This window comes from Camellia sinensis, chromosome 2 (genome assembly GCF_055761805.1).
Source record: "Camellia sinensis isolate YWXY chromosome 2, ASM5576180v1, whole genome shotgun sequence".
Classification (NCBI taxonomy): Eukaryota; Viridiplantae; Streptophyta; class Magnoliopsida; order Ericales; family Theaceae; genus Camellia; species Camellia sinensis.
The window spans coordinates 221,526,976-221,599,064 of record NC_138962.1 but is presented as its reverse complement, the minus strand read 5'-3'; the positions used below and the strand labels follow the sequence as shown (position 1 = coordinate 221,599,064).

The following is a 72,089-nucleotide window of genomic DNA, read 5'->3' as shown; positions in this document are numbered from 1 at the left end:
GTCTCAGCCAATATGATATATAATTCTTTCCCCAAGTTTGGTATGTTTTTGTAAGCAATCTCTATTGGCACTTCCATTTTAGTCTTCACATTTGCTTTCAATGACTTTGGGGGTATGGTACCAGTTGCAATCACCCTTGTTAGGAGTAAACACATCAAATTAGGAAAGAAATCAATAAGAAATTTAAATCTATACGTATATTTTATTTTTTTAAATACTAATTATTTTTTTTATAATTCCAAAAGGTTTGAGAGAGGGGTCACAACCGAGAGAGATGGGGAAATTGTTTAGTGGTATAGGGGATTGAGGATCTAGGGTTTTGAAAAGAGATCGCAAGAGGTTGGAGTGTAGTGAAAGAGGGGTTGAGGGTGTTGTGGTGGTGAGCGAATGGGTAGGGAAGGGGTTGCAAGTGGGCAATTGAGGTGTTGGGAGTGGTGGGGGATGGTGTGAGTAGTATTTTGCTAAATTCAAGGATGGATTCCTTCCCTTTCTAAATTTTTTTTCTTTTTTTTTATCTCTATCGTAATAAAAATTGATTCTCCCCATATCTGTAACTTATTTACCCCAAATCCCATTTTTTTCGTAATTTTCTCAATAAATAAATAATTAGTGAGATATATATATATATATGTATATATGTATATAGAAACCTTTCATTGATTTTGAAGGTGTAAGATATGGTGCTAGTGGGAATGTCCCGAGTGAAGGGGTTTTCAACCAAGAGTTTGGCCTTGAAGATGAAGCCCTCGCGAGTAATGCCTTCAAGATCAACATCAGTTATCTCATATTTCAATTTGTCCAATGCATTTGCCACCTTGTACTGTACCTTTGCCATTGCATTGCTGCTTGAACACACATTGTGGAAGGAAAAGGGCCAATAATTTAGATGGCCAAGTCAACTATAGCTTATGCTTAGTAAAATCGAAAATAAAATCATACTAGCTACACATTTTGATATTTTGAAAATAAATTAGACAAATGGCCTGATGTGATTGTTGGCAAGCGGCAGTAGTCATAGGTGTTTGTTGATAACAAAAGATGGTGGTCAGCAGTTAAAAGTTGGTGGTTATTAGCCGCCAAAGGTAGTGGCCAAAGGTGATTTTTGGCAAGAATTAATTGCCACCAGCAGGAGGTGGATGGTGGTGGTTGGAGGTAGTTGCTAGTCATAATAACTGGTGGTCAGTGTTAGTTGCCGGTGAAGGTGGTTGTAGGTAGGGGTGGCTGGATGGGTGATAGTTGGACGAGGTGGGAGACGGAGAAATAAATAAAAACTTATTTTCCAAACTAGTAAAATCATTTTTTTTGGTTACAAAATTTAATAAATTTTATAAATTGTTTATAATTTTTATATGAAAATAGGCACCAAACAAATTTTTTTATGATTTTTGACTTTATAAATAAATATAAATAAAAATTTATGAAAATAAAAACTATAAATTTAATTTTAGACAATTTTCTAAATAATGGGAGGCTTCGATCATGAAATTATTTTCAACAAATAATTTCACGAAAAATTTGGAATTCACAAATAAATCCTTATGAATTCACATAATATTGCATTCGAAAAAGATAAATGACTTTTTTTGTTTAATTTGGATAAAAATTGGAGAGTTTAGTCCAGTACGAACTCTCAATTGTGCCAAAAATGCTAAAGTGTGACACAATTTGAGAGCTTGGACTAAACTCTTCCGTCTTTACCCAGACTAGAGTGAAGTATGCTTCATACAACCATTCATTATCATTTCCAAATTTGCATTCCTGTTACTACAAAAGCGAAAGTAAATTTGAAGAAAAGTCATATGAGACTTACCACACTATCTCCTGCATACTCATTGAGTACTTGTTCTTTTGGTTGTTTTGTTTGAATTTTGAATGGAAGCATGTCTATAAATAGAGCAGCTTAGTTCACACAGTACACACAGTGAATCTCATTCCTTAAAAAATGACATTGTACTCATCCAAAGCAAGAAAAAGCATCAACCACACAAATACTTAGACTGTGTTTGGATCATAAATTTAAGTAGAGATTTGAAATTCCATCTTTATCCAAATCTATTATCCAAACGCGACTTTAGAATCTTATTCAGTTAACAAGACATACCCATTCAAAACAATACTTGGTCATGAAAAAGCATCAATCATGAAAATATTCTTACAAATTGAAGCAGAATATTTCATTGTCGAATAAACAAAGTTAAAATGTGAGACCACATTGTTAGAGCACGCGTGAATGAGGATAGTTTCAAATTGAAATAAAAAGTAACATGAGTGCTCTTCGAGTAATATTAATCTTACTAATAATTTTTTACTAACTAAAAGAAATAAAAAAATTACAATATTTATTTTAACTAATCACTTTATCTAAGTACTAACACTACTCTTTATCTAGCTTTTTATCCAAATTAATTTATGATTGATAGGGTTTTACAGCATACTACATCTACGCCTGCGTTAGAGATTGAAAGGAAAGAAGATGAAGTGTTTCTTGAAGTTTGAAGAATCTTCAATGACTCTAAACGTAATGTGCAAAAAAAAGATCTAGCTGAATAAAATTAGCATTTAAAGAGTCTATTAGAGCTGTAAAATAATTAAAATAGCTAGTTATTTTACTTAACAAGCGTCTTTCAATTTAAATGGTCCATTCCATTTAAATGACTACTATGTCCTTGATTTTTATCTAAATCGTTAACAGATATTATTAATTAGATTAAGAACAATGTTGCATCTACTTAAACTCTTATTAACAATCTTACTAAAAGCATACATGTCTAAACATCACTGGGTGTTTAAATATTATCACTTTTTTGGCAATCAATCACATTAGGCCTCTGGTATTTTTAGTGATTGTTAGTATGTATTGAATTATTCTTAAATTAAATTGACACGATGTAAAAAAATAAAAGGCAAATTTAATACAATTGAAATTATATTAATTAAATTGATATAAGAAACAAATTATATGTATCACGGGTATAATTTTCTCAATTTCTTTTTAATAATTTTTTTTACTTGTTTCAAAAAAGTAGTTATTGAAAAAGCTGTTGCATTTAACACATGTTAAATAAAATCGTTTTTTCTTTTTTTTTTGGCATGAAATGTTTTTTTCTTCTTCTTTTATCAACAAAAGCAATCAGCTATTGACCATTGTGATTTTTTAACATGAAATAGTAAAAAAATAATTATTATTTAAGCCATTGTTAAACAATTCGTTACCCAGAAATTGACATTATGTAAACAGTTTTCAATATCAGCCAAGAAAAATTAAAATGAATTTCCCTCCAAATTAAAATGTCAAAATTGTGTTTATGCTCTTCTAGATTCTCTTTCTATTTTTTTTTTAATAAATTACAAATATATTCTTTGAGATTTGCTTAAAATATAAATTATCCTATATAGTTTTGGAAATTACATCGTGCCCCTTCAACTTTATAATCGCATAACAAATGACATATTTTATTAATAAATTGTCAAGTTAATTAATAGTTTTAATAATGTTAGAATTATACTTCAATTAACAATTCAGGTAATTTTATTGTTGTATAGGAGAGTAGTTAGATATTTCATTTTTTTGGGGTTAATTCTGTTAAATAAAAAATTTCGACAATAAAGTATTTATGATTTTTCAAACCATGTGGAGGCATTTCATATTTTAAGTAAATCTGATAAGATGTATTTGTAATTTATCTTCTCTTTTTTCATCTATACTTTTCATCACCATTTTGATGTTTTAAATTCATTGGAAAGTAATCTTCAACCCCAAAAAATGAAAAAATTAACATAACACATTTTGAAATGTATAGAACACTATTGAAATTGAATATAACCATAGTAGGAAAAAACAAAAATATTCGATTTAAATTTATAAGCACAAAACAAAGTGCTTTACAACGAGAGACTTTGAGAAAAATAATTCATGTACTTGCCAGTGCATTTTTAAGCTTCCAATTTCATGTACCGCAATTGACACCTCCACCACGGTCCTTGTGTTAGATTTCAGCAGCTTTGGGGGTATTTTTCCAGTTGCGATCTCGCTGGTCTGCTAGTAGAAGTAAACACAAAATCAAATCACTAAAATGAAATTGCTCAAAAAAAAAATTGCAATTCCTTCAATGACAGATTAACTATGTTAATTTTCTCACAAATTGTGTTGTGCTAATTTATGAACAAATAAATAAATAAAATTATGAGAAAATTCAGGGTATGACATGTAATTTTTGCACACAAAAAAAAAAAACAAAACAAAACAAAAATATTGGAATTGCCTAACTGCATAATAAGTTGTTATGAGAAAAGAATGAAAGTATTTTATGTAACAGATATTTCACGTGACCAAGATGATGTAATGTATCTTTTTACTCATTAATTAACATGTGGCAACTGAAATTTGATGTGACTGAACACTCAATACTTCATGCTGAGCACAAAGTAACTCCTCAAGTCTCACTTTTTGCCACATATTAATTAAAGACAGAGGGTGGTTGTAAGGGTACAACAACCCTGCTAGGGCTTATGGGAGTTTGTCCCGAGTTTATTCTTAATTATTCAAATTATTCATATTGTAAAATTTATCAACTATATCATTCATGCAAAATTTAAATTAATTGAACATTTATAGCCCATGATGAAGTCTTAATTGTTTTTTTAAAAAATATATTAAAACCATGGTAATCATTTATTTTATAAAAACAAATGAATTCTTGGTATAGAGTTACAAATATTCAATTAATCTAATTTTTTTCGTAGATGATTTACTTGATAAATCCTACAATATGAATAGTTAGAATAATTGAAATAAGCTTGAAACAAACCCTCATAGGACGACACAACAACAACATGAAAAATCATGCAATAGTCTCGGAGTAACCACATGATTATATTTCCTTATCAATCACTATTTATAATACTCCTCATGTTTCTCAATTAATGAATAAAAAGTTACACCACGTTATTTTGATCACGTGACATATATGTTACATAAAATACTTTGATGATGAGGGTAATGAATCCAAACCTTCCGTTGGCTATGAGGGTGTAATGGGTAGTGAACTTGGGAATGGTACAAGTGTAAGGGTTGTGAACAGAGACAGTGGCTTTGAAGATAAGGCCCAGTTTTGGTAACGCCCTCAAGATTAACTCAGATGAGCTTTGGCCCTGTTTGGTATAGTTGTTAAAACAGTTTATAGATTATAACTTAACAGACTATAGATTATGACTTTAATCAGAAGTTGTTAATCTGTTTGGTGTAACTGTTGGATTATAGATTTAAGTTGCTGAGTAGTGTTTGTTAAATAAGTTGTGAAATAGCTTTTTTAATTAATTTTTATTTTTTGTTTGTCTACATTTCTCATAAAAAATAATAATAATAATTTATAGTCCATTTGAGTCTTTTTCTATTTTTAAAAAATAAAAAATAAAAAAATTTAAGAGTATAACTATAAATTAACATGTCCACAGCAGAAGCTGATAATCAGAAGCAAGGGGTGAGCAGCTTCTCAGAATCAGCTTTTTTGAGTTAAAATAAGCTGCTAGAATGAGAAGTTGTTTGAAATAAGTTTAATCAAACAGTCTAAAATAACTTTTTCAAAGTTAAAAGTCATAAGATAGCTCTGAAAAGCTGAAACAAACACCCATTTTGCCGTGGACTTCTTCATGTTGCTTGCACAATTCTTCATCTTTTCAGATTTGTGTTTGAGGCTTAAAACACATGAATTAATCCTCGCCATATCATGTAAGAGTCTCAAAGTATGTAAATCTTGATGTATAATTAAAATACTGTGAGTCATTTGAAACAAAGGTATAAAAAAAATTTGAAATAGAGGATTCTCAGACCCCTCTCCAGTTGGAGAGATATTTGGTTTCTCTTCTATTCGGACTATGGAGCCTATCATGGGGTTACACTTCGATGTTTGAGTGTTGGTTTGAGATTTTATTTTTTTATTAAAATATGAGATGAAAAGAATTTTAACAAGTGCAAAAAATAGGTAGAATGAAATAAATTTTTGACTTTTTAAATTTTTTTTGACTTTTTAACTCAAATCCAATCTTCCCAAATAAGCCCGTCATTTATCTTGTGTGTTCCTCATTCATAAAATAAAAATAAAAATAAAAATTGAATGATTTTATCTGATTTCACATGATTTTATTTTATTTATTTTCAACAAAATTGACTACAAGAATAATTACAAAATCAAGAATTTTTTTTTTTTTCCCTCATTGCTCTCTTTCACCCACTGTCCCTCGCTATAGAACCCCACACCCTCCCACACCATCGCCAGACCACCTCTGCCCCTACTCTCCCATTCCTCCAGCCCTTGTACCCACCACCCAAGTGTGGAGATTCATTCTAGTTCTGAGTGCAATTCCCACTGCAAGAAAATGAATCTAATTATAAATTTAGTCTTTAGGATTGGATTTTCTCAAGTTGCTATTCGACTTGAGAGAGAGAGTTTAGATTTGGTAGGCTCATCTTGGGGCTGACCTCAGTAACTCGAATCATTCACTTTTTAAAGCTTGTTAAGTATAATATTTATACAAAAAATTAAGATAATCATGCATTAGTTATTATATATTTGAATCACGTTTATTTTGAAAAAATAGGTGATAATTATTGTGTGAGTAATTTTCTGACCACACTGCCAACTTAGTACTCAACTGGAGAGTACTAGCAGAATAGATAACACTGACCTGCAACAAAAAGAGAAGATTCCGGTGATGATTCGTCCACATTACAAAAGTGAAAGTAAATTTGAAGAAAAGTCATATGAGACTTACCACACTATCTCCTGCATACTTATTGAGTACTTGTTCTTTTGGTTGTTTTGTTTGAATTTTGAATGGAAACATTTCTATAAATAGAGCAGCTTAGTTCACACAGTGAATCTCATTCCTTAAAAAATGACATTGTACTCATCCAAGGCAAGAAAAAGCATCAACCACACAAATACTTAGACTGTGTTTGAATCATAAATTTAAGTAGAGATTTGAAATTCCATCTTTATCCAAATCTATTATCCAAACGTGACTTTAGAATCTTATTCAGTCAACAAGACATACCCATTCAAAACAATACTTGGTCATGAAAAAGCATCAATCATGAAAATATTCTTACAAATTGAAGCAGAATATTTCATTGTCGAATAAACAAAGTTAAAATGTGAGACCACATTGTTAGAGCACGCGTGAATGAGGATAATTTCAAATTGAAATAAAAAGTAACATGAGTGCTCTTCGAGTAATTTTAATCTTACTAATAATTTTTTACTAGCTAAAAGAAATAAAAAAAAATTACAATATTTATTTTAACTAATCACTTTATCTAAGTACTAACACTACTCTTTATCTAGTTTTTTATCCAAATTAATTTATGATTGATAGGGTTTTACAGCATACTACGTCTACGCCTGCGTTAGAGATTGAAGGGAAAGAAGATGAAGTGTTTCTTGAAGTTTGAAGAATCTTCAATGACTCTCTAAACGTAATGAGCAAAAAAAAGATCTAGCATAATAAAATTAGCTTTTAAAGAGTCTATTAGAGCTGTAAAATAATTAAAATAACTAGTTATTTTACTTAACAAGCGTCTTCCAATTCAAATGTTCCATTCCATTTAAATGACTACTATGTCCTTGATTTTTATCTAAATCGTTAACAGATATTATTAATTAGATTAAGAACAATGTTACATCTACTTAAACTCTTACTAACAATCTTACTAAAAGCATACATGTCTAAATATCACCGGGTGTTTAAATATTATTACTTTTTTGACAATCAATCACATTAGGCCTCTGGTATTTTTAGTGATTGTTAGTATGTATTGAATTATTCTTAAATTAAATTGACACAATGTAAAAAAATAAAAGGCAAATTTAATACAATTGAAATTATATTAATTAAATTGATATAAGAAACTGAGAGGGTAATTTATGTATAAATTGGGCCGAGCTGAGTAATGGGCCATTCTGTGGACCACAGTAAGAAGGGCTGAGGAAAAGGGCCTAGAAGTTAGCTCGGTCCAAGAAAGCTATGCAGTTAGCTCGGTCACCACACTCAGAACGGTAACAGTTAGCTCGGTCATACCATATTGAGCCGAAGTATATTGAGCTTTCCTCAGAACCTTGCTATTGGTTAGCTCGGTTCAAGCTCGATGTGATTAGTGCGGTCTCAGACAACCCAGTTAGAATATGTCAAACCGAGGTACATGCAATGAAAGGAAAAACCGGGCTAGTGGGAGCTCGGTCTAGTCTGCGGTTTTAGTATGGCCATGTTATCTCGGTCGTATTGACATCCAACCATGGTAGAACCATCTCACTTGGTTTAAGTAGTGAGGAAGGTGTTGAAAGATAAGCATTATCTTTCAGGAAGGTGATTCCTAGGAGGACTCTACATGGAGGAGTAAGAGTCCTACTTGGATTGTGCCACGCGGAACCTATAAAAGCTCACAACATCACCTATGGAGAGGTAACACAACTTTGATTCCCGAATACACAGAGCTTTTGTCTACTTGTCTATTTTGCTGACTTAGGCATTGGAGAGGTATCCGGCACACACCCCCCGGCTAGCTCACGTTTGTGTTTTCAGGGAGTAAAGCAACGACGTTTGGAGGAGCGCGGACTTGATCAACAGGATTATACGAGAAGATTATTTCTTGCTTGTACAATTGGCGCCGTCTGTGGGAATCACAGAAAGAACAAAACCTCTTGATCAAAGTTTTCCTCGCTAGATTAGACGCAATGGCGCACAATGAAGATTTGTTGCAGTCCGCCATTGACGGACAAACCCCAGAGGGAGGTGAAAGGCATGAAGATTTGCCTTCCATCCCTCCCATGGCTGATTTAGAGCCCCAGCGACAGAACCCCCGGAGGGATGCAAGAGGGAGGCGAGGTAACAGCCCCCGTCGCTCATCAAGTCCCGATAGGCAGAGGTGAAGGATCGATCCTCAAGTTTTGGAGGATCGGGTGAAGGAACAGGACGAGTTAATCAGGAAGATGGCGGTGGACATGGAATTGATGAAGCGCCAGATAAAAGGGAAATGGGTGGTGATAGGAGAGGGACGCATAAGCAATACGCCTCATCGCCATTCTGAAGATCGTAGTAGGCATACCACGCCAACGCAAGTAGAGAGTAAGAGCCTTAGAACAGGCGATACTCAATCAAGGACTTCCAGAACTCGTTACTCCAGGTCTGAGAGAATGAGATCATTGAGGTCTTATACTGAGGGAAGCACCTATCGGCCCTCACATTCGCACTAGACATAGAGAGTAAGAGCCTCAGAACAGGCGATACTCAATCAAGGACTTCCAGAACTCGTTACTCTAGGTCTGAGAGAATGAGATCATTGAGGTCTTATACTGAGGGAAGCACCTATCGGCCCTCACATTCACACCAGGCATCATCCAGGCAAACGGAGTTGCCTAGATCGTCCGACTTACAAACTGTGCTTGAAGAAAGGGCACGACAGAAGGAGGATGCCAGGGCACGCGACCCGCACAGAGTTTCAGCCCTTCAGCGGTTGGCTCCTCGGACGCATGGAAGCGTCGAGGTTGGAATGCCAATACCGCACCTTGCCTACGAACCAACAGATAAAGCATTGGCAAGGCTACATAGCTCGCTGTTCGTTCTGGCGATTGAGAATGCACCATTGCCTTCAGGCTTCATCCAGCCTAAGTCTACAACGTACGAGGGGAAGACAGACCCTTACATGTATCTAAGCCACTTTCGCCAAGTCATGGCAGTATACCGGCGGAACGAGGCTTTGATGTGCATCCTATTCCTATCCAGCCTTGGCGACCTAGGTTTTACCTGGTTCGAAAGGCTACCAGAAGGCATCATAGCCTCCTAGGCGCAATTAGCGAAGGCGTTCGTGACAAGGTTCAAAACGAACACCAAGACGCCAATAGAGATCGATCAGCTACTCTCCATTGACATGGGCGACAAGGAGACATTGAGATCCTACAGCAGTCGCTATTGGGAGACCTTCAACTAGATAAGAGATTGCCCCACAAATCTCGCCATTGCGCAATACAAAAGAGGTCTTCCAGTCGGAAACAGGCTGAGGGACTCAATTACCATGATGCCCCCCTCACAATGGAAGCCTTAATGGAAGGGGTACACCAGCACATTCAGGTAGAGGAGGATGGCGCCCATGCTAAAACAAAGTCTGGTATAGCCGTAATACCAGATAAAAAGACTTCGGCAAAAGTCAACGCGATAGAACGTCCTAAAAGAAATGGGCGAGGTAGGCGGGACAACGGAAAGGACCAAGATAAGAGGTGGTTAAAAGTCCGCACTGCCATTACCACAGTTTTCAAAAAACCAATCTATCAGATTCTCAGTGAGACACGCGATGAACCTTTCGTCAGATGGCCAGCTAAATTGGGAGAGGCACAGAAGGACTACGACGAAAGATCTCGGTGCACCTTCTATAAGGAAAAAGGGCACCGCATTGAGAATTGCACGCCATTGAGACAGCATCTAGAAGAATTAGTGGGAGCTAGTCATCTGGATCAGTACATTGAGGGAGGGACACAGCCAGCCCCCCAAAACCACGATCACCCAGACGGAACACCAATTGACGGCCCACCTCAAGGCGTGATAAGCGTAATACATGGGGTATTCGAGCCTAAGCGAGTATGTGAGCTCAGGGGAATGATAAAGAAGGCTGAGCACTTAAGGGAGGTATTAAGTGCGCAGCCCACCATTAAAAATGGGAGAACAGAGGCCACGAATGTCATGTCTTTTTCAAACAGAAACTTGGCAAGGATATATTGCCCTCACAATGATGCACTGGTCGTCACTCTCCGCGTCAAGGATTACGACGTCAAGCGAATTTTGATTGACCAAGGGAGCTCATGTGAGATAATATACTACGAAACTTTCAAACAGTTGAAACTGGAGGACAAAGACTTGGCACCTACCGTATCTCCCCTAATCGGATTCATCTCAATGCCAGAGTGGCCGGTTGGCAAGATTATCCTTCCAATCAGAGCAGGAAGCATGATGAAACAAGTGGAATTCTGGGTATTGAAAGTCCCTTCCACTTACAACATAATTTTGGGGAGGACATGGATGCACGCCATGCGATCGGTAGCATCAACCTACCATCAAGTAATGTAGTTCTCCAACGAAGCCGAAGTAATTGAAGAGGTCTATGGAGACCAAATTATATCCAAGCAATGCTTCGTCACAGTAAATGGCAGCCGAGCTGCCAAAGGATTTGTTCGGATGGTAAAAGAACCTGAGAACAATGAATTGTTTGCGGATGTTGGCAAAGCCACTGAACAGAAGGCAGTGGAAGACTCGGTACAAGTAAGAATAGATGAAAAGGACCTGGAAAAGTTCTTTTTGCTTGGCTCATCTATGTCCAACACCGAGAGAATAGAGGTCATGGAATTCTTGACCTCTAACATCGAAGTGTTTGCCTGGACACTGTATGACATGCCTGGTATTGACCCAAACTTTATCTGTCACCAATTGAATGTCCACCCAACTGCAAGACCAATCATACAACGCACACGCAGATCAGCACTCCACCACGCTGAGATAGTGGTGGAAGAAGTGGGAAACCTTCTAAAGGCAAGAGCTATCAGAGAGGTGCACTATCCCAAGTGGATATCCAACAAAGCAGTGGTGTCAAAGAAAAATAGAAAATGGCGTATCTGTGTGGACTACAAAACAATCAATAAGGCATGCCCAAAGGACAGCTTTCTTTTACCACGGATAGACCAACTGGTAGATCTGACGGCAGGACACAACCGTCTTAGCTTTCTTGATGCGTACAGAGGTTACCATCAGATTGCTATGTATGAGCCAGACCAGGAGGTCACATCTTTTACGACGCCAAGAGGACTGTATTGTTACAAGGTCATGTCCTTCAGCCTAAAAAACGCAGGGGCAACATTCCAGTGGATGATCACCAAGATGTTCGAACTATTGTTAGGTAGAACAATGGAAGCTTACATCGATGATATGATAGTCAAAAGCAAGGATAAGAATAACCATCCCAGGGACCTAGGTGAGATGTTTCAGATCCTAAAGAAGCACAAGTTGCGCCTTAATGCATTTAAGTGTGCGTGTGGCGTCAGATCAGACAAATTCCTAGGGTGCTTGGTGACCAACCGAGGTATAGAAGCAGACCCTTCTCAGATCAAAGCAATCCAAGATCTAGAGAGGCCCAACTCAGTGAAATAAGTACAACATCTCATCGGTATGGCAGCCACGCTAAACCGGTTCATAAGTCGATTGTCAGACAGATGTCGACTATTTTTTCAAGCATTTAAGGCCAAATTCGAGTAGGATGAAGAATGCAACCGCGCCCTAAAAAGTTTGAAAGAATACATGTCTTCTCCACCGCTGCTAGTGACCCCAATACCTAGAGAATAACTATCTTTGTACCTGGCAGTCTCACAGCACGCAATTAGCGCAGTGTTGGTCCAAGCGGAAGGAATCCAACATCTGCCCATCTTTTATGTCAGTAAGACATTGCTGGGCGCAGAAACCAGGTACTTACCACTGGAAAAACTGGCCTTAGCCTTGATGATGGCCTCAAGGAAGTTGTTGCACTACTTTCACGCCCACACCATAATCGTCCTCACAGCTTTTCCATTAAAAGCTTTGTTTGAGAGGGAGAACTTTTCTGGGCGAATCTTGAAGTGGGCAGTAGAGTTGGGACAGTTTGACATCAAGTTTCAACCCAGAACCACGATAAAAGCTCAAGCTTTGGTAGACTTTGTCGTAGAATTCACACCAGGAAGTCATCACGTCTACCCAGTTGACTTAACGGGTACAACCGAAATAGGGATAGAAAGTGGCGCCGGAATAGCGCAACCCCTAATACAGGATACCCAGCTACCTCCCAAGACAGACCAGAGAGAACAAAGAAAAGGAGAAACAAACCATGCTGCACCAAGCAAAGACCCATCAACAAATAAAAACTTGGTACAATCAGATAGCGAGGGGCAAACAGTAAGTATGGACTTTGAAGAAAACACCAGCAACACTCAGGACCCCAAGGCATCATCCAATTCCTCTGCCTGCTAGAAGCTATTCGTTGGAGAGATGTGGAAGCTCTTTGTGGATGGAGCATCCAACAGGCACGGAGCAGGACTCGGTATAGTCATCATCTCACCAGATGGCCTAGTGGTGGAACAGGCAGTCAACCTTGGCTTCCCAGCATCAAACAACGAAGCGGAGTATGAAGCGCTTTTGGCAGGACTAAAATCAGCACTCTACATGAAGGCCACCGAGCCAATGGTTTACAGTGACTCACAGCTGGTGGTAAACCAAATTTCAGGCAACTACGAAGCAAAGGATAAAAGGATGGCTAAGTACTAAGAGTTAGTCAGAAAAGAGATCATAAAGCTCGAAGTAGTGCGGATAAAGCAGATTGGCAGAGAAAAAAATAGCAGAGCCGATGAACTAGCAGGCTTTGCTTCAATGGAAGATACATCCATCCCACATCCACTACTGATCGACTTCTTACCCAGACCAAGCATTGAAAAACCCGAAGTAGAAGAAGTATGTTGCTCTGAACTAGGCCCTTCATGGATGGATCCCATTATAACGTTCCTAAAAGATGACACTTTGCTCGAAGAGAAGAAGGAGGCCAACAAGATTAGAGCAAAGTCACAACGATTTTGGCTCTCCCCATCAATGGCCTTGTACAAGAAATCCTTCACAGGACCTTACTTGAAGTGCGTCCATCCCAGCAAGGTCGAAGCATTCCTGTTCGAGATTCACGAAAGCGTATGCGGAAGCCACCAAGGGGGGAGATCATTGGCTTACAAAGCAATTTTGCAGGAATATTGGTGGCCTTACATGCAAGCAGATTCGGAAAAGTATGTCAAGAAGTGCGAGAAATGTCAGAAGTTCGCACGCCAAATTCATCACCCAGCCAGAGAGCTTCTACTTTTAATTAGCCCATAGCCCTTCGCAATGTGGGGCTTGGACATAGTAGAATCACTTCCAACAGCACCCGGCAACAGAAATTTCTTCCTTGCAGCAACAGACTACTTCACAAAGTAGGTGGAAACAGAAGCACTAGCATCAATAAAGGAGAAAGATGTGAAAAAGTTCGTCTGGCAGAACATCATCACATGGTTCGGCATACCCAAGGCGCTGATATCAGACAACGGCTCCCAGTTCGACGATAAAATTTTTAGAGGCTTTTGTGAGGAGTACAAGATAGAATTCTACAACTCTACACCGGCATACCCCCAAGTAAATGGCCAGGCAGAAGCATCAAACAAGGTTGTCTTGGACGGATTGAAGAAAAGGTTAGAGAAAGCAAAAGAAAAGTGGGCTGAGGAGCTTCCTCATGTTTTATGGGCTTACCGTACCACACCTCGACGATCAACTGGAGAAATGCCATTCTCCTTAGCCTACTGCATGGAGGCAGTAATCCCACTGGAAATTGGCCTCCCCACCATCATATGCAAAAATTTTGATCCAGACTTAAATAGAGAAGCCATCGCATTAGAGCTCAACCTTGCAGAAGAAAGAAGAGAAAGAGCACTGGTTCATCTCACCTCATACCAACAGGAGTTATCCAGGAAATATAACAAGACCGTACATCCAAGGCAATTCAAGATCAGAGATTGGGTACTGCGCAAAGTAATGGGGAACACTCTGGTACCCGGAGATGGCAAGTTAGGGTCCAATTAGGAAGGACCTTACAAAGTGGTTAGATTAGCTGGCAAAGAGGCATACCACTTGGAAGACGAGGACGGCAAAGCCATTCCCCGGCCATGGAACACTGCCAATCTTAAACTATTTTATTTCTAGCTTTTCTTTTAAGTATTTGTAACTTTTTCTTTGTCAATAAAACAAGTAGTTCCTTTTCAGTATAGTTGTTTCCTTCTATAAAAGATTGTTTTAGTGAGTTAGGCGCGTTGAAAACACTTTACTCTAGGTTGGCATGAATAACCAACTTAGAGGTTGGCTAGAAAAACCAACACCCCTCCTAAGCCTAGGATAAGAATTCAGGCTGCAGGACGTTTGGTCGGAATAACCAAACACTTTACTTTAGGTTGGCAGGAATAACCAACTTAGAGGTTGGCTGGAAAAACCAACACCCTTCCTAAGCCCAGGATAAAGATCCAGGCTGCAAGACGTTTGGTCGGAATAACTAAACACTTTACTCTAGGTTAGTAGGAATAACCAACTTAGAGGTTGGCTGAAAAAACCAACACCCCTCCTAAGCCCAGGATAAGGATCTAGGCTGCAGGACGTTTTGGTCGGAATAACCAAACACTTTACTTTAGGTTGGTAGGAATAACCAACTTAGAGGTTGGCTAAAAAAATCAACACTTACTGTTCTTCAGCCGAGATAAGGATCTAGGCTGAAGAGGTTAGCTAGAAAAATCAACACTTATTGTTCTTCAGCCGAGATAAGAATCTAGGCTGAAGAGGTTGGCTGGAAAAACCAACACTTATTGTTCTTTAGCCGAGATAAGGATCTAGGCTGAAGAGGTTGGCTAGAAAAACTAACACTTATTGTTCTTCAGCCGAGATAAGAATCTAGACTGAAGAGGTTGGCTGGAAAAGGCAACACTTATTGTTCTTCAGCCGAGATAAGGATCTAAGCTAAAGAGGTTGACAGGTATGGTCAGTCAGATTGCAATGTTAAGACCGGGATAAATATCTCGGCCAGAGAATTTACTTCATTCAGATTATACTAGGAGAGTAAATACAAGCATAGAAGTAAACCGAACAGACAGTTGAAGACAACAAATGATGATTTCATTGATAATGCAAAGCCAAAGTACAAGAGATGGGGCCATAGCTCAGTTACAAAAACTTCTAAAGTTAGCACCTAAAAGAAAAGAAAAGTGCATAAATCAAGCAAAGAGGTCGTCTAGGTCGGCATCCAGAACAACCCGGTCTTCACCCAGAGGTAGCTCGTTTGTTGCAAGCACCTCTTAGTTCAGCTCGGTTGAAGGCACTGCGTCAGACACAGCAGGCAAAGGTGCGAGGGAGACCACTGGAGTTGGGGTGATAGACTGGCGACCGGGCTGAGTGTTGTCTTCTGGAACAGCATCTTCGTCCTCCTCTTCTAGAAATTTTTACTGAATGGCGGCAGCGTACTCCGCCATAGAGCTCGGTATGAAATACGGAGGAAGGTTGAAAACCTCGGTCTCTGGGTCATGACTGAGCTGCGCCACAGCCGCCGTCCAGCCACACTTGAAAAAGAGATCTTTTGCAGCTTCGCATTGCTTAATGTACGTGGCCTCCCCCTCCTTGAAACCGTAGTCTTCTGCGTCCTCAACCTTCTTCTCTAGCTCAGCTATCTCTACATTCTTCTTGCCTTCAAGCTTGGCCAGCTCGCGCAGATATTTGTCTTTTACCACGGCCGCAGCCTTTTTCTTATCTGCCTCAGCTAAATTGACCAGACCAGCAAGCCGAGCTACTTCGGCCTGTAGCTCGGCCATCTTCTGCTGGGACTCTTTTAGCTCGGCCGTTTTAGCATTGGCCTCTGCCATGGCCTCCCTCGTGGTCTTTCAAAGCTCCAACACACGCTTGTGTGCAACGTGGTTCTTCTGCAAGGCCTGCAAAAGGAGAGAAACAAATTTTGAGATAAACCGAGCAAAAAGATGTTGAAATTTGGAGAAGGAAAAGGAGAACTTACCAACACCATTGATTTGGAAGCCGAGCGAATGGCCTTCAGCTCGGTAAGATGATCGTGGTGATCCATATCGGCTGGAAGACAGACGCTCTTAGCTAGATTAAAGGCCAGCATATGGTCCTTTTCCACGACCACTGAGTCGGAGTCAGTGATAGCACGGTTCTTGTTGGTAACCTTTGGCACCCACTTGGAGAAGCTAGCTCGGTCTAAGCGCTCCGGTTGTGGGCTTGGTGGACTAGAATATGGGAGAACGGTGTCTTCTTCATCAAGGAGGCGCGACTCGGTCGTGGAAGTCCGGGCGCGCTTGTTTGACCGAGATGAAGAAGGCTGAGTGGCTGGTAAGGTTACCATGGTCTCTTGAGGTTGGCTTGCCGGTGGTACCTCGGCCTGGTTTGTTTTGGTTAGAAGGGCCCTCACTGCTTTTTTCTTGGCCATTTCTTGTTCGGCAGTTAGTGGGATGAGATTGATTTGAGGCAATGATGGATCTGGCTTTGGCGAAGGTTCAAGGAGGAAATCGGTCACTCTAGTCTTCCTGCGGCTACTATATCAGTAGGTCGGTTCAAAATTCAGTAGCTCGGCCCAGCCTTTGTTTGGATATCGGAGTGCGGCACGAAGTACGTTTAAATTTGGGTAGCTGTACTGAGACTTATGGAAATTCAAATCTGCTTAAAGAAAGGAGACTACAGTTAGTACGGTTCAAGATAAGAAAACCGAAGTAAAGAAAAACATGGAATTGAGCCGAGGTAATCCTACCGGCTTCACCATTGTTCCAATTTATTCTGTCGCCCGGGATCTGGGCTTGTTGGTCCTTAAAGTTCCCAGATACCTAGAAGAAATCATCATCATTCACATCTTTATCCGGGGTATTTTTTATTATCTTTTCACGACGGCGTCTTACTCTTAGATAGTAAACCCAGCCATCTTCAGCCGATCCTATGGAGTATTAGTGGAAGAGCTCGGCTTGACCGAGATTAAGGCCAGCCTGACGGTTTAGCTCAGCAATGCCGTTTATTATGCGGTAAGAATTGATGGAAAGTTGGGTAGGGCAAAGGTTTGTTTGTTTGAGGAATTCACAAAGAAGGGGTTGTACGGGGAATCTTAGGCCGATTTCTACAATAGAAAGGAGGGTGAAAGGAACGAAGTCAGGGTTTCCCCAGGGTATGGTATCTAGGTCGGCCAAGATAAGATGGACATCATCAGGGATATGGTAGTCCCTTCGGAACTCAGCCATGGCCCCTGGTGAGTTTACCGAAAACCTATATTTACCCATTTGCTATTAAAGTACGAATAAATTAGCCTAAGTGTTAGCTCGGCGCTGAGAAGATGTTGGATATCTCGGTCGAACGTTCAAAAGGAGTGCCTGGGCAACTTAGTCAGAGTCTGCAAAGTAAAAAATAAAGGTATTAAGCACAGATCGTGGGATCGTGCTACAAGAAATATAAGCAAGATAAATGAAGCCCTAGCTCAGTTACATGGGATGCTATCCAGTCTTAGCTTGGTTTAAGCAAGGGGCTTTAGCCCAGTCGAGCTTTTGGGGCAGCATTCTTAGTTCGGTTTGAACTAAGGGAGCTGGTTTAGCCCCAAGATTTAGCTCGGTCGGTGGTTGTGGTTTTCTAGCGTGGTATTACCCAAACCTAGTACGGTGCGATAGCTCGGTTAAAAGAAACAAAAGATCCCTAACTTATGGAAACCGCAAGTATGACATAAGTTTTAGTGCGGTTGTTGGTTGTGGCTAGGCTTGCATCTAATACAAACAGTATCCTAGTTCGGTTGATGTGTGATTTTGGATCAAATACATCGTTCTTCAGATTATTCGTGAGTACAAGTGGTTCTATTACATGGTTTTTCACAGAAAAATGGAAGCAAACATGGCATATGTTTTTGAAAAACATACAACTAAGCATGCTATATAAACAAGAACGAAATCAATAGAAAGGAAATAGATTCGAGTTACATACCAGTTCGAGGTGAAGCGACTGAGGATAGAAGCAATCTCAGCAAGAACACGAGTTTTTTCAGGCTCAGTATTTTGGAGAAATGAAGGTTCAAGCAAAAGAGAGAGGGAAGATGAACAAGGGTATTGTGATATGAAGAAATGGGACTTTTCGTACAAACCTTGGTTTTTGGCGGGACTATTCAAAAGTCGCGAGGTACGAGGGCGGCGTGACAGCTACATTGGGCCAATAAGGGTCTACCACGTGTGTAAGGAATGGAAATCGATTCAGTTATCAAGACTGAAGAGACGTTTTGACCGGACAGATTGGTAGCACGATGTGAATTTAGCTCGGTTGGAAGGCTAAAGTTTTTTTAGCTCGGCTGGTAACAGGTAATCCCTATCATGCTGCGCAGATGGAATTAAGGGGCAATTGAGAGGGTAATTTATGTATAAATTGAGCCGAGCTGGGAAATGGGCCATTCTGTGGGCCATAATAAGAAGGGCTGAGGAAAAGGGCCTAGAAGTTAGCCCAGTCCAAGAAAGCTATGTAGTTAGCTCGGTCACCACACTCAGAATGGTAACAGCTAGCTCAGTCATACCATATTGAGCCGAAGTATGTTGAGCTTTCCTCAGAACCTTGCTATTGGTTAGCTCGGTCCAAGCTCGATGTGATTAGTGCGGTCTTAGACAACCCAGTTAGAATATGTCAAACCGAGGTACACGCAATAAAAGGAAGAACCGGGCTAGTGGGAGCTCGGTCTAGTCTGCGGTTTTAGCATGGCCATGTTATCTCGGTCGTATTGACATCCAACCATGGTAGAACCATCTCACTTGGTTTAAGTAGTGAGGAGGGTATTGAAGGATAAGCATTATCTTTCAGGAAGGTGATTCCTAGAAGGACTCTACATGGAAGAGTAAGAGTCCTACTTGGATTGTGCCACGCGGAACCTATAAAAACTCACAACATCACCTATGGAGAGGTAACACAACTTTGATTTCCGAATACACAGAGCTTTTGTCTACTTGTCTATTTTGCTGACTTAGGCATCGGAGAGGTATCCGACACATACCCGCTGGCTAGCTCACGTTGGTGTTTTCAGGGAGTAAAGCGACGACGTTTGGAGGAGCGCGGACTTGATCAACAGGATTATACGAGAAGATTATTTCTTACTCGTACAGAAACAAATTATACGTATCACGGGTATAATTTTCTCAATTTCTTTTTAATAATTTTTTTTACTTGTTTCAAAAAAGTAGTTATTGAAAAAACTGTTGCATTTAACACTTGTTAAATAAAATCATTTTTTCTTTTTTTTCTTTTTTTTTGCATGAAATGTTTTTCCTTCTTTTATCAACAAACGCAATCAGCTATTGACCATTGAGATTTTTTTACATGAAATAGTAAAAAAATAATTATTATTTAAGCCATTGTTAAACAATTCGTTACCCAGAAATTGACATTATGTAAACAGTTTTCAATATCAGCCAAGATAAATTAAAATGAATTTCCCTCCAAATTAAAATGTCAAAATTGTGTTTATTCTCTTCTAGATTCTCTTTCTATTTTTTTTTAATAAATTACAAATATATTCTTTGAGATTTGCTTAAAATATAAATTATCCTGTGTAGTTTTGGAAATTACATTGTGCCCCTTCAACTTTATAATCGCATAACAAATGACATATTTTATTAATAAATTGTCAAGTTAATTAATAGTTTTAATAATGTTAGAATTATACTTCAATTAACAATTCAGGTAATTTTATTGTTGTATAGGAGAGTAGTTAGATATTTCATTTTTTTGGAGTTAATTCTATTAAATAAAAAATTTCGATAATGAAGTATTTATGATTTTTCAAACCATGTGGAGGCATTTCATATTTTAAGTAAACCTGATAAGGTGTATTTGTAATTTATCTTCTCTTTTTTCATCTATACTTTTCATCACCATTTTGATGTTTTAATTTCATTGGAAAGTAATCTTCAACCCAAAAAAAATGAAAAAATTAACATAACACATTTTGAAATGTATAGAACACTATTGAAATTGAATCTAACCATAGTAGGAAAAAAACAAAATATTCGATTTAAATTTATAAGCACGAAACAAAGTGCTTTACAATGAGAGACTTTGAGAAAAATAATTCATGTACTTGCCAGAGCATTTTTAAGCTTCCAATTTCATGTACCGCAATTGACACCTCCACCATGGTCCTTGTGTTAGATTTCAGCAGCTTTGGGGGTATTTTTCCAGTTGCGATCTCGCTGGTTTGCTAGTAGAAGTAAACACAAAATCAAATCACTAAAATGAAATTGCTCAAAAAAAAAAATAAAAAAAAATTTCGCAATTCATTCAATGACAGATTAACTATGTTAATTTTCTCACAAATTTTGTTGTGCTAATTTATGAACAAATAAATAAATAAGTAAGATAAAATTATGAGAAAATTCAGGGTATGACATGTATTTTTTGCACAAAAAAAAAAAACAAAACAAAACAAAAATATCGGAATTGCCTAACTGCATAATAAGTTGTTATGAGAAAAGAATGAAAGTATTTTATGTAGCAGGTATTTCACGTGACCAAGATGATGTAATGTATTTTTTTACTCATTAATTAACACGTGACAACTGAAATTTGATGTGACTGAACACTCATTACTTCATGCTGAGCACAAAGTAACTCCTCAAGTCTCACTTTTTGCCACATATTAATTAAAGACAGAGGGTGGTTGTAAGGGTACAACAACCCTACTATTAGGGCTTATGGGAGTTTGTCCCGAGTTTATTCTTGATTATTCAAATTATTCATATTGTAAAATTTATCAACTATATCATTCATGCAAAATTTAAATTAATTGAACATTTATAACCCCATGATGAAGTCTTAATTGTTTTTTAAAAAAATATATTAAAACCATGTTAATCATTTATTTTATAAAAACAAATGAATTCTTGTTATAGAGTTACAAATATTCAATTAATCTAATTTTTTTCGTAGATGATTTACTTGATAAACCCTACAATATGAATTGTTGGAATAATTGAAATAAGCTTGAAACAAACCCTCATGGGACAGCACAACAACAATGTGAAAAATCATACAATAGTCTCAGAGTACCACATGATCATATTTCCTTATCAATCACTATTTATAATACCCCTCATGTTCCTCAATTAATGAGTAAAAAGTTACACCACGTTATTTTGATCACGTGACATATATGTTACATAAAATACTTTGATAATGAGGGTAATGAATCCAAACCTTCCGTTGGCTATGAGGGTGTAATGGGTAGTGAACTTGGGAATGGTACAAGTGTAAGGGTTGTGAACAGAGACAGTGGCTTTGAAGATAAGGCCCAGTTTTGGTAATGCCCTCAAGATTAACCCAGATGAGCTTTGCCGTGGGCTTCTTCATGTTGCTTGCACAATTCTTCATCTTTTCAGATTTGTGTTTGAGGCTTAAAACACATGAATTAATCCTCGTCATATCATGTAAGAGTCTTAAAGTATGTAAATCTTGATGTATAATTAAAATACTGTAAGTCATTTGAAACAAAGGTATAAAAAAAATTTGAAACAGAGGATTCTCGGACCCCTCTCCAGTTGGAGAGATATTTGGTTTCTCTTCTATTCGGACTATGGAGCCTATCATGGGGTTACACTCCGATGTTTGAGTGTTGGTTTGAGATTTTATTTATTTTTATTAAAATATGAGATGAAAACTCCGCCGGGGTTGTTAACAACTCCGCCGGTCCCAAGCCCGGGTTAAGGAGGAGGGTTGTGTGTTAGGTAGCCCACAGCCAACACGTAAAAAAACCACTCGGATCCCTTATGAAAATGAATCCTACTTTGAATCGTTTAAATGCTAGGTCGTTCCCCTTAAGTGACGCGTTGCGCCTGCCTCCGGGTGTTTCGAAAAGTGAGCAAGGGGCGCCGCATCGACGCCTGGGTGCGGTGAAAAATGGGCAAAGGTTTCCTCGTTTTTCTGGACGAGCGCGGGTAAAGAAGCTAGTTCAAGACTATAGGTTTAGGATAGCCACTTAGAACATAGGAACCTTAACTGGTAGGACGATGGAATTGGTAGATGTTATGATTAGGAGGAGAGTTAGTATAGCTTGCATACAAGAAACTAAGTGGACGGGAGAGAAAGCTAGGGAAATTAAGGATACTGGTTTTAAACTTTCTTATAGTGGTGAGGATAGACGCAGGAATGGGGTAGGAATCATAATTGCCAAGGGTCTTGTGGAAAGTGTGGTGGCGGTCACTAGAAAAGGAAATAGGATTATGCTAGTTAAACTAGTTGTTAGAGGGAATGTAGTGAACATTATTAGTGCTTACGCCCCTCAAGTAGGGTTAGATGATCAGACTAAGAGGGATTTTTGGGAGCAAATGGATGAGATCTTACAGGAGATACCCGTAGGAGAGAACCTTGTTATAGATGGAGATTTTAATGGCCATGTGGGCATAGATAAACTAGGTTATGAAAAGGTGTATGGTGGATACGGTTTTGGTGACAGAAATGAGGCTGGAGAGAGAATCTTAGATTTTGCGCTGGCTTCTGACCTGGTGGTGGCCAATACTATGTATAAGAAGAGGGAGGAGCATTTGATAACCTTTAAGAGTGGATTAGTTAAGAGTCAAATAGATTACTTCTTAGTGAGAAAAGTGGACTGCCTAAAATGCAATGATTGTAAGGTGATTCCTGGAGAGAATCTGGTCTCTCAACATAGGATTTTGGTACTAGATTTATGTTTTAGAGGGCAATACCAAGCTAGGAAGGATGGTGGGCGTCGTAGGACGAGATGGTGGGACCTAAAAGGGGATAAACTATAAATATTTAAGAATCGAATGGATAAGGAAGGTACTTGAGACTTAGAAGGAGATGCTAACACTATGTGGAATTCGATGGCCAATTGTATGAGGAGAATCTCGAGGGAAGTGCTTGGAGAGTCGAAAGGAACGGGACCCAGCTCTAAGGAAACTTGGTGGTGAAGGGAAGAGGTTCAAGCGGTAGTTAAGGCAAAAAAAGAGTGCTTTAAAAAGTGGCAGAAGGATAGAACTGAGAAAAGCCTTAAAAGCTATAGATTGGCTAATAAGGAGGTCATGAAAGTAGTGAGAGAGACTAAGTTGAAAGATTATGATGACCTATACACTAGACTAGATAGGAAGGAGAGAGAGAAGAGGGTATACAAACTTGCTAAGATACGGGAGAGGAAAACAAGAGATTTTAATCAAGTAAAGTGCATCAAGAGTAAGGATTCTAAGGTATTAGTGAAGGATGATGAGATTAAGGAAAGATGGAAGAATTATTTTGAGAAACTGTTAAATGAGGAACATGGAAGTACGACAATAGGGGAAGAAATAGCCAGTAATACGATAAACTAAGACTATAGGTTCTATCGCAGGATTAGGAACTTTGAAGTGGAGATTGCACTTAAGAAGATGAAATCAAATAAGGCTTTAGGATCCGATGATATCCCTATTGAAGCTTAGAAGTGTTTGGGTAAAAAGGGAGTTGCTTGGTTGACTAGGTTGTTTAGCAAAATTTTGTTGACTAGGAACATGTCAGATGAGTGGAGGAAGAGTATTTTAGTGCCAATCTATAAGAATAAAGGTGATGTCCAGAATTGTAACAACTATAGAGGAATCAAGCTAATGTGTCATATAATGAAAGTGTGGGAGAGGGTGATGGAACGCCGATTGCGAGACATAATAGATGTGTCAGTGAATCAATTTGGGTTTATGCCTGGTAGGTCAACAATGGAAGCGATCTATCTTTTGAGGAGAGTAACAAAAAAGTATAAAGGAAAGAAAAGAGACATTCATATGGTGTTTATCGACGTTGAGAAAGCATATGACAGAGTGCCCGAGATATAATATGGTGGGTGTTAGAGAAGAAAGGGGTGACAAAAGGCTACATTGACGTGATTAGAGACATGTATAAAGGGGTGGTGACCACTATTAGATCACCAGTTGGAGAGACAAATAAATTTCCTATCATTGTAGGGTTACACCAAGGATCTACCTTAAGTCCTTATCTTTTTGCTTTAGTTATGGACGAGTTGACGATAAATATTCAGGATGACATGCCATGGTGTATGCTTTTTGCAAACGATATTGTGTTAGTGGATGAGACTAGAGAAGGAGTTAACACAAAGTTGGAGATTTGGAGAAAAGCTCTTAAATCTAAAGGATTCCGGATAAGCAGAATTAAGACAGAGTACATGGAGTGTAAATTTAGTAATAGTAACAATGAAAGTAGAGGAGAAGTGAAGATTGAGAACCAAGAACTGCCTAAGAGTGAACATTTTCGTTATTTAGGGTCGATTATCACAACAACGGGAGAGATTGATGCAGATGTGGCCCATAGGATTAAGGCGGGATGGTGTAAATGGAGAAGTGCGTCTAGGGTATTGTGCGATAAACGAATACCCACTAGACTAAAAGTTAAGTTTTATAGAACGCCTATTGGACCAGCAAAGTTGTAAGGGACGGAGTGTTGGGCAGCCAAGAAACAACATGTAGATAAGATGAGTGTGGCTGAGATGAGGATGCTAAGGTGGATGTATGGTAAGACTAGACAAGACAGGATTAGGAATGAGTGTATTCAGGAATGGGTAGGAGTAGCACCGATAGAAGATAAGTTGAGAGAGAATCGTTTGAGATGGTTTGGTCATATTCAACGGAGACCAATAGCGGCAGTAGTGAAGAGATGCGATGCTGTAACAGTAGATGGAAGTGCTAGGGGACGGGGTAGGCCTAGATTAACGTTGACTAGCGTTATAAATAGAGATATGAATCTACTCAATTTGACTAATGAAATGGCCTTTGATAGGGCCTCATGGAGAAGAAGGATTCATGTAGCCGACCCCATTTGATGGGACTTAAGGCTTAGTTTGGTTTGGTTTGATTTAATTATTAAAATATGAGATGAAAAGAATTTAAAAAAGTGCAAAAAATAGGTAAAAAGAAATAAATTTTTGACTTTTTAAATTTTTTTTGACTTTTTAACTCAAATCCAATCTTCCCAAATAAGCCGGTCATTTATCTTGTGTGTTCCTCATTCATAAAATAAAAATAAAAATTGAATGATTTTATCTGATTTCACATGTTTTTATTTTATTTATTTCAACGAAATTGACTACAACGATAATTACAAAATCAAGAATTTTTTTTTCCCCTTCATTACTCCCTTTCACCCACTATCCCTTGCCATTGAACCCCACACCCTCCCACACTATCGCCAGACCACCTCCACCCCCACTCTCCCATTCCTCCAGTCCTTGTACCCACCACCCAAGTGTGGAGATTCATTCTAGTTTTGAGTGCAATTCTCACTGCAAGAAAATGAATCAAAATTATAAATTTAGTCTTTAGGATTGGATTTTCTCAAGTTACTATTCGACTTGAGAGAGAGTTTAGATTTGGTAGACTCATCTTGGGGCTGACCTCAGTAACTCGAATCATTCACTTTTTAAAGCTTGTTAAGTATAATATTTATACAAAAAATTAAGATAATCATGCATTAGTTATTATATATTTGAATCACGTTTATTTTGAAAAAATAGGTGATAATTATTGTGTGAGTGATTTTCTAACCACACTACCAACTTAGTATTCAGCTGGAGAGTACTGGCAGAATGGATGACACCTGGCTGACCTGCAACGGAAAGAGAAGATTCCGGCAGTGGTTCGTCCACCCGGGGGCACTCCGACGATCAAGTCAGTATAATATCTCTCAAAGATAATCAATTTCTAAACCCACTGTTCTGAGTATAAATTGCGAACCTTAGAACCATGGGGGTGCCTCCTTTTTATAGCCAACACAATCCTAGCCCCCATAGAAGCCTAGCTTCAATGGTCTTCTGCTCAGTGCTTATCTTGGACTTTCCAAGAGATAAAGATAAACTCCCTAAAAGTTTTACCCTTATCCAGGCTAAGTCCCTCCTCATTCTAGGACTCTTGTCCCTTATCCGCTTATCTCGGATTCCGATATCTTCGGAGATAACCTCGGCTTAGCCGAGATCACCTCAGCGTTACGATCAGGACATGTGGCACCTCGGTTGACACGTCGGCGTCACCTTGGCCACGTGTTGGTATTCTGAAAATGTATCCCCACAACTGCCCCCTAGGTTCTATTACCTCGGCATTCTGAGGTGATGGAACCTATATCATTCTTTCCAGTATGTCGGCTTAAATTATTTTAGCCGAGATCATTATTAAGGCTGACATATCTTTTTGAGAGTAAGACCTTCACGAACTTCTTTACGCGTACGAGTTGTTATGCACAACAACTCAACCGTTCATTGGACCGTACTCGATACGCGCCTGTAAGTCATCTCGCGCCTGTGTGCGCCATCTAACGCATACGCTTTTTTAGGTACATTAATGACCTCTTTGTCGCTGTTTTTGCGTTTTAACAAAAAAAATTCGTCTTTTCACTTTTTCACCTTTGTTCAAGCCCCCAGTTTTTCCTCTCTCTAGTTCTTTTCTTCAAAATCTGCCATTGCTCTATATTCTTCAAGCTCTGTTACCGCTGTTCACCTTTTTCGACGAGGCTCTTGTTGATATTCCTCGTTCGCCGCCGTCGCCTAATCTCGGCGAACTCGGCACCGGCTTCTTTCTGCTGGTAAGTCACCGTTCTTTCTTGATTTTCAGTTTTTTTTGTTTTGCTTTGTTGAACTTTACTGTTCTGCCTTTGCAATCTTGTTCATATCTTTGATGTTTCATCTTGTATCTTGTTTTCCACCACATGTTTGTTCTGTGATTCTGTTTTTGCCTCATTCATTCTCGAATACATACTGTTCGCACATTTGTTGACTGTTGCCACTATTCTTGGCCTGTTACACCTATCTTGTGTTTCTTGGTGATCCTTCACTGTTCTTGACTCTGAATCGCATTACCTCTTTCTGTTTTCTTGTGACTTTTCCAGATTCGTGCCTTTGATCTTCGTTTTCATAGATCTAGGTTTGGGGATTTGTTTGTAGAACCCACGATTTTTAGGAGAAACTGAAACTATTTCCCCAAATTCTTATCCAGCACATACTTAGGTTTTTGCCAAAGTCCTAATAACCCTTTCTTAAAGCTCCTTTTTTCTGAAGTTCAGCTCTTCTAATTCAGGTCGTCGTTATAGGTATGTAGAAGCATAGGGTAGATACCCCGAGCAAATTAGAGCATTTTAGACAGGAGTTTGACATCCCGGCCGACGTTCATTTGAGGTTGGCTGGAGAGGATGACTCTATCATGCCCACAGCTGATTCCATGCCCCTTCCTGTTGTAGTTTTTATCGAATGCGGACTTCGGCTCCCACTCAATATCCTTTTTCGTGAGATCATCCATTATTATAAGTTGAACCTAATGCAGCTTGCCATCAACTCCTACCGAGTCATTAATGGCATCATAGCCTTAGCCAAACAAGAAAACGTTAGGGTTACCTTAGCCGATATCCAGTATTGCTACACCATGTGTGGCCTCAAAAAAGACACGGGCTACGTTTACTACCTCAAGCCGAGATCCACAGAATACAAAATCGTAGCCGACCTCCCAGACTCCAATAAGAGAGCTGGAGATGATTACTTCATTACCTCGGGGAACTGGGAGTTCGCTCCAGATGAGGTCCTCCATCTTTACCCTCTTTCTCAAACAGTTTTTGTAGAGGGCAACGGTAAGAGCCTTGTGTCCATATTAACTTGTATGTTTTAAAGTTTTCAATACTTTATTTGTTTCTAATGTTTGCTTTTCTTGCAGCTCTTCCTCAGCCATCAAAGGGCTTCTGTCAGTTTTTCTTTCCCAGCAAAGGCTTGAGGAAACTGTTGGATTTGCCAGTCCTCAAACGGAGAACCCCTCTGGTACTCAATTTTATTCCCTCTTACAAGTCGGTTCTTCCCGACGTTCCAAAGAAGAAGAAGAAGAAGAGTCTGTCTCCGCCTTCTGCTACAATTCCTTAAGCTGCCTCCTCATCTCGGTTAGATCAAGGATCGACCTCTGATCCAGCTGAGCATTCGTCTACCTCGGCTCCATATCTGATCCCGATATCCCAGCGCCGTCAACGACGCTGAGCAGTTTTTGCTGCTGAAATGGGCCGCTAAAAAACAGCTGCTAAGGATCTTTTGGCCAACATTCCTAATTCAGTTAATGCCCAATCAACGCCAACCCAGCCAAAGCCGAAGACAAAAAGGATCAAGAAGGCTCAGCTAAAGGCAAAGGTGACTCAAATTGACACTGAAGATACTTTGCCAATCTCAAAATTAGCTTCGAGTCAGAGAACTACATCTACTGCCGAGAAGAGGCCAGCCGAGACCCAACCATCTGAATCCCCAAAATAAAAAAAGCCGAGGTCATCCGCTACAACCACATCGGGGTCTCGAAAGCAGGATTCCCCCTGGGCTCCCCAAATCACACTGGAGGATAAGCCAGTTAGGGCTACCGACAGCGCTGAAAACATTAATGTCAGCGCTGATGACATTAATGTCGGCGTTGCCCTTAGTACTACTCTGCTTCTTCCCGACGATCTCGACCGAAACATCGAGTTGAGTGAATATGAAAACTATGCTCTGATGCTCCAGCACTCTGTCCAAGTAAGTGTCTTTATTTGGTCATTTTTCTTTCTTTCTTTTACTTAGAAAATTTTCTAATAACTTTTGTCTTGTTCAGTTTCAGACCATCCAGCATGCTCATCCTTTTTCAATATAATCCTTTGAGAACCGGAAAGAACTGGCCGATAAGAAGAGAGAAGTTGCCAGTCTGCAAAAGGCCACGAAAAGCTTACAATCAAAAATGAAGAAGTTGGAAGACCAGGTCAAGGCTGCCATCAAAGCTAAGAACGATGCCGATGAAAAAGCAAGTGCTGCTGAGGCCATTAACAAGGTTCTTGAGGCCCAGAGGAAAGAGTCTGAGGAAAAGATGGCCCAAGCCCAAAAAGAACTCCAGGATGCCTTAGCCACCAAAGACGCTGAACTGAAGGAGGCCGACCAGAAGGGGTACAACAAGGGGGTGGCCGATGTCACGGCAGACTATGAAAGGCAAGTAAAGTAAGCATGCAACAAGGGTTTTACCCTTGGTTGGATGACTTTGCTAAAAAGCTTGAAGTCCCTGAGGACTCGCCCCTCAGGAACGCCGATGTCATTCCTCTTCCATTCCCTCATATTCCAACTCAATCCAACGACGAATCTGAGTCCGAGGAGGAGACCTTGGTGAGGAAATCAAAGGAGGCTGCTGGGACCAAGTCCCCTTCTCTGAATAAGCAAGTCCTGGACTTGACTCAAGATGAGGAGAGTGAGGAAGTCCCCAAGGATGCCGCTCCTGAGAGACCGTCATCGGATGTGCCTCTTGCCGATAAGAGCCTCGATCTAACCCTTTAAGAAATTGACGCTGAGCTTGCGGCTGAGAAGGTTGCCGAGATGTCTTCTCAGCAGTCCTCCGAGGTCCAAACCCAGCCTGCTAATGATGCTGAAGAATCTTAATTTCATGCTTTTCTCTTTCTTCTTTGTTATGCACTTTCATTTTTCTTTTGAAACAGTGTAAGCTCTTCATATATATTGCCGAAGTGCCTTCTTATAAATATAACTTCTTTGTTTTGAACGTTTGTATGTTTGCCTTCTCTTTACTACTCTTGTATGATTCCATACTTAGAATATTTTTCATATCTTTAATGTACACTTCAATCTGGTGTAACCTTCTCGGGGTGACACACCTCGGTTATACAAACTGATGATCTACCTCTACAAGTACCCAAGTACCCTTCTTGGCATGACCTTGGTTTCAACTTGTAAATTTTTTCATAAAATTTCAACAAGTGTTTAACCTTAGTCTAACTTCGACTAGTAAACTTGTTAAGTTTCAATGAGTGTTAAACATAATCTCGGTTTAACTTCAACTTGTAAACTTTTTAAATTTCAACAAGTGTTAAACATAATCTCGATTTAACTTCAACTTGTAAACTTTTCTCAAATTTCAACAAGTGTTAAACATAATCTCAGTTTAACTTCAACGTGTAAACTTTTCTCAAGTTGCAATAAGTGTTAAACATAATCTCGGTTTAACTTCAACTTGTAAACTTTTTAAGTTTCAACAAGTGTTAAACATTATCTTGGTTTAACTTTAACTTGTAAACTTTTTAAGTTTTAACAAGTGTTAAACATAATCTCGGTTTAACTTCAACTTGTAAACTTTTCTCAAGTTTCAATAAGTGTTAGAACCGTTTTCAAACTCTCTTCCCCCTAATGTGAACTTAAGTTCCACTTGGGTTCTCATTACGCATGTATTCTAGAAACATCGGCGAGTATCTTATTAGTCATAAATGTGGAAGAATTCTGCTAAAATTTTATTCATTACTTCGGCAAAAAACAAGGAAAATCTAATGATAGAAAAATTTTAGATTACAAGTGTTCCAAGGTCTTGGCAACTCTTTGCCTTCATTATCTTCAAGCCGATATGCCCCATTGCCCAATACCGCTGTAGGGTCCCTCCCAATTTGGGCCAAGCTTACCCTTTCTGGGATCCCTTTTGTTGCTGACGACTTTTCTCAAGACCAGGTCGCCGACTTGAAATTCCCTTGGGTTGACCTTCTTATTATAAGCCCTAGCAAGCTGCTGCTGGTACGCTGCGAGCTGAATTGCAGCTTTCTCCCTTCTTTCTTCTAAAAGATCCAGATCTCGAGCTAGGAGTACATCATTAGTCCCATTCTCTACTCCCTGGGTTCTGATCCCTAGGATGCCGACCTCTAGTGGAATGACAGCTTCTGTGCCATAAGCCATAGCAAAGGGGGATTCCCCTGTTGATCTTCTCGGCGTAGTCCGATATGCCCAGATGTAGACGTCCCCGAACGCCCCAGGAGGAATGAGTTCCGTTCTGTTCATTTGGGCCCACTACAAGTTCGGACTCTCAAATTTTCACGTTTCTTAATCTGAACCAAAGAGTCTAAATCCAGCAAATCGTTTTGAGAAAACAAATTTTTTGAAAGAAGTGCCAAACATGGACTGCTTTTCCAGATACAGAGTCGCCTCCTAAATGTTTTATTTTGGGGAAATTTAGGAAACCCTAACTCGTTTTCCTAAGGCCACGTGTCCGTCATCACCAAAGTTGCCTCGGCTCGGGAACTTGGGTACGATTGGGGAAGGTCACTTCGTGAGCACCCCCGCTCGTCCGATCAAAGATCGGCCTCTACTAACCATGATATCTAGTTTTGAAAACTTTATGCATTCTTATTCCGGTTATTAGCCTAGATTTGCTATGTGATGCGCACAGCATACAAGTATAGACTGGATCGTCTGAATTGGAATAAAACATTTCATGTTTATTTTTTAAAGTGGTTTGATGGTGCTACCCGCAAGTAGGCTAAGACGTGGATTTGCCACCCTCGGGTGGGCTTAGAAAAACATGATTTTGCCACTATCTAGTGGGCTTAAACTCACAGTCAATGCATTTATTCCAATTCAAATAATCCAACCTTCACCCACAGGCATTCAGGCAGTTATATCACATAAGCATATAGCCTCATGGTAAGCATGCTATCATGGCAGTCACTCACACGCATGCAAGGATGCTAAAGCATAAAACTTACCGAGTACTTCAAACCAAAACAGAAGCTAATTAGAAATCCATGCATGATCCTAACTATAAAGAAATGCCTAATGCAACACACGCAAAATGCAACTAAGATAGGCTCGGCTATTCTAAAGATGGCATGTGAAATGCTACAACTAACAAGTATTCAACTCGGAATTGAAATACAAATGCAGTTAGTATGATGCGCCGAGCCCGGTGTATGCAAGACAGATGAATGAATGCAAACATGCTATCATACTGTATGCTAATTGAAACATGTCCTAATCTAACCATCATAAGCGGGTAAATAAAAGGGAGAAAGACGTGGGGTTGGAAGAAATACATCACACACACGTACACTTATTACAGTTGTGCCCTCGCCTAGAGGGTCCGAAAGAATAATACAGTCCTAAATGAATAAATAATACAGTCTCGAATAAATACAAAATCCTAATTAATTAACACATTAATCCAGGAAAGCAATAAATTGCACGCAAATCCGTGAACCGCCTCAGCTCTGTTCCGGATGATGAATGATGCATGTTTGAATTTGCCTTGCGCGGAAATCCCCGGTTTGCCTCTGTTTGTAATTTTTCTTGGAATGTGTGCCAAGCTCCGGAAGGCTGCTGATTTCTGATTTGCTGCAACAGAAAGCAACAAAGGGGCATGGCAAAGTATTTTCACATATGTATGCATGACTCCTCTTCGGGGAGTGTAGTCCTCAATCCTCGTGCCACCAATCACGCATCTCGATGCATGATGGCCGAGAAGTCGAATTGCATGAATCAATATGAAATGAATGCACATATGGACACAACAAGACCTAGATTCCATCATGAATAATCCGGAGTGTCGGCGACCGGGAATTGAGACACGTTCCGTCACTCGGAGTACGAAACGTCCCTCGTTTCCCGTGCTTGGGCTAACTCCTATCCCAAGCGCAACGCAATATGCATGATATGCATGAATGCAACCCTAACATGCAACCTAGCATACACAATGCTATGAAATGGCATACACAATGCACGATGTAACGAGGCATACACAATGCTCTAACATACAACCTAGCATACACAATGCTATGAAATGAAATGGCATACACAATGCATAATGGACTTACACTAACATGAGTGGACCTCAGCCACACTCACATTAGTAACCATTAGGTGAAAATGAGACTCTCGAAATGCATGCACGCATGCACGCAAACCGATGATCGAACCTAAGGCATAACATATAACTCTAACAAGGCATGGCAAGGGATGTAAGATGGCATGCAAACTCACAAATTCCAGCACTGAAATATGATGCTAAACAGACCCGAAACATGGAAAAATAGCACCCGATGCATGAGATGAAACCCGAAACTCGAAACTAGGCACATGGAATGACTTATAGCTATACAAAGAATGCATTATTTGATCATGAAGCATGAAGATAGAGCCAAGGCAGTCCCAAAACATGAACATTTCCAGTTCAAAGCATGGCCAAAAGATGCTAGCATGGTGGACAAAATAGTATGCGATCTTGACTAGCAATCATGGTTTACATGGCAAGTATATGAAACACATGTAATCTCACCAAACCAGCAAAAATCAGTCAATATATTATGTAAAAATAGGCCCAAATAACCACTGATATGCAACCATGGTATGCAAAAATAATGAGTTACTTTGGAGGGCCATGCAAGGAGTTATTAAGCACATGCAAGGTAGACATTTAGCATGGCATAAACAACTATGAAAATCAAATATGGTAGTTCTAAAACTCACCAAATTGACCCTGGAAAGTGACTTCAAAGCATGCAAGATAGGGTCTCTTTGGAAGGCCAAAATAACCACCAAACAAGTCAAGGAGAGAGGGGGTCACCCCCCTCTAATTTGGAGGCTCAAAATAGTGTGCTAGCCACTGAAAATCCACTGGATTTCAATGGCTAGAAGGCCAAACAAAGCATGCAATAAGAGCTTAAGTGTAAGGCTCAAAACAAGGGACAATCAAGCATACAAGGAAGCATGTGACCTCAAATAAAATAATACCCTTAATAAAACATGAAGATGATGTCAAAACAAGCCTTTTTTCAGTTTATAACAAGTCTCAAAAATGAACGTAAATAGGGCTAATCTATCATGCAAGAATGGCCCTAAAAGAGAGAATAGAGACAAGGGACAGAAGCTGGCCCCAAACAGTGAAGAGCCCTTCAACAAAGTTAAATAGGGGCTCAAAATGAAGCACTTTAAAGTTTATCTCAAAGCCCAGAAATGCTTACAAACAGGGCTAACATATCATGCAAGAAATAGCCATAAAAGAGGGATAAAGGGAAAGGGATAGCAGGTGGCTTCAAACAGAGGAGAGCCCTTCAATAAAGTTGAAGAGCGGCTCAAAAAAAGACATTTCATAGTTTATGACCAAGTCCAAAACAACTCAAAAATAAGCCTAAAATAACATGCAAAAATAGGCCTAAAAGAGAGATTAAGAGGCAAGTGGCAGTAGGAGACCTCAAACAGCAAGAGGTCCTTGATCAAACGTGAAAAGGAGCTCAAAATATGACTCTTTACAGTTTGGTTTGGAGCCCAAAAATGCTAGCAGACATGGCTTAGATATAGAGCAAAATAAGGCAAGAAAAGAGGAGAAGAGGACTTACCCTTGAAGACCAAACTTTAGTAGCTCTTGGACCAAATTTCTGAGCTCTCAACCTCTTCAAAACAGTCCCAAAATGCTGGAATGGAGGATGGAGGCCTTGTGCTATGGGTTGGTGTGTAAATGGCCAAGAACCAAGGGTGTTTTGAGGCTTGGAAGAGAGGGAGAGGGAGGATTGTATGCAATGGCCCTCAACAATTTTTGTAACCCTTCAAAATGGAGCTGGGGTGCTGGTTTTATAGAGGGAGAGAGGCCAAGGAAAGGAGGAGGAAAACCAATTCAAATTTTCCCCCAAAAGGCATCCCCCCGGATACAAAATCTGGGGGGAAACAGAGGGTACAGCTGGAAAGCATTTGGAGAGGGGATTCTGGCCGGCCAGGTTCAAAAGGTTCAGGTGGCCGGCCGGCCAGGGGTCAAAAGGGTCAAGGATAATTACTGGCCGGCCTATACATATTGGTGGCCTCCCAGGTGTGTACAGCACAAATATGGGGTTTAGGGCTAAAGAAAGTGGTCCCGGGGTGGTCAACATTAGCTTTTTAGTGAGGAAAACGGGCGACGGAGAGCGATAAAGAAATAAAACTGGCTTTTCAGAAAAATTGTTGGCCTCCCACCCTCCTACAAGCTTCCTAACAATGAAAATGAGGTCTCCACCAAAAATGAACCAAAACGGATGCAAAACGGAGGTTCGGAGACCGAAATGCGCGGCCTGGGGCCCCGAAAATGGGCTGTTAAGCACCGGAGGTAGCATTCGACCCTGAAGTTGGTCTCTTGGGCCACAGTGTCTCCCAAAAGGGAGTAAATAAGATGTGTGCCAAAAACCGGAGCAAACGGAGGTGGTTAGGCAGTCCCGAACTGAGGCACGCGGCCGTCGGCTCTGAAAAATCGGAAATCGGGCTCCAAATGGGAAAAATGGCCTACGACCACGAAACGTAGCCTACGGCCACTGAGAGATGATCTACGAGACCTCTCCCTCCCTTCGGGAAGAGAAAACAGAGAAAATAGAGCCTGGTTCGCAAATCGAGATAAGGCACGAAAGAGTCCGAAAGTCCGGAGGCAAGGCTCGCAGTCGAGACTCTAAAACTTCTGAACGAGCACGATATGCAATATCACCGAGCGCTCAACTGGTGACATCTGAGTCTTAAGGTCGGTCAAAAATAGGGTATCTACACCAGAGTACACTTGGCAGTTCATCCACCCATTTTCCTTTTATTGCTTGCAGCTTCTTCTTTATCCCGTCCAGGATAACTTTGTTGGATGCTTCTGCTTGTCTATTGCTTTAAGGAAAGCATGGGGTTGAAAAATAATTCTTGATCTTGCATTTTGCACAGAAGCCTTTGATTAGCTTGTTGTCAAATTATGTTCCATTGTCCGCAACTATTGCTCTTGGAATCCCAAATCTGGTAATGATATTTCTCCATATGAAGTTCTTCACGTCCACATCTCGGATCTTTGCTAGGGGCTCAGCTTCTATCCATTTGGTGAAGTAATCTGTTGCTACCAGCAAGTACTTTCTTTGTCCAGATGCTTGGGGCAGTTTTCCAACGAGATACATGCCCCATTAGGCAAACGGCCAAGGACTGGATACTGGGTTCAGGTCTGCTACTGGTTGGTGTATCAGTGGTGCAAACCTTTGGCATTTTTCACACTTCTTGACATAGGCCTCTGCGTCCTTCTGCATGTAGGGCCACCAATATCCCTAGGTGATGGCCCTATAAGCTAGTGATCTGCCCCCAGCGTGGCTTTCACAAATTCCTTCATGTATTTCATATAAAAAATCTTCAACTTGTGAAGGATGTACACACCTCAAAAGGGGTCCAGTGAAGGATCTTCTATAGAGATGTCATTCCGCTATCAAACTGAATCTTGTCGACTTCAATCTGATCTTGTGTGCCTCTTTGTGGTCATCTGGAAGCTTCACTTCCTTTAAGAATGCTACAATTACATCCATCCAGCTTGGTCCCATATCCACACACATTGCTTCGTGCTCTGCAATCGGTGGTTCAATGCTCGGGCCCGACAGGCATTCGACCATTATCGTCTTTACTTTTCCAGGTTGTATTGCACTAGCCAGATTGGCCAGTGCATCGGCGTGACTGTTATCATCTCGGCTAACCTGATGTAGTCGGCAATTCTGAAACAAGGCCACTAACCTGTTGACTTCCTTTACGTAGGCTGACATCCTTTCATCTCGGGCTGCAAACTCGCCGTTGTCTGGTTGACTATGAGCTGGGAGTCACAGAAGACTATCATTTCATCTGCTTCTGCTGCTACTGCCAGCTTTAGTCCTACAATTAATGCTTCATACTCTGCTTCATTGTTTGAGGCCTTGAACCCCAATCAAATGGATTCTTCCAATATTTCTCCATCTGGAGATACCAGTACTACTCCTGCCCCCACTCCTTGTCGGTTTGAGCTCCCATTGACAAACAGTCAAAAGGAGTCGCCGATGTAAATGCTGCAGGGTCTGAGTTTTTCCTTTTTCCTTTGTTCTATTACATTTGGCTGGGCTTCTCCCTGCTTGTTTAGACATCGTTCACCTCGGCTCAACAGAGCCCGATGTACGATGGATTCTGGTGTGAACTCGGCCACGAAGTCGGTCAAAACTTGGCCTTTGATTGTTGTTCTGGGTCTGTACTCCAAGTCATACTGTCCCAAGGCTACTGTCCATCTGGCTATTCTTCATGTCAGGTCTCCTTGTTGCAGCAAGGACTTCAAGGGGTGTTCAGTTAGCACCACAATTTTATGGGCCTGAAAGTAATGGTTCAGTTTCTTTGAAGCCATTACTACAGCCAGTACCAATTTCTCTAAGGGTAGATATCTTGTTTCTGCATCGGCCAGGGTTTTGTTTACATAGTAAACAGCCTTTTGCTCCCATTTTTCTTCTCGGATTACCACTACGCTTACTGCGTGTTCTGAAACTGCTAAGTACAAAAACAACTCCTCTCCAGGTTCTGGATTTGAAAGAACTGAAGTTGTGGTCAAATACTTCTTCAAGTCGGCCAGGGCGACCTCACATTCTTCTGTCCATAAAAAATCTATGGCTTTTTTCACTAAGTTAAAGAAAGGTTTGCACTTGTCTGAGCTTCTGCTTATGAACCTATTCAGGGCTACGACCCTTCTAGTCAACATTTGTACCTGTTTTGCCAACGTTGGGCTCTTCAATTCCAGAATGGCCTTAATCTGATCTGGGATGGCCTCAATGCCCCTTCTAGTCACCAGGTATCCCAAAAACTTACCAGATCCCACTCCAAATGCACACTTCGCTACATTGAGTCGGAGCCGATATGTTTTAAACATGTCAAAGACTGCTTTCAGTTCGGCCAGATGACCTTTAGGTTCCTTGGTCTTCATGACCATGTCGTCGATGTAAACTTCCACCGTTCCGCCAATCAAGTGTTTGAACATCTTGGTTACCAGTCTTTGGTAAGTTTCTCATGCGTTTTTCAACCCAAAATGCATCACTTTGTAACAGTACAGCCCTTTTGGGGTGATAAATGCAGTCTTGTCCTCATCTGGGGGATGCATGGCTGTCTGATGGTATCCCCTGTAGGCATCTAGGAAGCTCATCTTTCCATGTCCCGAAGTGGCGTCTACCAGCTGGTCAATCTTGGGTAGAGAAAAACTGTCTTTAGGACAGGCCTTGTTCAGGCTGGTAAAGTCCACACAGACCCTCCATTTACCATTCTTTTTCTTCACCACCTCTGTGTTTGATAGCCATGTCGGGTAATTTACCTCTCGAATGGTCATGGCCTCCAGAAGTTTGTCTACTTCCTCTTCCACGGCTTCGATGTGTATCAACGTCGGTCTTCTTGCTCGTTGGATTACGGGTTTTGCCGACCTATCAACGTTCAGTTTTATGGCAGGTGACCTCGGGGTCAATGCCAGGCATTTCGTAAAGCGTCCAAGCAAACACCTCAATATTTGCTCTCAAAAAAGCTTCCAACTCTTTTTCCTCTTCTTCAGCTAAGCCCGAGCCGAGAAGAAATAAGCGTTCTTCATCCCCCTCATGGACGAGGATTTTCTTCAGTGCTTCTTCACTCTTCTCGGCTGGCTCCTTGCCGACATCCTCTAGGACCTCCACGTCCTCGCCTTCGATCTCTGCCTTCTCTGGTTCTCGTATGCTGCAGGTGGATTTCATTGCTACCATGGAGCAATTCTATGCATGCAGCTGATCTCCTCTATCCCATGTTCTATTGAGAACCATAATAGTTGCTGCAATGTTGAGGGAACAGCCCCCATCGCATGCAACCACCGCCTTCCCAAGATGATATTGTAAAGGGAGGGTGTGTTGATTACGGTGAACTCTGTCTTTATCTTCTTGATGCCAGCCTGCACCTCCAAGCTTGTCGTTCCCAGTGGCCATGTCGGCATTCCATTGAACCCAACCATTGGGCTATTGGATTGTTCCATATCGTCTGGGTGAAAGCCAAGCTCTTTGTAACATCTGACGTACATGATGTCACAAGAGCTGCCTTGGTCGATTAAGATGCGCTTCACTTGGCATTTCCCAACCTGGAGGGATACTACCAAAGCATCGTTATGTAGATGCTGCACCATCTCAAGGTCGGCTTCAGTAAAGGACACTACTGGTCCTTGGCACTCCTCTGCCCGATGTCTCTTCTCCTCGACTTGGTAGACATGCTACAAGTGCTTTACCTTCTGAGTCTCCCCCCTAATTTCATTCTCGTTGACCTTTGAGTGAATTACATTAATTACCCGAGGTCCTCCTGTCTGAAGCTGCTGTGCTGGGGAAGGCGGGGCTGCTGGTGCCTGAGGCAGTCTTGCCTGTTCTTCCCTTGTCCTGGCCTCATCGACAAGGTCTATCAAATGGCCTTGCCTTACCAAGTCTTCTAAGTGTGTTTTCAGGGCTCTACAACCCTGAGTCATGTGCCCATCTTCATTGTGGTAAGCACAACGTCTGCAAGGTTTCTTCTCATAAACTCTCCTGGTGCTCTTGCTGGCGTTCTGAAATAGGGTTGGTTCCGAATTTTATCCAGGACTTTGTGAATCGGGATTCAGAACACAGTCCTAACTGCATGTGTAGCCCTCAGTCCTATCTCTTGCTTGCTGGATCCATTGTTACCTCAGCCTCGCTTCAGCGAGCCGTTTCCTTTTTCTTGCTTTGCCTCCTTAGTCCCCGATGTATCTTCCTCGGCTCTAGCATACTTTTCGATTCTCGCCATGAGCTCATCCATGCTTTTTGGCAATGTCTTTGCCAAAGATTTTCGTAGTGACCAGTCGTCTTTTAGGCCGTTCTTGAAAGATACGACCGCCACCTCTTGATTACACTTTGGTATTCGATTGAACACCTCATAGTACCTTTTTGCATAGGCCCTAAGGCCTTCATCCTTACTGATCTTCAGAGCCATCAATGCATCCATCCTTAATGGCTGCAACTTGTTTGTCACGAACCTAGCCACAAACATCTCGGCCAGGCCTTCCCAGGTCTTCACACTTCCCTTTGGTAGTTTGTGAAACCAATCTGATGCAATCTCTCCGAAGGATGAGGGGAACACTTTGCAGAGCAACGGCTTATTCCCACTATACAATGCCATTGAGTTCAAGTATAATCCAACGTGGAAGTTGGGGTCTGACTTACCATCATATATTTGGAACCTCGGCATACTGAATCTCTTCGGCGCCTCAAATTTGTCCAATTCCACTAAGAAGGGTGTTATCGGCTTATCAGGGGAGGTTACCTCGACATCGGCATTCTGTTGCTTCCTCTTGAGGTAATCTCTCAAGTCCTTCTTTGTTCGCCCAGGAGCTCGGCTATCTCCCGACTTCAGTCTTTTCGGCATACTACTCTCAGCTTCGTTGTGGGCCCTTTTCGACCTTTCTCCATGAGTTATGGCGAAACACAGCTCCTGCCTTTGAACATTCCGATGTTCTCTTGGGTCTGCTTCTTTAGTGCGATGTGTCCTTCGTGACTCTTCTCTCCTCGACTCTCCTCGCCTGACCTCCCTGGAAGGCCGGTGAGAGTGTTTCTCGCTTCTGGTGTGCTGAGGGGCTATTGGGATTAGTTTCTGCCCTCCCTTCTGGGCATTGGTCGCTAGAATTGGCGTGTCCTACAGCGGGAATGGTGGCTGCATGACGTTATTTTGCATCATAAAATTGACGACCGATTGCAGGTCTGCCAACTTGCTTGCTATCTCTTTCACCTCTTCGTCCCTCCACAGGCATCTATCCTTCCATACCTGGAGGTCGTCCTCGTTGTAGTATCCGCTCCGATCTGGTTTCTTTGGTACGTCGCCACCCTGGCCGACGTCTTTCTTGCCATGATTCTGGTTTTGAGTCTCCTCATTGCGGCTATTTTCCTCCACATTTGGGTCAACGTGTTTACCACTCCCAGTAGGGATTTCGTCTCCAACCTTATCTTTTTGTTCGTCACTGGCCATCTATTCTTTTTTCTTTCCCACAGACGGCGCCAAATTATGTGAGTGATTTTCTGACCGCACTGCCAACTTAGTATTCAGCTGGAGAGTACTAGTAGAATAGATGACACCTGGCTGACCTGCAACAGAAAGAGAAGATTCCGGCGGTGGTTCGTCCACCCGGGGGCACTCCGACGATCAAGCTAATATAATATCACTCAAAGATAATCAATTGTTAAACTCACTGTTCTGAGTGTAAATTGCGTACCTTAGACCCATGGGGGTGCCTCTTTTTTATAGCCAACACAATCCTAGCCCCCATAGAAGCCTAGCTTTAATGGTCTTCTGCTCAATGCTTATCCTGGACTTTCCAAGAAATAAAGATAAACTCCCTAAGAGTTTTATCCTTATCCAAGCTGAGTCCCTCCTCATTCTAGGACTCTTGTCCCTTATCCGCTTATCTCAAATTCTGATATCTTCGGAGATAACCTCGGCTTAGCCGAGATCACCACGGCGTTATGATCAAGACATGTGGCACCTCGGCTGACACGTCGGCGTCACCTTGGCCACGTATTGGTATTCTAAAAATGTATCTCCACAATTATAATTTCAAAAGTAGTTATTCATTTTTAAAACAAATGTGATTCAAACAAATAGTTACCGATATCCAATCATCTTAATTTTTTGTGTAAATATTCTACTCAACAAGTACTAAAAACTAAACGGCTCGGATCACTGAGATCGGCCCCAAAATAGACTTACTAAGTCCAAACACTCTCAAGTTGAATCTAAACTCTTATTTTTTAGTGTAATTTCTTTTTGAGGTAGAGGTAGCATTTATTATTCCCCAAGTTGCATTATTACAACAAAGGTAAAAATAAGTCATATGAGACTTTTCAGTTTTTAATCATGGCTTCAGCCCACCTCTATCCTTATTATTACAAGTTTGAGTACTTCTTCTTTTGGTTGCTTTGTGTGAATCTTGCATGGAATCATAACTATATATAGAGAGCATTTCACAAGAAAGCTCATCTAGACATAATGAATTGAGGAGGTGGAGGAATTGAGGAGGTTGTATGAGATATTACTCAATGCACCTGCCCTTAGAGAAGAAAGGAGTGATAGATTAAGATGGGATGCAGAGACATCAAGTGGTGTGAATGGAGTTTTGTAGATAATAGTAAAATAGCAGATTTCATTTTGAACAATGCCTCTCCACCCAAGGTTCAGTCCTTTGGTTGGTTAGCTTGGAAAGGAAAGATTAAGACATCTAGCTATTTACAAAGCATTGGAGTTCTCAGTGATGATGTAGATGTTAATTGTATTTTTTGTAAAGAGGTGGTGGAGAGTGTCAACCATGTGCTACTTTTTTGCCCCTTTACTTGGAAGATTTGGTCTAGAATTTTAAACTGGTGGGTTATACAATGGGTAATACTTGAGTCTATGAATAGCCTTTAAACTGGTGCACTGGTTTTAAACTCAAAAAACAGCAGAAGATGATCTGGAGAGCACTCCCCCTAGCTGTGCTATGGTCAATTTGGAAGCAAAGAAATGATAACATCTTCAACAATGCACAGGTGGAACTTGATGGTCTGTGTAAAACCACTAAGGTTAGGATTGCATTGTGGGTTAAAACTTTTTGCCCATCCTTCAATTACTCAGTGACTGACTTAGTTCATAATCTTTAGCAAGTGAGATTCTGCATAAGGAGTGGGACTTGAGTTATCTGGGATGTTGCTTTTCTCCCTTGCATCAGTGGAGGCTGCTGTAGTTGCTTGGTGATTGGTTGTTCTGCTTTTTGGTGGTTTTCTTTGTTGTTGGTTTCTCACCAACTGTGTGGTAGTGCTAGCAAATAATTGGGTATCTTCCTTGGTGCCAACCTAGTTGAGATTGGGGTAGTTTACTTTGATGCTCTTTGCACTTGCTCTTCTTTATTGATGTAATTTCATATGAAATATATGTTATTTTATCAATAAAGTTTTTTTGCTAATAAAATTTTTTTTAGACTAAATGAATCTCATTCCATAACATGACATGTTACTTATCGAAGACAGAACCACAAAAAAATATTTGAATCTTATTCCTTCAAATGACATGGTAATGGTACCCATTCAAGCAAGAAAGACTTTGAATCATGAAAAAACATATTCAATAGCAGTTCAAAATTTTTGAAGAATGTATATCAAATACCAGCATAAGGCTTTATTTAGCATTTGCAGTAGTATGAATTTTTAAAAACTTTCTTAGTAAGTCTTAAGTGATCGACTAAGTAATCTAGTGGTGAAACCTCCTCTAAACATATCAACAACCGAAGAGAAGACGGGTCCAATTCATTGCATCAATTTGTTAAATGAAATAATTTGACAAAAATAAATAAAATAAAATAATGGCAGCATCATGTTTCATGACCAACAACCAAAATTCAAATGTAACAGCACAAAACCAATTCGTCTTATTTGATTTTGTTTTCAAAAATTAACTTGTACTTTTTTTCATTTAATTTAAAATTTTTAATACTTTTTAGATGCACTTAAAAATTAAAAAATATATGAAGAAATTAAAAGTAAAAATCACTAAAAATTCTAATTTTAATTTTAAAAAAAATCAGCACTTTTTTTTTTTTTTTGTCTTTAATGAACTCTCTATTTTTCCTCCAAATTTCTTCGATACCTTTTTGGTGTATTCAAAATAAAATTTTATTAAAATAAAAATTTAGGATAAATGGATGGAATATTGAGTAGACTTATTTCCCAAGTCACATGAACTTTTGTTAACAAATTGCATATTTTGAGGACTATAGTGGAACAATTGAAAAATTGGGAACTAAGATGGTGTTTGGTATACCTCCTTAGTTGAGTTTGGAACTCAATTGATTTGTTAAAAAAACTTTAATTTGGTTTGGTTTGAGTATAATATATTTTAATATATTATGTCTAATTTGTGAAGACCTAATTCAGTTTGGAAACAACTAAGATTTTGATAAAAAAAATCCTAGATTCACAATATATATATTTGGTATTGTTTTTCCCAATCAAGGTGCAGCGGCAGCAGTGAATTCTTCTGTGAGGGAATTGTGCTGGCTAGGCAATTCAATTGGTGAATTCAAAGCTTGGTGGAATTTAATTCTATGGGTTTATTTCCGGCAGTCATTGTGTGACTAATTTGGTTCGTTATTTTGGGTCTTGTTCAACTCTGGTTTTGAAGATTTTGGTTCATCTATTTAATAAGGTCTTTCCTCTTGTTTAATTATGATTATTTGGAATTCACCTAAGGGTGATTTTGTGAGACCATTCGTGTCTCATTTGTAATCGTTCAGAAACTTTTTGATTGATAGTGGAATCGGATTTCGATCCCATGGACGTACCTCACATTGAGGGAACCGCGTAAAAATTCTTGTGTTGCCTTTGATTTAATTTTTTCGCATTAATTTTTATTCTCATTGATTGATTTACTTGTAGGGAATCATATATTTTTCCTAACAACTGGTATCAGAGCTTACGGTTTATTTGGGTTTATTTATTTGTGTAAATCAATGGAGGGAATGTGGGTCGTATGTCTAGCTTCAATGGAAGCAATTGGGTAACTTGGATAACTAAAATGGAGGACCTATTATTTTGTAAAGATTTGTATGGACCTATTAAGGGTGATAGTGGCAAACCTGATGATATGAAAGATGATGAGTGGAAGAGGCTTAATCGAAAAGCCGTTGGTGTTATCCGTCAATGAATTGATAACAGTGTGGTTCATCATATTACTACTGAAACTTCGGCACATGATTTATGAAAAAAATTAGAGAGTCTTTATGACAGAAAATCAGCAGGTTCCTCTCATTCGAAAACATTTGTTGTAAGAGGCCGAAGCAAAACAAGGGGGAGGAGTAAGACTCCTCGTAGCCGTGATCAAAGCCGTGACAAATCAAAAGATGGTTCAGTTTCAAAGAAAGACATTGAGTGCTATTATTGCCATGAGAAAGTGTGGATAAAAAGCAAGAAGACACAACGGCAGTTACTACCAATGATCTCATGGTTGTTTGTGAAGATGATTGTATCAATTTTGTGGGCCAAGAGAGCAATTGGGTGATTGATTTCGGTGCTTCTTTTCATGTGACTTCTCGAGTTGATTTCTTCACTACCTACACCGAAGGAGATTATGGTTCTGTTCGAATGGGTAATAAAGGTTTGTCCAAGGTTATTGGCATGGGTGATGTTTGCTTGGAAACAAATTTGGGCTGCAAGTTGTTGCTTAAAGATGTTAGGCATGTTCCCGACATTCGCCTTAATTTGATCTCTACTGGGAAGCTAGATGATGAAGGCTACAATAACAAATTTGGTGATGGAATATGGAAGCTCATAACGGGTTCTTTGGTGGTGGCTAAGTGCAAGAAGACTCATACACTTTACTCGATGCAAGGAAAACTTTGTAAAGGTGCTGCTGTTAATTCACTTGAAGATGATGCTTCTACCGAATTGTGGCACAAGCGGCTTGGCCATATGAGTGAAAAGGGGCTACAAGTTTTGTTCAAGAAAGAGCTTCTACCCGATTTGAAAGGTACACATCTTAAAACTTGTGTTCATTGTTTGGCGGGTAAACAACATAGAGTTTCTTTTCAGAAAAATGTTGCTTCTAAAAAAGAAAATGTTTTTGAGTTGATTCATTCGGATGTTTGTGGTCATTTAAAGTTAGAACACATAGTGGTGCACTTTATTTTGTTACTTTCATTGATGATTATTCAAAGAAAGTTTGGGCTTTTCTACTAAAAACTAAAGATCAAGTTCTAGAAGTATTTAAGCATTTTTAGGCCATGGTTGAAAGAGAAACATGGCAGAAATTGAAGTGCATCCGATCAGACAATGGTGGTGAATACATTGGGCCATTTGATAAATATTGTCGCAGCCAAGGTATTCGACACCAAAAGACAGTTAAGAAGACTCCTCAACAAAATGGGGTTACCGAGAGGATAAACCACACCATTGTGGAAATAACAAGGTGTTTGCTTTCACAAGCTAAATTGCCAAGATCCGTTTGGGGTGAGGCAATGAAGACAGCGGTTGACGTGATCAATTTGTCTCATTCCTATCCTTTGAATGGTGATATTCCAGAAAGAGTTTGGACTGGTAAAGATGTATCTTATGAGCACTTGAGAGTGTTTGGTTGCCGAGCTTTTGTTCACATTCCAAAGGATGAGAGGTCCAAGCTTGATAGTAAATCATGACACTGTATTTTTCTTGGTTATGGGCGTGATGAATTCGGGTATAGATTGTGGGATTCGGTCGACAAGAAAGTCATTCGAAGCCGTGATGTTGTGTTTCTTAAAGACCAAACAATTGAAGACTTTGGCAAAGGTGATCAACCGGAGCCAAAAACTAGTGATCTCATTGACATAGATCCATCTCCTTCATCTTCAGTTGATGATGAAAATGGGGGAGATGTGCAGCCACCTATTGAAGAAGTGGAGGATGGTGCTTATCCTAATGAAGTTGAGCCAGAAATTGAGGAAGAGCATCCAACTCAAGAACCGCCATCATAACTTGAGTTGAGGAAATCTACAAGGGACCGACAACCTTCGAAAAAGTATCCTCCCGATGAATTTGTGTTGATTTCTGATCAAGGGGAGCCCGAGAGCTACCAAAAAGCAATTGAGCATGCAAAGAGAGGTGATTGAAAAAAGGCCATGAAAGAGGAGATGAATTCCTTACTTGAAAATCACACCTATAATTTAGTGAAGTTGCCTAAGGGGAGGAAAATTTTGAAAAATAAGTGGATCTTTAAATTGAAGAATGATAATAAGAATCTGAGGTACAAAGCACGTCTTGTTGTGAAAGGCTTTGGGCAAAAGAAATGTATTGACTTTGATGAGATTTTTTCACCAGTTGTGAAGATGTCTTCTATTCGGGTTGTACTTGGCATGGCTGCAAGTATGAACCTTGAAGTTGAACAACTTGATGTGAAGACCGCATTTCTTCATGGTGACCTTGAAGAAGAAATTTACATGGAGCAACCGAAAGGTTTTATGGAGAAAGGGAAAGAGAAATTTGTTTGCAAATTGAAGAAAAGTTTGTATAGCCTCAAGCAAGCCCCGCGGCAATGGTACAAAAATTTGACTCTTTCATGATGAATAATGGTTTTTCTAAAACCACTTCGAACCATTGTGTGTTTGTGAAAAATTTCCTAAATGGAAAATTTATTATTCTTTTGCTTTATGTTGATGACATGTTAATTGTGGGTCAAGATTCTACCATGATTAACAGGTTGAAATTGGAGTTGAGCAAGTCTTTTGCTATGAAAGATTTGGGGCCGGCAAAGCAAATACTTGGTATGAAAATTGTTCGTGATCGCAAAGAGTGGCTGATTTGGTTGTCTCAAGAAAGCTACATTGAGAAAGTTCTTGAGACGTTCAACATGAATAAAGCAAAGCCGGTTGGTTGTCCACTTGCAGGTCACTTCAAGCTTAGTTCGAATCAATGTCCTACAAGTGACAAAGACAAAGAAGAGATGTTGAAAGTTCTTTATGCTTCAGCAGTTAATTCTTTGATGTACGTCATGGTTTGTACAAGGCCCGATATTACTCACGCCATTGGTGTGGTGAGTCGGTTTCTCTCTAATCTGGGTAAAGAACATTGGGCAGCGGTAAAATGAATTTTAAGGTATCTTCAAGGGACTTTGAAGGTGTGTTTGTGTTTTGGGGATGGTAAGCCGATGCTTGATGGGTTCACGGATTCTGACATGGCCGGTGATGTTGATTCTAAGAAATCTACTCTGAGGTATTTGATGACATTTGCAAGGGAAGCTGTGGCATGGCAGTCTAAATTACAAAAATGTGTTGCTCTCTCAACTACCGAAGCTGAATTTATTGCCATTATGGAAGTTTGCAAAGAAGAGTTATGGTTGAAATTTTTTTTGCAAGAGTTGGGTTTGAATCAAAAAAAGTATGTGCTTTATTGTGATAGTCAAAGTGCTATTCACTTGAGTAAAAATTCTACTTTTCATTCGAGATCGAAACATATTGATGTGAGATACCATTGGATTCGTGATGTGTTAGATTCGAAATTGTTACAACTCGAAAAGGTTCACACAGATGATAATATTTCAGATATGTTGACTAATACTTTATCGAGGGACAAACATTTGAAGTGTTGAACTTTGGCGGGTATAGTTGATATCTCCACCTAAGTCGGTAGGGCAAGAATTGTTGGGTATACCTCCTTAGTGGAGTTTGGAACCCAATAGGTTTGTTAAAAGAACTTTAATTTGGTTTGGTTTGAGTATAATATATTTTAATATATTATATCTAATTTGTGGAGGCCTAATTCAGTTTGGAAACAACTAAGGTTTTGATAAAAAAAAAACCCTAGATTCATAATATATATATTTGGTATTGTTTTTCCTAATCAAGGTGCAGCGGCAGCAGTGAATTCTTCTGTGAGGGAATTGTGCTGGCTAGGCAATTCAATTGGTGAATTCAAAGCTTGGTGGAATTTAATTCTATGGGTTTATTTTCGGCAGTCATTGTGTGACTAATTTGGTTCGTTATTTTGGGTCTTCTTCAACTCTGGTTCTGAAGATTTTTGTTCATCTATTTGGTAAGGTCTTTCCTCATGTTTATTTGTGATTATTTGGAATTCACCTAAGTGTGATTTTGTGAGACCATTCACGTCTCGTTTGTAATCGTTCGAAAACTTTTTGGTTGATAGTGGAATCGAATTTCGATCGCATAGACGTACCTCACATTGAGGGAACCACGTAAAAATTCTTGTGTTGCCTTTGATTTAATTTTTCCGCATTAATTTTTATTCTCATTGATTGATTTACTTGTGGGGAATCATATATTTTCCCTAACAGATGGGGAACTATGAGTGTAATTAATCCTAATATTATTATTAATATTTCTTGTACAAATTACATAAAGTTAGACAATTCTCTTGGACAATAAGTTGATTAACTAGTACTGTATGTAATGCCACATCAATATTGAGTTTAGTTAGCAAACTCCTATATGATAATGTTTGTCCATTTACATCAAGTGCATCAAGTGGCTTGTATTAGTTATATGATCCATCCACTATGATAACTGAAAAGAAAAAAAGTTTAGGAATCCAATTCTGTAATCGATTTCTGTGCAAGTAGACAAATTGTATTTGTATCTGTCAAATGGGTGGCTTTATTTATGAAAGCTGGGTTGTTGGACTCAAAACTGAGAGAGGAACTGCATCTGCTTGAGAAGAGGACTGAGAGTTTCCATGAGCTTGGCACAGGGATGGTTATGGATTCCCTCGTATGTTGTGACAACGATGCCGGTGTCCTTCGAGAGCCTCTGTATTTGTTTCTTTACATTGCAAGTATGATGTGTGCACCTATAGTAGCTCCTTTTGTCCATGTTAATTTGGTGAAAAAGAAGAGTAGAGAAAGATGGATGGTTAGTTAAAAGTTGCTCCAAAACACAATATATGTAGGGCAAGAACTAATTTTTTTACTTTCTTGCAAGTGAGGATAATAATCGATAGTATTTATTTAATAACAACAATGCTATTAGGTACGAAACTATGAGAAAATTATGAGAGGTCATGGCTCCTGTTTTTGTGAAAAATATTATTTGTCATAGAACTTTAAATATATATATATATATCATATCATTTTATATATAAAATGGCCTCCAGTATAACAAATATATCTCATTATTCTCTCATCTTGTATTCTTTTTCTATTTTACATCAAAAAAAAACTTCTTCATCCTATTAGAAATTATTTCTATGGTATTTAAAAAAACATTCTATGTATATATAATTTATATATCATATTGTACACAAATGTGTGTGTATAATGAAAAAAAAAATTATTTTTTCTTTTGACCCCTCTGATCATCCTGATTTCGTCTCTAAATGCTATGAATTCAAAAAAAAAAAAAAAAAAAAAAAAAAAACATATAGAAGTACTCTGAATTTGAAATGTGTAATTATTTTTTTGGATGACTCTGTATAATTGAATTCATATCTAGTGGCCTCTTTGAATGTCCCTTAAATTTCATTTGAGTTGCAAGCCATTGTAATATAAAGTACAACATCTTGAATGAAATCATTCATAGTGAACAACAATTATCATGAAAATTATACCTAAAATCCTTTGTAGCTTTAATTAACTTATAAACCAACCATTTAAGAAACCTTTTATCTTTTTTTACACCAAATAGGTGAAGAAAAGCTATTCTTGCAACGATAAGGTTTGAATTGGTAAAAATGGTTCTCATTCACTAGGTCAACCCTTGGTTTCGAGAAGAAATTGATTAAAATCTACAATTTTCTAAATAACTTTATGCAAGATCATGGAGTCTTATATTTGATTTGTTATAAATTAGATAAATTGATAAAGGAAGAAATTTTTTCATGCATGTACTCCTTGTTGAAGCCCATTCAAACCATGGAAATATCCACAGCTAAATTTATCTTGCCCAGATCTAATTTATACATGGATTTCACAATACATCTATAGCGATTCTGATTTAGACCCGACCCATTTTGTATTCTGGACTCAGATTTCATGGTTTCATATTGTTATTCTTGTCTTATTTCCTTTATACCTCATTGAGTTTGGTTTTTGGGTTGTTTTGGTTGCGTTTGGAACAAGTTGGTAGCTTGGTTTTTAAACCCTTGTTTTCTAGAATTTTACTCCTCCACTCGAGCAACATTTCTTGCGCTTGAGCGAGGCTTTGTGAACTTTCAGTACTTTTGTAGGTCTACAAAACTATAGGGAGACTGTATTCTACGCTCAAGCGTCACTTTCTGCGCTCGAGCATCCTCAGCTCGAGCGACCTTTCTTGCGATTGAGCGTTGGTCTATTGTCTGCAAAACTACTGGGAATGTGTATTTTACGCTCAAGCGTCTCTTCCTACGCTCTAGCAGTGACGTCCTTTTTATTGTGTCTTGGTGCTCGAGCATTATTTTTTGCCCTCGAGGTGAGCAAATTTTTGTGTCTGGACGCTCAAGCATCCCTTCTTGTGCTCGAGCGGACTATGCATATATCAGTTCGTAAAAGTCACTTTTTCAGATCTCTCTCTCTCTCTCTCTAAAACTTTTCTAAACCCTAGATCTAAAGTTTCTCTTTCTAAAACTCACCCTCTCTCTACATTTTCACCTAGATCTAGTGGTTTCTCTACCCATGTGCCTTTATTAAAAAGGTAGAGCATCTCAAGGGCTACGTTTTCATTCGAATAGAGTTGGGTTTTGGCATTTTTTGAAGTGTCTTTATTCTCTCTCTCGTTTTCTAAACTTAAGCTAAGAATTTTCTACACTCTTCTATGGTTTTTAACTTAGTTATTTGTTTTGTATAAATAATATTGTGATTTCGGGTGAATTTGAACAAACCTATGGTTTTGATTTAAAATCAAAATAAGGGTTTATAAAGAGATGTATTGGAAATAGTTATGGGAGTGAATATGAAGTTGTATTGTAATAAAATTGTTAATTTTGATACTTGGGCTGAGTTTTTGGAAGGAATGGATGTTTGCTCTAAAATGTCTCAAATATTAATTTTGTATAAATAAAATGGAATTAGTATTGAAAATGTAAAATTGGGTGGATGATGATATGGATGGTAGAGTTGGTTATGTAATTACCACTCACACTCTGAAATATGGATAATTTAGATGTCTCAGAGATTATATATCTATTTAGAAATATCTGTTTTGGGCTATCGGTGGAGGATAGCTATGATTATTGTAAAAATTACTTGAGAATTAGGTGAATTGAAACTAATCTTCTCATCTATTTGCATTAAACGTTGTCACACCTTTAATACATTGTGAATGTATGATGTTTGGGAGAAGAAATATGGTGTACTCTATGTTTGGGAGAAGAAAGGAGATGTTCTCCATTAAATTAAGTTGGCTAAAGTGTCCAGGATGAAAATCCCGAAAATCACGAATATACATGGGTACTGATTCCCACGGACGAAATATCCGTAAAATGGCAAATAGAAGTGTTTTGTATGATGGCTTTATTGGTTAGAGAGCCACTGAGTTGTATCCTCAGTTTGGTTATTTGAATAAAATGGAAATGACTATTGAATTGAGATAAAATGGATCGAGATATAAGTTCGACATAGTATGAGTTTACAAAAGAGTTATAAATGATTTTATCACGGGTATTGTATGTGCATATTACACTTATATCTTTATTAAGATTCATATATTTTGTTAGATTGTTTCTTCTGGGCTTTGGCTCACCCTATTTGGGAAAACCATTTTCAAGTATTAGTGATATGCCTCCACCAAGGACTTAGTTTGAAAGGACTGTGGAGCTGAAGGCTTAGTTGTTTATTTTTGTATTCTTCTTTGTACAAGCCGAGGGCTTTATTTGTATTGAGCTTTAGACTCGTTTTTGTTGTAACTAAGCCTTGACTTGGAAAGATGTAAGCCTTTAGGGCATAAAATTATCTGTTTAACTTCATTTTCTTCTTACTGCTTGGTAACACATACTATAAATTCAGGATGTATTATTTATAAATGTATATCGCATGTGTCACCTTTTTGTACAACCGAATCTCATGTAATAAAAGAATATTGCATTCTAACTCGCACTATTATTTACTTATTGTCTTGGTGGGTTTATTACTTTGATTTCAGAGCGTTACAACTTGGTATCAGAGTGTACATACTAAGAAAGTGGTTATTACCACAATGGGTTTATCTCACTTGATAAGGACATTGGTATGTACAGTATACTTAGGTGACAACATACTTAGGTGACTATATGGGTATGGGATTTGATTCCTAAGATATTGATTGGGTCTACGGGTTTTTAGGAGTCTTGTTAGAAGAACACTTGATCACTGCTGTTTCTAATTGGAACTCTAGCAACACCATAAGACGGTTATTATCTAAGAAGGAAATCCATATGTGTGTATGTGACTACGTGCTTACATGGAATGAATTATTGTTATCTACCGCATTAGGATGCGAGTGATTTAGCTTCGGCACATTTGTAAATATGCTAATCTCTTTTGTTACCTTTTATTAGGATGTCAGGATGTGGACGTGGTCGTGGTAGGCCTAGAAGGCATGAGGTGCCTTTACCGAATAAGATTCCGACGCAAGAAGAAGAGGTTGGTCAGGCCAATGTGGCCGAACCAGTTGGTCATCAGGCTATGGGCGCCTTAGCCCGCGAAATGGTCAGAGCATAGCGGGAATCTATGGACATTCTCAGGGCTAAGAGTCAAGTCCAGGCCCAAGTGGCTGAGGCAGGGCCGTCATTCTTGAAACAAGAGTTTTTCCGGTCGAATCCAGACGAGTTTTTTGGTGATCCCAAGGAGCCATTGAAGGTGGATGAGTGATTAAAGTAGATGGTGAAGACGTTTAAGATGCTCGACATTGAAGACAGAGGTTTGAGGGTAACCTTGCATCCTTCCAGCTGAAGAGAAATGGAGGTCAATGGTGGAAGTATGCATGATAGCGTATTGGAGTGACTTGAGAGGCTTTTATCAACGCTTTCCAAGATAAGTACTTGTCGTTCAAAGTTAGGGAGAAGTTGAGAGATCAGTTCTCCAAGCTTGTGCAGTTGAATACTCCGGTGGCTAAGTTTAAGGCCACGTTTACTAGCTTGTCGAGGTTTGCACCGAAACTCGTAGCGACTGAGGAGCACTATTGTTTAGAGTTCGAGAAAAGGCTACGGACCGGGCTCACGTTCAAAGTGGTCGGGTCCATGATTAGAGATTATGGGTGCCTTGTAGAAGCGGCAGCTCATCTTGAGATCGTAATATAGATGGAGAAGGAACGAATGAGAGGCTTCAAAAGCAGTCAGGATGTTCAAGGGTACAGCAAGAGGCAGAGGGGTTCTAACCCACAGCAATCCCAGGGAGCTCAAGCGAGGTCCACTTTTCTAGTACCGAGTTTAAGTTCTGAGAGAGGTGGCCAGGGAGATGTCACTTGTTTTAAGTGTGGCCAGTTAGGCCACAAGTCTCTAGCTTGTCTGCCGAGGAAAAAGAGGACAACGGTCTGCATCGTCTTGGGCTTGTTTTCAGAGCAGAGCCAGGGGAGAGGGCAGCCGCTTGCTTGTTATTAGTGTGGGAAGGCGGGACACATGAAGAGATTTTGCACACAGTTGGATAGCACACCTAGTGCGTCTGGTTCGAGGCAAACACAAAGTCACCAGCCTGTACAGTCAGTTCAGGTCTCGAGGGCCAATCAAAGAGCCTCTTCGGCTCAGTCAATGCATCAGGCTTATGCTTCGAAGGGTGAGTAGGTAGAGCAGAGACCTTCAGGGCGCGTGTATGCTGTTACCGCGCCAGACCTAGTACCAGCGCCTTCGGTAGTGAGAGGTACTTTCTTGTTATGCAATTCCATTGCTAATATGTTGATTGATACGAATGCATCCCATTCATTTATCTTGTATCAGCTTTGGGGTTAGAGTTGGCTCGGTTAGCATTTCTTCTCAATATAAAATCACCTATTGGTGGTGGGATTGTTTTGGAGCAGGGGTGTCGAGGTTATGACATAAAGGTTGTCGATCGCCGACTTCCTTTTGCATTTGTATTGATTGACATGTCTAGTTTTGATGCTATTTTGGATATGGATTGGTTGTTATCATATCAGACTGTCATAGATTGCTACAGTCAAAAGGTTATTGTATGTGCCATGAGCGATGATTGCTTTTATTTCTTGGGAGACCTAGTTAATAAAGTCTTATCACCGGTGTATGATCCGCATGGGCAGAGCGAACTTAGTTGTCTTCTTGCCAACTTCTTAAGTAATGAGTATGATGAAGTCCGAGTTGAGTTACCAAGGGTAGTTTGCGAGTACCCGAACATTTTTTCCCGAGGATCTTATCAGTTTACCGCTTCACTGGGAGATTGAGTTCTCAATTGATTTAGTGTCTGGTACGGCACCGATTTCTATGGCACCATATAGATTTGCACCTGCCAAGTTGAGTGAGTTGAAGATTCAACTCTAAGAGCTACTAGATAAGGGTTTTATCCACCCTAGTACTTCGCCTTGGGGAGCACCGACTCTCTTTGCCAAAAAGAATGATGGTGCGTTATAACTTTGTATCGATTATCGAAAGTTGAACCAAGTTACTGTTAAGAATAAGTACCTAATGCCCCGTATAGATGATTTGTTTGATCAATTGAAGAGGTCTTGTTGCTTTTCTAAGATAGAGCTGAGATCGGGTTATCTCCAGTTAAGAGTGAGGGAGGAGGATATCTAGAAGACGACATTCCATACGCGATATGGCCATTATGAGTTTCGAGTGATGCCCTTTAGGCTAACCAATGCACTAGCCATGTTTATGGAATTGATAAATTGGATCTTCAATGAGTTCTTAGACCGTTTTGTGGTCGTCTTTATTGATGACATCTTGATTTACTTACTCTTTAAGGAAGAACATGAGGGATACTTGCGGGTAGTACTTGCGTTACTTAGAGCCCATAAACTACATGCTAAGTTCGGGAAGTGTGAATTCTAGTTGAAAGAAGTAAAGTTCCTAGGCCATGTGATATCTGAAGAATGGGTGACTGTAGATTCATCCAAGATAGAGGCAGTGCAAAATTGGAAACAACCTAAGAATATTTTTGAGATCCGTAGTTTCTTGGGATTGGCCGGGTATTACCGTTGATTCGTGATGGATTTCTCTAGATCAGCCTCACCATTGACTAGATTGACAAGGGAATAAGCTAAGTTTGTGTGGAGTGAGACTTGTGAGAAGTTGTTCCAAGTGCTTAAGGTTAGACTTATCACTACTCCAGTATTGATTATTCCGAAGAAGGGTTTAGGCTATTCGGTGTACTGTGATACCTCACGGAAAGGTTTGGGTTATGTATTGATGCAAGAGGGGAAAGTAGTAGCTTATGGCTCGCGGCAATTGAAAACACATGAGAAGAACTACCCTACTCATGACCTAAAGCTAGTGGCGATGAGCTTTGACTTGAAGATTTGGAGGCATTATTCGTACGGTGAGAAGTTTGAGGTATTTTCTAATCATAAGAGTTTAAAGTATTTGTTTACACAAAAGGACTTGTATCTGAAGTAGATGAGGTGGATGGAATTTATAAAAGATTATGATTTTGAGTTACATTATCATCTGGGGAAGGCCAATGTTGTGGCTGATGTCTTGAGTAGAAAATCCATTAGCAGTGTAGCTAGTATTGCCATTCGAGAATGGGAGATGTTGGGTGCTATGCGTGAATTTGACTTATATATTAGCGAGTTCGTTGAGTCTGCAACCTTGTTTTCGGTAATTGCACAACTTACACTTGCGAACCGAGTGATGGAAGCATAAAAGAGTGATGTTGAGGTAGAAACCGTCCAGGATAAAATCTCTGGTGGAAAGGTGGAGAAAGGCTTGAATATGTATCCCCGATTCAAATGTTAAATACCGTAACCGTCTTTTTGTGCCGAAGTCGTGTAGAAAGGAAGTGTTCCGAGAGTTTCACCACTCACGTCTTACGGTGCATTCGAGAGGCACAAAGATGTATCACGACCTTAATTGCCAGTTTTTGTAGAGGGGAATGAAGAAGGATGTGGCCGTGTTTATATCGAAGTGTCTTACTTGTTAACAAGTGAAGGCTGAACATCAGAGATCGGCGGGTTTGTTACAACCCTTGCCTATAACTGAGTAGAAGTGGGAGCATGTCACAATGAACTTTGTTGTGGGTCTTCCTTGGACTCAACGGGGTAGTGATGCGATTTGGGTAGTAGTTGACCGAGTCGGCGTACTTTATACCTATGCGCGTGAGTGACTCGGTAAACTATACTGCCGACCTTTACATTAGGGACATAATATGATTGCACGGGGTTCTAGTGACGATTGTTTCGGATAGAGATCTGCATTTTACGGCTTGATTATGGCAAAGTATCTAAATGTCTTGGGCACGAGATTGACCTTTAGCACTGCATACCATCCTTAGATTGACGGGTAGTCCGAGCGTAGTATTCATATTCTTGAGGATATACTTCGGGATTGTATTCTTGACTTTAAAGGGTTGTGGGAGAGGCATTTGCCCTCAGTGGAGTTTACCTATAACAATAGCTTCCAATTAGGTATTGGCATGGCACTCTTTTAGGCCTTGTACGGCCAACCGTGTAGATCTCTTGTATATTGGACCAAGGTGGGTAATGCACCGATGTTGGGTCCAGAGTTAGTCCGGAAAACGATGGAGAAAGTTGCACTTATCCGTAAAAAGTTGGTTATGGCCCAAAGTTGTCAGAAGAGTTATGCCAACCATAGGAGGAGACCTTTATCTTTTGAGGTAATCATGTCTTCTTGAAAATCTCACATAGGTAAGGTTTGATGAGATTTGGGAAGAGTAGGAAGTTGTCCCCTAGATTTATTGGACCTTTTGAGATCCTAGAGCCAATTGGAAAGGTAGCCTATCGCTTGGCCTTGCCGCCATAGCTTTCTAGGGTTCATGATGTGTTCCATATTTGTATGCTTCGGAAGTATGAGCCAGATCTATCGCACATGTTGGATTAGACCGACTTATAAGTAGATGAGGATGCCTCGTATGAGAAGAGGCAGGTGAAAGTCTTGGATACTCGAGACCAAGTCTTGCGAGGTAAGACAACTCCTTTAGTTTAAGTATTGTGGCGACATCATGAAGTTGAGGAAGCAACTTGGGAATGTGATTTGGAAGTCCGTGGGAAGTATCTAGACTTATTTGTTGATGTTTGAATATGTATTGAGATTATGTTATGTTAATGAAAATATGAAAACATTGTATATGTTATATATGCTTTGGAAACACGGGTTTAATATAAACATTGTATATGTTTTGAAAAAAAAAATGTGAATTGTACTTTCAATGTTGGAATATGCGTACCGAGTTGATAAGAATGGATCATGATAATAGAATTAATTAATTATCATTATTGTAATTGGTTTAAACATAGTTTTTAAAACTTGATTTGAAATTTCGGGAACGACCTAGGTTTCATGGTTTCGTATTGTTGTTCTCGTCTTATTTCCTTTATACCTCATTAAGTTTGGTTACTGGGTTGTTTTGGTTGCGTTTAGAACAGTTTGGTAGCTTGGTTTTCAAACCCTTGTTGTCCAGAATTTTACTTCTCTGCTCGAGCAGCACTTCTTGTGCTCGAGCGGGCTTTGTGAACTCTCACTGCTTTTGGTCTGCAAAACTACTGGGAGAGTGTATTCTACGCTCGAGCATCGCTTTTCTGCGCTCGAGCATCCTCAGCTCGAGTGACCCTTCTTGCTATCGAGTGTTGGTCTGCTGTCTACAAAACTATCATGAGTGTGTATTTTACGCTCGAGCGTCTTTTCCTACACTTGAGCGGTGATGTCCTTTTTATTATGTCTTGGCGCTCGAGCGGAGAAACTTTTTGTGTCTTAACGCTCGAGCGTTCATTCTTATGCTCGAGCAGACTATGCATATATCAGTTCCTAAAAGTCACTTTTTAGTCACTTTTTCATCTCTCTATCTCTCTCTCTAAAACTTTTCTAAACCCTAGATATATAGTTCCTCTCTCTAAAACTCACTCTCTCTCTACATTTTCACTTAGATCTAGTGGTTTCTCTAGTCGTGTGCCTTTATTAAAAAGGTAGAGCATCTCAAGGGCTACATTTTCATCTGAATAAAGTTAGGTTTCGACATTTTTGAAATGTCTCTATTCTCTCTCTCATCTTTTAAACTTGAGATAGAGATTTTCTACACTCTTCTATGGTTTTTAACTTAGCTATTTGTTTTGTATAAACAATATTGTGATTTCGGGAGATTTTGAACAAACCTGGGGTTTTGGTTTAAAATCAAAAGAGATGTTTATTGGAAATAGATATAGGAGTGAATATGAGGTTGTGTTGTAATAAAATTATTCAGTGTGTTTGGTTTGAGTTTTCTGAATTAAGTTTTTTGAAAATTGAATTTTTTGGTTTTCGTATTCTTTTGTTTTTAGTGAATTTTTTTTTAATTTTAAACATTTTTTTTACTTTTTTAGATGCACCTTAGTTAGATGTATCTAAAAAGTAAAAAATTTGTGAAAAAATATTTTAAAAAATTAATAAATACACAGAAATACAAAAAATGTACTGAATTCTTATATTTTTTTTGTATTTTTGGTATTTAGTGAATTTTTAAAAGATTTTTTTTACAATTTTTTTACTTTTTAAGTGTATTTATGTTAGGTGTGTCTAAAAAGTAAAAAAAATTGCTTAAAATATTAAAAAAATTCAGTAAAAATAAAAAAACACAAAAAATAAGAAAGTAGAATTTTCTGAAAAGTATTTTCTGAAAAGAGAAACCAAGCAAGCTGATTAATTTTCATACTTGGGTTGGGTTTTAGAAGAAATGGGAGTTTACTCTAAAATGTCTCAAATATTGATTTTGTATAAATAAAATGGAATTGGTATTGAAATTGTGAAATTGGATGGATGATGATATGGGTGGTGGAGTTGGTTATGTAATTACTGCTCACACTTTGAAATATGAATAATTTATCTGTCTTGGAGATTGTATATCTGTTTAGAAATAGCTGTTTTGAGCTATCGGTGGAGGATAACTATGATTGTTGTAGAAATTGCATGAGAATTAGGTGAATTGAAACTAATCTTCTCATCCATTTGCATTGAACATTGTCACGCCTTTAATACATTGTAAATATATGATGTTTGGGAGAAGAAATGAGATATACTCCATGTTTGGGAGAAAAAATGAGATGTACTTCATTGAATTAAGTTAGCCGAAGTGTCTATGGTGAAAGTCCCAAAAATCATGAGTATACATGGATGCCGATTCCCACAGACAAAATATCCACAAAATGGAAAATATAGGTGTTTTGTATGCTGGCTATATTGGTTTGGAGACTCACTGAGTTGTATCCTCAGTTTAATTGCCTGAATAAAATGAAAATGACTCTTGAATTGAAATAAAATGGATCAAGATATAAGTTCGACACAGTATGAGTTTACAAAAGAGTTATAAATGATTTTATCATGGGCATTGTATGTGCATATTACACTTACATCTTTGTTAAGATTCATATATTATGTTAAATTGTTTCTACTAGGCTTTGACTCACCCTATTTGAGAAAATCATTTTCAAATACTGATGATATACCTCTACCAAGGACTTAGCTTAGGACGACTATGGAGCTGAAGGCTCAGTTGTTTATTTTTGTATTCTTCCTTGTACAAGTTGAGGGTTTTACTTGTATTGAGCCTTAGATTTACTTTTGTTGTAACCAAACCTTGACTTAAAAAGATGTATGCTTTTAGGGCATATGATTATTTGTTTAACTTCATTTTCTTCTTACTGCTTGGTAACACATGTTATAGATTCAGGATGTATTATTTATAAATATATATCGCATGTGTCACCAATCTTATGTAATAGAAGAATATCGCACTCTGATTCGCGTTGTTATTTACTTATTGTCTTTGTGGGTTTGTTACTTTTATTTCGGGGCATTACAACATCAATTTTATTTCAGTCTTCCATTTAATTTCTACGTTAATTTTCTGGTACCCAATTCTAGGCACTTAGACATTTCCTCTGTGTAATACTACTTCTTATACAATAATTATCCAAATAAAAACATACTTTTATAATTATTTAAACTATTTTAATCAATAATTGTTTAGAAAAAAAAAATTGAAAGACAAAAACAGCCCAAAAATAATTCAGTTTTCCACACTACGTAAACCAGTTCTCTCACCATCTAGTTTTGCTCACTGTTGTGTTTCTTAACGGATGATGTTCCTATTCTAGACCCTTTTTAATGATGTAATTTTGTTGTTGTGCTTGTACCGTTTAATTCATCAATCTAATTTTATTTTGCCAATGAAATTTTTTTTATAAAAAGTATATAAAAAAAAAAATAGAGAGAATCATATTGTCTTGATGTCCAATCATCTGAGGTTTGTATTTGAATTTTCTCGGCACTAACTTTATACTTTCATTGTTTTTAGCAAATTACCTAAATCGCCCTTGAAATTTAATGAAATTACATGTTGTCTCTTGAGATTTTAAAAATTATATTCTGTCCCATTACAATTAATACCGTTAACGGATTTTATAAATTGACTAAAATGTCCTTTTGACAAATAAGGGCAAATTACCTACACCCCCTTAAGGTTTAGCTAAATTACATATTTCTCCCTGAAATTTAGCTAAATTAAATATTTTCCCCTGAGGTTTAGCTAAATTATTATTTTTAAATAAGTGATTAAATACAAAATTAAAATAGAAAAACACATTATAAAAAATTAAGGTTTTACAGACCAGAATTTAGGGACAAAATTATTTTTAGGAGGCCAAATATTTTTGTTGTGAAAAGTATCGTCATTATGTTTTTAACAACGAAAATTGAACATTAGTGATCAATTATTATCTTTTTTGTATCAAATTTTTTATTTCAAAAAATAAATCATTTTGAGACCAAATTATTTTTTTCCCTAAAAGTATATTTATTATTGACATTTTCAAAATTTTATCGCTAAAAGCCTTATCTTTGACTTTTCAGGATGACCTTTTAGCGACTATCCTCACAACGATAGAAATTAGTCCATAAATGTCTTTTGCAACAAAATTTTCACTTTTAAAGATTAAAAAAAAAAAATAGCCTCTAAAACTCTTATATGTTGTACTATCAGATAGTGAAAATATCATAAAATTAAAAAATAATTACATAAGTTAAAAACACAAAAAAAAAGGATTTGTCAAAAAATTCTTAGAATATGTTTGGTTTGATTTTTTAAATTTTTTTTTAAAAATTAAAAATTAATTTGGTTAAGAAATAAAAAAATAAAAAATTATTATTATTTTTATATAATTTTATCTTTTGAGTGGTTAGAAATAATTTTTACTAATTAAATATATTTTTTCATATTTATTTTTATTAAATTAGTTTTATTTTTATTTTTAAATTCTGCAATTTTTTTCTAAACAACATATCAAACATGGTTCAAAAAACTTAATTTTTTTTTCCATCTAACGTAATTCTTTTGTAAATTTTGTTGATTTATTAAAGGGATTTTAGCAGGGGTAATATCGTCCATCAATTTATATTTTGGTGATAGCTAATAATTCTTAACGTTTAGTTAATGAGAGGGATTAAATTTTTATGCGAATATAAATCTCGGAGGACTGGATGTAATTTCTGAAATATTAGAGGAATCTAAAATTTAACTAAACTTTAAGGAGATGTCGATAATTTGTCTTTTTTTCCTATGTTATTGCGAAATTTTAACATTACGTGTCAAAAAATTTCACCCAAAATCTCTAGTTATATAAAAATATAGATATCGATACATGATTTGTATGCATGAAATATTTTTTTGACACCCAAAATCTCTAGTTATATAAAAATATAGATATCGATACATGATTTATATGCATGAAATATGTGTAGATTGTAGATATATATATTCCAAACACACCTTGGATGAGTATTATTCTTCACAGATTTCTGTCCATATTTTCTCCAACGATATCCATCATCCAGTATATCATCTTCACTCCTAGTCTGGAACGCGAACCGAGGTCGAGCCGCTTTCTTTCCCCTGCTCCCTCTCCTTCTATCCTCCTTAATCCCTTCATTACCTACACTCTGAGATGTTGATGCTATAGAAGCAGCACTTTCAAGTATCGGTCTCATGTCGCCGAGCCCACCAGAGAGAAGGCTGACCCAGTCAATGTCATGGAGGAGATGGGGTGGTTGGGGAGTTGGGTTTGGGTGGAGAAGTGGAGGAGGGTGGTGGAGAGAGGTGGGTGAGAGTAAAGGAGTGAAGAGGTAAGATGGGTTGTTGTTGGGTGGTGGTGGTGGTGGTTGTGGGCCTTGTAGGGCTTGTTTTTGATCCATGAGGTGGGAACAAACAATGAGAATGAGAGATCAGAGGAAAATGAGAATGTTCATTAGGGTTGTGTCTTTATAGATATGGGTCTTGGAAGGTGAAAAGAGGGTGGACAGACCTACTAGAAAAGAGAGAGAGTGAGTGTTCTGATGAGAATGACAAAAGCTTGTACTCAATTGTTAAGGCCAACTACAACTCACCTAATTCAGTTCAACTGCCCATTGGTGAAGGCAAACGTGCTCCACGTATATGTGACGTTATCACCAAAGCAAACCTTGCCATGCATGCATATATGAGCTTTTAAGACTCAATTGATAATGTCATAGGTACCACATAGTCAAAATTTTCATTCACAATTTTTTGAAAATATGAAGGTATAATTTAACTTCTAAAGGGTTGGCCTCGGTATTAGAATGTGTTCCTTTGAATGTTTTAAGTCCAAAATTTTTAGATATAGATAATTTTTTTAGATCAGTTCATATAAAATTGTCTTAATTTTAATTGGAATTCAACAAGTAGGCAAAAATATCAAATTATTAAAAAAAAAAATTATTGACAAAATAATTTTATTTAAGCAAAAAGGGGGGAATACAATCACCAAAAAAAATGCATCAAATGTTGATGGGGAAAGCATCAAAAATAGTTGTGATTTATTTTGTACAAAAACTCCACAATATACCAACTAAAGGATTATGTGTCCCACACTTATGACTAGCTTTCAAACTCTAAAACATAGGGGATATGATTGACCCACGCCCTTATTCCAATTTCATAATCTCAATCTCTTGTTGGGATAATGGTGATTTTTTGTGATAATATCGTCATAGTATTACATAATTAAATTAATAAGAGGAATGAAAATATTTATACTTGTCATTTGTAATTTTTTATTGACTAATGACACTACAAAAAGTTAATAGGCCTCTTTAGTATTCTTTTTACAAATCAAAAATTAATGGTAATCAAAAAATAAAAACTAAAAATTTTTCTTCTTGCTTTTCAATATTTAGTTTTTTTCAACTTATTGAAGATATTTCTGACTCCAAAAAAAAAAAAAAAAAAAAAAAAAAAACTTGTATCAAATACACTAACACAAATTTGGAGTGTTTGAGATGTGGTAAATAAGCCAAAAGGCTTGTTTGCCATCAGTTAAAAAATTTAAATATCGCATCAATTTTTACTTTAAAAAAAAAATTAAACTACTACTCAAATATATTAACTTTTTTAACTTCTAAAAAAGCCAATCCCTAAAAAAATTATAATCAACTCTTAAATTGTACATAGTTCCTAACATAGCTCTCAAAGTTGGAGGATTTCGACGAGGAATAGCGAGAGAAGCATTCAAAATATTGATTACCAACCCTAAGAATTTTGCCAGCGGTTCTTATCCTCACACCCAAACAGTCCAAAGAGTAGATATACAATTAATTTCAAATGAAGACCACAGTTGACCTAGTCATCTACAACAGCAATAGAGAGTAACACATATACAGTTGCTTAGAGTTAGATTTAACATCGACTGTAATTTGACCTTTTTAAGCTCAATCCTAAAACAATTTTTATATATAAAGCCTATCTGCTTACACTAATATAGAAACTATTTAACTAAAAAGAAATGTAGGCTCAGCATCCAAATGGGTATGAGATTTGCACCTCATTACGGGTAGTTTTGAGTATAGTTTATTAAGTATCTCTAGCATTTTTTTATTAGAAATAAATTTGGAACCATCAATAATTATTTTAATTTGGGTCATTAACAAAATCAAATCTTAACACTGTGTTTGATTGAGGGATTTGGAAAGGAATTTGAAAAGAGAAACAGAAAAGATAGGCGAAATGTGAATAAAATAGACTTATATTTTACATAGTTTCACACATATTTTATCTTCTTCTTTCTCTTTCTAAATCTCTTCTCAAATCTCTCAACCAAATACAGCGTAAATAAATTTGGGTTAAATAAATTGTTTGAATTTGGGTCCTAAAAATGTTCTTCATCCCAAGTCCATCCTAAAAAATAAACGGGTTCTACGTGTCAAAATATTCTTCATCCCAAATCTCAACCCAAGCCCAACTCTACGTGTCAAAATATTTATTTCAAGTTATAAAAATATCAAGTTAGGTTATACGGGTCACTGACTCACTGGTCCGTAGTCACCCAGTGTCACAACCTGCCAAAGTTTCCTACAAAAATTTAGATTTATGGAAGAATTTAGAATTCTCTGGAACATTTAAAACAATGATGGAAACTGTTTTTTAATATGCTTCATCTTTCATATTTTATACCAACCCATGACATCTAAAATTTTATGATTTTAGCATTACTAAAATTTAATTGCTTTCTAAATCTTTAACCCTGTTTTGACAAAAAATTTAGGGAAAATTATACAAATAGTCTGTGTAGTTTATACGATGTATCAATTTGGTTCATCTAGTTTCAATTTGTTCGATTTTGCCCCTTAATTTAACGGATTGTGTCATTTTAGTCCAATAAATAACAGTTGTTAAGTTAATTTAACAGAAAGTCAAACAATGTGTCAATTTGTTCCTTGTATTTTTCACAATGTGGCAATTTAGTCCCTGTCAAAATCGAGAAAATTGAAACTATAGGGACCAAATTGACACATCGTGTAAAGTACAATGATCAAATTGACACATTGTTTGATCTTCCGTTAAATTAATCAACAACCATTATTTATTGGATTAAAATGACACAATCCGTTAAATTAAGGGACAAAATCGAGCAAATTGAAGCGACATGGACCAAATTGACACATCGTGTAAACTACAATGACTATTTACATAATTTATCCAAAATTTTATGATTTTAGCATTACTAAAATTTAAATTTAGGCTACCTTTTTCAATTATTGCCCATAGTTATCTATTTTTTAGGTATTCTAGACTAAAAAATCATGGAAACTTTTTATAAAAAATCAAAATTGTAATATGTTCATTGATAGGTGATGGTCTTGTGCCCTACTATTGTGACTTATGGGGCTTTGTTACATGCATATTGTTTGGTGGGCAACTTTGATGAAGCAATGAAAATTTAGGGACATGAGTTGTAATTGATATAAGATAATCCGTGTTATTTTTTATATTTTTTTTGTCTCATATTTTTAATCGTTGACTTCTATAACTTGGTCATATGAAATACGTGTAAAACAGCAAAATAAAAATTATTCATTCCTCTTGTGATTTATTTAATGTGATATTTTTCATATTTATAATTATTATCCTATCAATTAAAAAAAAAACTCCACCTAATATTGTCATTATGACTCTCTCTAAGAATAAGAAATTATAATTTTTTATTTTTTTATTAATATAAGAAATTACAAGTTGCTCAAACTAGAACACAAGATAATATTATCCTACCAATTTAAAAAAAAAAAACTGCACCTAGTATTGTCATTATCACTCTCTCTAAGAATAAGAAATTACAAGTTTTTATTTTTTCTATTAATATAAGAAATTACAAGTTGGTCAAAGTAAAAACAAAATAATCTCACTTGTCAAACCGAGTTTCACAATTTCTTAAAATTAATTTAATTGGTGTTAAAAAATATTTACTCTGTCTTTTATAACCTTCAATATCATGTGTGCAAACATTTTTTTAATAAAAAAGCAAATTTCACTTTAACCCTATAATTTGGAAAATTTTATTTCCGCACCTACTTATCTCAGTACATATACTTAATGAAATATTATTTCAATGACAATTAAATCTTAAAGTAAAATGACCATAATAAACATCAAAATGCACCTATAATATTATATTAAAATATTCTTTGTACATATCTTTTAAAAATAAAAAAATCTCAGGCATCGTTTGGCAAATGATGATTTTAGTCAAAAAGTCAAAAAATTACTAAAAAAATCAAAAAGTCAATAACCTATATCAAGAAGTCAAATATTCTCTTTTCTCTCTATTTTTTACACATCTTTTCATAAAAAATCAAAAAATTATCACAAACATACTAAAAAAACCAAAACAATTGCTAAAAAAATCTATTCCCGAACAAGGCCTCAATGTACATTTTGAGTAGGGGGGAAAAAAAAATTAAACTCGAGATCCGAATGCATCTTCCTCTTCCATTGATCCAAACAGTGGTTTCTGCTCAGAGACCAAAACATACCACACCATCAGACCCATTCTCTCATCTCTCCCGAAACCACCACTCTCTCCGTCACTGACTTCCTCTTCTCTCTCCTCCTCCAAAACTCTCTCTCCTTGCCGGAAACCTCCGCTGCACTCGTCAACACCGCCACACGCTGTCGTATTCCCTATCCCTCACTTCTCTACCGTATGATTATTCTTGATTCGCCGTAGTTCGAGACCATGATGACGAATCAAACTCGAAAATTTCACCGAATTAGCATTTCTTAGTCCAATACGGCGGCGATTCTCTACTCCTCGGGAACTACCGGTGAATCCAAAGGCGTGGAGCTGAGTCACCGAAACTTCATATCGAATATGCCGAAGAATAAAATTGTCCGAATATACTGAGCTCTTTCACCTACCTTAAGGAGACGAAATTTACTATTCTTCAAATCTAGATTGATGACAAGTCTGTGTATTTTACTACAATTGTTACCAACAATTGATGTTTCCATGGATAAAGAAGAGCGATGCTCTTGCTTATTTCTATGCCCATGATCAATGACCTGATGGAAATTTTCTATGCCCAAGATTAATGACCTGACGGATTTCTGTTGTGTTTGAGGGTGGTGGCGATGGGGTCTTCAATGGAATGGAAGACTGTGATCTTCACTTGGTCTTCAATGTGTGTCTGCAACCACAGTAGTGTGGGTTTACAATTTACAACTGTATGTACGTAAAGGGTAAAATTAAACATTTATTATATGGATTGCGAAAAATAATTAATAATTAAATTAATAAATGTGTGTATTGAGAAATGATATGTAGTGAGACATGTAGGTATGTGGAAATATAATTTTTCTTATAATTTAAGTCATGTGCGATTTATCCTCTCAACATTTTGGAAATGACCATATAACCCCCACATAACTTGTAAGTTAAAGTGCATCGTTAGGCTCGTTAACAATTTAATAAAAAAAGACTAAAATACCCTGTATGTAAGTAATTTAAGTGTGTGAACTACGAATATTTGAGTCATTTGTATGGAAGCTAAAGTATACTTTAACCCCTATGCTTTATTTCATGTGTGATTTACCCATTTGAAATTTAAAAATGAGCATATAACCCCTTTATATCTGTCACGTGTTTCACAATTGTTGTTAAGTTGGACAAAATGTTTAACTGTGCACTTTAGTCGACAAACCACGTGGGGGTTATATGTTCATTTTTAAACATTAAAGAGTAAACCGCACATGACTCAAATCACATGGAGGTAAAATAAAGTTTGCTCTAAAAAAATAAATAAATAAATAAAGATTTGAAAAAAAGAAGAAACAGAGCAAAGGAAATTAAAAAAAATAGTAAACTTGTATTTTATTCACCTTTTATGTTTCTAAATTTTATTCAAATACATATTGGGTTTGTATCATAAATTTGAAAAGAAAAATGAGTAAAATGGAAATGAAATTATTTATTTATTTATTTATTTCCCTTTTTAAATCCCTATCAAAATGCATGATCTAAACACAATGGATCATAATTTTGGATATTTGGATACAAAATTTATCCAAATTCATGATCCAGTGTTAAAGTTGTGATAAGAAGCAATATTATGGAGATATGCTCCCCTCATATACCTCATCTCTGTATACCTCTCCATAATTCTCTTGTGACCTTAATTCTGGACCTGCATTTATGATCCGAGTTGTCTATCTTGTAGAACTCTCAATAATTGTTATACATGTAAAAAATCAACTCCATCAGAAAAGGAACAACTACCATTTTATTTTATAAAATAGATGGTTTAACTTTAGGGAAATGATTTTTCCCCCGAAATCCCCTCCCGAACAGCCTGAAAGAGAGAAAGAGAAGAGGGAATGAAGAGAGAGAGAGAGAGGGCCCCTCCTTCGCCTCCGCCGCCGCCGATCGATGGCAGATCGACCGGCCGATCGTCGCAGCAGCTCCGATCGTCGCAGCAGCAGCTCGTCGCAGCCCTGCCTTTGACCGCCGTCGCCTTCGGCCCTGCCTCCGTCTCCAACCCGATTTTGTTGGCCCCTTCCCCTCCAGTTCTTCTTCTCCTTCTTCCTCTGATTTTCTTCTTCTGAAAAAAAATAAAATAAAATAAAATTCAAAAACGACGTCGTTTTTTGAATTCGGGGGGCTCAAATTCGAGCTACCAATCACTACTCTTAACTTTATAACCACATTTGTCGTTCATTTTATAAAACAAAATGTAATTTTTTCTTGTGTTTATAATTGTTTGATGAAACTCATTTTTTTTATATTGGTAACTTTTATTGCAAAATTTACAAGATAAACAATTCAAATCATTAATGTGGGTCTGAATTAAAATCGTAAAAAAATAATAAAAATAAAAAAGGGTACAAAAGAGTGGTTAACCCAACATTTATGTACTCAAGAAAGAGTATACAATATGTTCTAGAACTCCATGAGGACATGGATAAAGAAAGTTGGGTGACCAGCTATTTTAGCATACAGCAATGCTACAGACCCCCAGTGGGAGTGACCCCCAGTGACCCCAGTGCCACGTGTCGGCCTGGGGTTGGCTGAAAACTCAAAAAAAAAAAAAAAAAAAAAAACTGTTTTTTTTGACCAATGGGAGGGGACCCCAGTACCCCACTGGGGGTCCAAAGCTTTATTCTTTAGCATAATTGAAACACCTACCTTATGTTAAAATCCCATCATGCCCATTTACATATGTTCTAAAGATTCCAATCCAAACAAACCAAAACAACGAATCAACAAAATTAATAATAATAATAATCACAAGGTAAAAAGAAATTGATATCACTGGAACTTCATATCGAATATGCCAAAGAATAAAATTTCCCAAATAAAATTGTCAGAATATGCCGAGCTCTTTCATCTACCTTAAGGAGACGAAATTTACTATTCTTGAAATCTAGATTGATGACAAGTCTGTGTATTTTACTGCAATTGTTACCACCAAATGATGTTTCCATGGATGAAAAAGAGTGATGCTCTTGCTTATTTCTGTGCCCATGATCAATGACCTGATGGAAATTTTTTATGCCCATGATCAATGACTTGACGGATTTCTATTGTGTTTGAGAGCGATGGCCATAGGGTCTTCAATGGAATGGAAGACTGTGGTTTTCACTTGGTCTTCAATGTGTGTCTGCAACCACATCAGTGTGGGTTTACAATTTTCGGTAAGTCTAAAATCGTAGCAATGGTCTACTTAACAAGTGTGTGGCAGAAGCGGTTGGTGTGTGTACAATAGTACGAGTAAAGGATAAAATTGAACATTTATTATGTGGATTGAGAAAAATAATTAATAATCAAATTAATAAATGTGTTTACTGAAAAATGATGTGCACTGAGATATGTAGGTGTGTGGAAATATAATTTTTCCTATAATTTAGATCATGTGCAATTTATCCCCTCAACGTTTTGGAAATGATACCACATAACCCCCACATAACTTGTAAGGTACAATGCATCGTTAGGCTCGTTAACAATTTAATGAAAAAGACTAAAATATCCATGTATGTAAGTAACTTAAGTGTGTAAACTATGAATATTTGAGTCATTTCTGTGGAAGTTAAAGTGTACTTTAACCCCTATACTTTATTTCATGTGTGATTTACCTATTTGAAATTTGAAAATAAGCATATAACCCCATATATTTGTCACGTGTTTCACAATTGTTGTTAAGTTGGACAGAATGTTTAACTGTACACTTTAATTGACAAACCACGTGGAGGTTATATGTTCATTTTTAAACGTTAGAGAGTAAAACGCACATAGCCCAGATCACATGGAGGTAAAATAAAGTTTGCTCTAAAAAAATAAATAAATAAAGATTTGAAAAAAGAAGAAACAAAACAAAGGAAATAAAAATAAAAATAAAAATAGTAAACTCGTATTTTATTCACCTTTTTATGTTTTTAAATTTTATTCAAACACATATTGGGTTTGTATCATAAATTCGAAAAGAAAAATGAGTAAAATGGAAATGAAATTGTTTATTTATTTATTTTTCTTTTTAAATCCTATCAAAATGCATGATCTAAACACAATGGAATATATGCTCCCCTTACATACCTCATCTCTGTATACCTCTCTATAATGCTCTTGTGACCTCAATTTTGGACCCGCACTTATGATCCGAACTATCTATCTTATAAACCTCTCCATAATGGTTATACATGTAAAATATCAACTCTATCGGAAAAAAAACAACTATCATTTTATTTTATAAAACAGATGGTTTAACTTTATAACCACATTTGTCGTTCATTTTATAAAATAAAATGTAATTTTTTTTTTCTTGTGTTTATAATTGTTTGATGAAACTCATTTTTTTGTATCGGTAACTTTTATTGCGAAATTTACAAAATAAGCAATTTAAATCATCAATGTGGATCTGAATTAAAACCCCAAAAAAAAATGGAGGAAAAAAAAAAAAGTACAAAAGAGTGGTTAACCCAACATTTATGTACTCGAGAAAGAGTATACTATATGTTCTAGAACTCCAAAGGACATAGATAAAGAAAGTTGGGTAACGATCTATTTTAGCATAATTGACACACCTACCTTATGTTAAAATCTCATCATGCCCATTGACATATGTTCTAAAGATTCCAATCAAAACCAACCAAAACAACAAATCAACAAAATTAATAATAATAATCGCAAGGTAAAGAGAAATTGATCATGATTGTGAAGAATTATTAAACTCATATAAATCATTATTATAAAATGCACCTAGAAACATGGAATAAACTCCTTTTTGCCTCTACAAGCCTCGCTACAATGGAATAGGGAATTTTACCTCACACTTGCAAATTGCAATTGTAATTGGAAAGATTCTTTGCCACTAGAAAACTTCAAGTTATTTACCAAACTCATGCCTTTTTTTAAACAAAATTCTCAAATACAACAATTTGTTTTAAATTTATTTCGAAAATTCAAGTTGATTTTAAAGAAAACGACTTCTCTATATCTCAGGTTTGGTTGGCTTAGCGAAAAATCGTATGAGTAACATCATCATATTTTTCATAAATTAAAATTTAAATTTTGTCTATTTATTAAACCATT

General features: G+C 38.0%; 3 protein-coding genes across 4 annotated transcripts in view; all 3 read right to left on the bottom strand.

Moving 5' to 3' along the window:
- Window positions 1–6,832, bottom strand: part of LOC114308124 (desiccation-related protein PCC27-45-like) — a 7,131-nt gene extending 299 nt beyond the window's left edge. The window contains exons 1-3 of one of the 2 annotated variants that reach the window (XM_028253612.2): window positions 6,772–6,832; window positions 651–842; window positions 1–135 (exon numbers count right to left, since the gene is read on the bottom strand). The exon at window positions 1–135 is cut by the window's left edge and continues 299 nt beyond it. In XM_028253612.2, coding sequence (XP_028109413.1) covers window positions 1–135; window positions 651–842; window positions 6,772–6,788 — 344 coding nt within the window. In that variant the 5' untranslated portion in view covers window positions 6,789–6,832. Of the gene's footprint in view, window positions 136–650; window positions 843–1,810; window positions 1,946–6,771 lie in introns of those variants that run through there. The other variant, XM_028253613.2, reaches the window with a different exon arrangement.
- Window positions 6,833–49,084: 42,252 nt separating this feature from the next.
- Window positions 49,085–62,985, bottom strand: LOC114308125 (putative WRKY transcription factor 43). Its single transcript, XM_028253614.2, has 2 exons — window positions 62,489–62,985; window positions 49,085–49,479 (listed from the first exon to the last, which is right to left on the bottom strand). The coding sequence occupies exons 1-2, from the start codon at window positions 62,908–62,910 to the stop codon at window positions 49,302–49,304; spliced, it is 600 nt and encodes a 199-aa protein (XP_028109415.2). The 5' UTR covers window positions 62,911–62,985; the 3' UTR covers window positions 49,085–49,301.
- An 8,721-nt stretch (window positions 62,986–71,706) lies between these two features.
- Window positions 71,707–72,089, bottom strand: part of LOC114308127 (WRKY transcription factor 22) — a 3,718-nt gene continuing 3,335 nt past the window's right edge. Inside the window, exon 3 of the mRNA XM_028253615.2 lies at window positions 71,707–72,089. This exon is cut by the window's right edge and continues 839 nt beyond it. The gene's annotated coding sequence lies outside the window, so the exon portion shown is untranslated.

Bases quoted from the DNA above. Each gene is read 5' to 3' on its own strand.
- LOC114308125 (XM_028253614.2), bottom strand. From the start codon at position 62,910: ATGGATCAAAAACAAGCCCTACAAGGCCCACAACCACCACCACCACCA. The intron at 49,480-62,488 runs GTGTGTTTGGAA...CATGGACAAAAG, and splicing joins AAGAATAATACTCATCCAAG to GAGCTACTATAGGTGCACAC.